We start from the raw sequence: 72,089 nt of genomic DNA, 5'->3' as shown, positions 1-72,089 counted from the left end.
CAAGGACTATTATCCACCCTTTTTAAATGCTACATTTGCCTCACCAATTTTCTTAGATTTTATTCTTTGGATTGCCAGCAGGTTAAGACTACCATGCTAGTCCTCTTGGGTTTACTTCTCACGCCATGCCTAGCTCACTGGCTCTCTAATTAGGCATGTTATTTCTCTGATAATTTGTGCCCTCCTTACCAGACTCCCGAACAGCTGTCTTTGAGTAAAGGCTGGTGCTGGATGGGTAGCCGTTGGCTCAGGTTAAATCACTTTAAAACTAAAGTAATGAAATTTGCCACCCTGTGTGGCTCTGGGGAATTTTGGTAAAAATAGGAGAGCATCTGCCTTAAGATTTTAAATTCAGTTAAGCACCTGAGCTTTAAAACAGACACCATTCTGAAATTGACCTCTCACATATCTACCATTCAGTGGCCCTGTTTATTTAATGTAAAGCTGTTAGCTTCTGTTGGGCCTCACTTTTCATAGTATGCATTCTACAGTCACCGTAATCAGCTTGAGGTTGGATTACAGTAATGGGATAGACCATGGCCTTGCTAAAGGTCTCTGTTGGAACTCTGAAGCTCAGGTTGTCATTGGTATTCTCAGATGTGTTTCTGGGGCTTGGGCTCCTGGTTAGATTGTGCCTAATGTTCTTGAAAATTAGACTTGGTAGATCTTCCATCAGACAACGCATTCATTTAGCTAACCGGGGTAATCGCTTTTAAAAGGCAGCGTGGAGAGCTTTTTCACTCTTGCAACATTTCTGTAAAACAATCTTCTCAGCCATGTCCCAATCATTTCACCTTATGAGACTTGAACATTTGACAATTTCTTTCTTAATACAAATAGCAGGACATGCTTTCTCTACATAGCGAGTGCTGAGAAACCCCTGGTATGAGAGTATGCAATAAAGGCATACCACAAAATGAAATGATTAGGAACTAACATTTTATTTTAAAACAATAAGCTCATGGCATGCATCTAAAGAAATGAACTGCTAAATTGTTGACCTTTGTTTGCAGAATATAATTCCTATGGTTGTATGCCCCTTCTGGCTCTGAAGAGGGTATACAGAAGTCTTGGAACATTTACGCAAAATGTACATTTTTCCTAATAAATCTGATATTTGAATGTTGAAACTTGCCACTAGCATAGCAGATGACGCTGCCATAGGGTATAACTAAAAGCAAGACACTACGAATATCAAGGAACACTGTATTTAGTACCAAATGATGGTTTTCTGCACAGGGCTGAAGAAAAAAGCACATTACTGTTTTTTTTTTTTTTTTTCCTGCCCTTGCTGGGGATCCCAGGCCAGCACAATGTTGATAACCAAGAGGAGCTCCCCTTAATGGATCCTAGTTAGTTGTGCCAAAGGATGCATGTATACTCACTTTTGTCTAAAGCATCTTGTCCATTAGCAAGCCAGATGTAACATATATTCTTCAGTGACTGACAACTTTTAGTATTGGCAAGGATGATTATCGTTCCAGTTTGAAAGCTGCAAAAAGAACTGTAAAAGCCTACTAAAGGCTTGAATTTAAATTATTTTCTGAGGCCACATCCAGGAAAACAAAAACAGACATATTTTGAAAGAGAAAATGTATAAGCAAAATAGCAGCTGTGGCAAAAACACACGGAACACAGGTTGAGCTATCGAAACCAAACTTTTGAATTCTAGAACATACAAGTAATAACAGATGAAAGTTAATAACCCATTCAAATTATTTGGCAGATGTTACTAATCGAGTCTCCAGTTGGTTTTCACCCTGTCCAAGTAGGGACCCTCACTCTAGTCAGGATAAGGGAGATACACGCTCAGATAGCCCCTGCTCACCCCCTTGGTAGCTTGGGACGAGCAGTCAGGCTGATCTGAGAAGTAATGTGTAAAGCGTTTGCACATAACACACAGTATCACAGTGAAAACACTACAAAAGGACACCACACCAGCTTTAAAAAAAAAAAAAGCCAATATTTATATAAAACAAGACGAAATGATAAAAATTCAACATACAATAATAAACATATGAATTCTGCAAGATTAACTTAAAACAGTTCCTTGAAGCTGATGGCTCCACCTGGGGCTATCACAGGGTTGTGATCAACAGTTCGGGCCAGTGCTGGTGTTGGGAAGACCCGCAAACAGTACCTTGGAAATGTAGGGCGTAGTGATCCTCGCGATGAGATCTGGAGAGTGGTGTCAGTTCCTGAGGTTAGTAAGGGGGTCGTCTGACCATTGAAATCGCGCGTTGCGGCTAGTACTCTGGGCTGATGAAGTAATTGGTGCTGGCGTGGATGGAGTCGGGGCTGCAGTGCCCACAAGTCACGGTGCAGGCAGCGGCTTGGTTACTGCGTCCAGAGGCGTTGGTGAGATCAGGGCTGCAGTGTGAAGCTGGGCGGTGCGACATGCGTTGTCCCCAGATCACTGTGCAGGCAGCGGCATCGTTGCTGAAGCGCTATCATTGGTAGGACTAAGTTGGCAGGGCAGGCTCCTCTGCAGCGGTCGCGGGGCAGGCAAGGACGCCTGGTGACGACACTGGAGTTGATGGGGCTGGTGTTGGTGGATTGGGGCTGTGGTGCGAGACAGGAAGGTGCTTTGTGTACCTAACGAGCGGTGTCTGCAGGCAGCGGTGCTGGTGTTGTTAGGAGTGTAGTTGGGGATGTCTGGCTACGATGTGAGCAAGGCGATGCTGGAGAGCAGGGCCCACAGGTCACCGTGCACCCAGCAGCTCAGTGATGGCGTCAGATGGTGGTGTCGGTGAGACCAGGGTTGTAAAGCGGCGTCTCCAGGTCACAGTGCAGGCCAGCTGCGTCGCTAGCACAAACCCCAGTTCCCAATGCTGGACACACAGCAAAGTTCACCCTTTGCACTTTTTTCAGGCAGAAGCAGCATCTACAGACAAACACAGCAAAGGGTCAGTACTCCAGCTCTTATCATGGACAGAGGTTCCTCCTGATCCAGATTTTTTTTTAAATCCTAGGTGTTTGGGTCCACTACTTGCACTCCTTTCTGCCTTTGAAGTTACCCAACTTCAAAGGAAAGCCTCTGTTGACAAGATCCTGCCTTGGCCAGGCCACAGACACACACCAGGGGGTTGGAGACTGCATTGTGTGAGCAGACACAGACCTTTCAGGTTTGAATACCAACTCCCTCCCCTGGCACATCAGGATATGCAGGCTACACCCTCACCACCTTTTGTGTTAGTGTCTAGAGAGGTGCAAAACAGCCTGTCAAACTGACCCAGACAGACAATGCACAAACACGCAGAGTCACAGAATGGGTTAAGCAAGAAAATGCCTACTTACTAAAAGTGACATTTTCAAACAGACAATTTAAAACCAACTTCACTAAAAGATGTATTTTTAAATTGGGATTTCAGAGGTTCTAAACTCCACATTTTTATCTGCTCTCAAAGGGAATCTGCGCTTTAAGGATATTTAAAGGCAGCCCCCAGGTTAACCTATGAGAGAGAGAGGCCTTGCACAGTGAAAACAGTATTTGGCAGTATTTCACTTTTAGGACATATAAAGGTACTAGTATATGTCCTACCTTTAAACATACACTGCACCCTGCCCCGGGCTACCTAGGGCCTACCTTAGGGGTGCCTGACATGTAGTAAAAGAGAAGGTTTAGGCCTGGCAAGTGGGTACTGTTGTCAAGTCGAATTGGTAGTTTATAACTGCACACAGACACTCTAGTGGCAGGTCTGAGCCATGGTTACAGGGCTATTAATGTGGGTGGCACAGTCAGTGTTGCAGGCCCACTAGTAGCATTTGATTTACAGGCCCTGGGCGCCCCGGTGCACTTTACTAGGACTTACTAGTAAACCAAATATGCCAATCATGGATAACCTAATCACCAATACAATTTACATAGGGAGCACTTGCACTTTTAACACTGATTAGCAGTGGTAAAGTGTGCAGAGACAATAAACCAGCAAAAGCAGAGTCCAGTTTACCATAAAAACGGAAGGTCAGAAAGGCAAAACGACTGGGGTGACACGCCAAAAAGCTGCCAGGTCCAATAGCAGAGGTTAATATTCAAAGTGTCAAATTAGGAATCGCCAAGCAGAAGTCACATGTAGTCATTTTAATGATACAAGCCCTGCTAACATGTTCCATTCTATTCCAGAAGATCATCAGGGCTGTAAAATATATTCCACCCACAGCCAAATCTCAACTTCCTTATTCATAGAGTGACAGAGCATCTGTTTGAGCTAATGGGCCTCTGTGTTTTGGGTTCCTACTCTGAAGAGTGTGTGTGGGTGCCCACCAATCCTCCCTATCCCGGTCAGCATAACGTGTCAAGAGTCCCCTTCTTTTGAATTCCTCAGAACCCTAATTCCCCCATAGGGGAACAGGTGCAGAAAGACTCTGCAGACCCACAGGAGTCAGGGCGGGAGAGTCTTGTATTTTTTTGTGAGGCCTTTATCATGGCCACCTCCACTGCTTTTGATATTACCAAATCTACCATCATGTCAAAGTCTTCATCCATACCTTACTTTTTAATCAGTCTTGCTTCTTTTACCAATGATCTTCTGCCATGATTGCACAGTTGTAAATGACAAGGAGAATAAGGTAGTCAGCATTCTTACACAAAATAGAAACAGCCCTATGTTCTAGTAAGGCACCAGAATACAGACTTACTACTCCCACAAGTTTCGCTGGGATTGGACAACGATATCAGTCACATAAACAATACTTTCTTATGGATAGCCATTGGTTATTTTGATTGTATGTTTGTTGTTACTGCTACACTGGAATGTTGAATATGTCATTTTTACTTGACTGCTGATAATGCCATTACGAAAGTTAAGCTCAATATGAGCTTCAAGACCTGTAATAAAATGTCAAATATCCTACCTTTTACATTTGAAAGTGTTAGTTCTATTAAGTTTGCCCAACTGGGGCTCCTATGCAGAGTAGCCATCAAGAGGCGCTCTCCCTCAGGGGCCCACAATTCTGGCATTGTCTTGGTATCCCATGGAGTGGTTGTGGCCAGAAGTGAGACTAATGAAATAAGTCTATACGGATGAGTGCTTGGAGGATGACTTGTTGAGATTGGGAGAGTATGATAGAGGAACTGAAGAGGGAGGGGTGGCGCCTGCATGTGCCATGCCGGAGACTGTGATACAGCCTACTGGCAGTCCCAAATAACAACTCATAAAGAGAGATGCAGGGGTGTTGCTATGGAAGGACATGGACCCTGGTGATTGGGGGAGGGGGGCCTGCATGGATGTGGGAGACAAACTGATCCTGTAGGGACCCACCCATACAAACTGGATCCTCCTGTCAGTACCTCTGCACAGACTCGCCCGTCGCTATGCTTGAACACTCAAATGAGTTGACACATCTGCAAGTTCATTGTTGTTACACAGCCGTATGACATGAATGTTACACTGGAATGTATCGTTATGTTTCTAATTTTTCTGGCTAATGGAAATACCTAATAAAGCATTTAAAAAAAACATGGAGGTGAGGATTATGCCTTCTCTCATTTGTATACTGGGATGTCGTTCAACAAAGTTCCAGAAAGAACAATAAAATAAAAATATTAATTGAATTATGTTGTAAAACATTGCAACATTATAGTCAGTCACAACATGGCGATGCACCATTTGTTAACCCGGCTGCCTCTTTAGTGTGTGAACAACTGAACTATGAAGTGAAGAGTCATCTTATTTTTGCTTGTAATCCAGTACTATAACAAAAAATACACTTTGTAGGAAGCTAGCTCTGTATATACTCTCTCGAAACAAGATACAGTGTGAACATAGCTCAGGGGTTCCCCAGAGGCTAAAGTAGGTTATACTAATGCTCTCTTTTGTGGTGTGTGGTCAAGCTGTTAGGCTTGGAGGGTAGTGCAAATTATTTGTTGTACACACACAAACAATAAAACAAGCACACACTCTGACTTAACTCCAGACTAATAGTTGTTATATAGCAAATATATCTTTTGTTAATTTATTTCTAGAACCACAAGATTCAAGTTGCAGGTAAGTACATAAATATTTCACACATGTATCAATACCACTTTGGAGTTAAGTTGTACAGTTTTTTTTAATAAAGGGCAATCTGTTTAAAAAGTTTGACAGTGTAATTTTCAGAACCATCCAGTGGGGGTGGGGGGAAGGGGGTTAGTACATTTTACAGGTAAGTACAAGACTTGCAGTTCCAGTCCTCAGGGGTTAGGAAGTCCACAGGTTGGGGTTCAAGATAACCCCAAAAGCCCACCCGCAACATGGGGCTGGCTGGGTGCAGAGGTCAAAGCTGAAGCAAAATTTAACATGGGGTCCTATGGAGACTGGGGGCACTTGGATTTAGGCTTGCTTGCAGGTACGTACCAAAGTCTTTGGAGGGCAGACATAGGGGGGTTTAAAGGAGCACTGGGGGGCATAGGTCTGCACCAAACACACACCTTCAGCAGTGCAGGGGCAGCTGAGTGGAGGGGACAAACACTGCATCGGCTTCACAATGCTTTCCTATGAGAGGACCCCCGGGGCCACTTAGATGCTGCAGGCTGGGTCCAGGAGGTCGGTTCTGGAAAACCACAGGCTGGACAAGTTGGAGGGTTGCCTGCTGAATTTTGATGCACTGGAGAACGGGTTCCCCAAGGGCAGGGGGCTGCGGGTGTAGTGTACCTTTTGGCATCTGTCGTGGTCATGGGGATCCTCTGGATCATGGGTACTCGCAAACATTTTCCCATGGGCCAAAAAGTTTGGTCTGTGATGTGCCCGGGGGCCGCGTTGATGCAAGTGCAGTGGCGGTTGGCTGGGGTGCCTGGGGGCATTGGTGGCAAGGTAGGTGTAGGACAAGCAAAAGATATATATATATATATATATTTATATGTTCGATGGAATGTGTAGCTGCAGATACACATGCTTTGCACCTTCCGCCATCTAGTGTTGGGCTCGGAGTGTTAAAAGTTGTTTTTCTTCGAAGAAGTCTTTTCGAGTCACGAGATCGAGGGACTCCTCCCATTTCGGCTCCATTGTGCATGGGCGTCGACTCCATCTTAGATTGTTTTCTTTCCGCCATCGGGTTTGGACGTGTTCCTTTTCGCTCTGCGCTTCGGAAAGTTAATGAAAAACTCGGAAGATTCGACGGTATTGTTTGCGTTCGGTATCGGGTTAGCTACAACAGATCGACACCGAATTCGGAAGAGCTCCGGCGACCCTTCGGGGTTTTCGATTCCCCGCCGTGGCCTGGTCGGCCCGACCGCGTGCGTCTTCAAGGCTAATGGAACGGACCCCATTCCGCTTCTGCCCCGAATGCCACAACAAGTATCCTCACACAGATCAGCATCTGCTCTGTAATTTGTGTTTGTCTCCAGAACACAAAGAGGATACCTGTGAGGCCTGTCGAGCATTTCGGTCCAGAAAGACTTTAAGGGACCGAAGAGCAAGAAGATTACAGATGGCGTCGGTGCCGACAGGACTAAAACACATGGAGGAAGAAGAGGAAGCCTTCTCCATCGAGGATTCGGACTCAGAAGAGGTCGATCCTGAACAGACGCAGAAAACCGTGAGTAAGACGTTGATACACAAGACTCACGTAAAAACCAGTAAAGCCCAGGGGACGCCAACGCCAACAGGCCATGGCTTAACCCGAAAAATAGGTGACCGGGCATCAGCACCGAAAAAGGGCATGCATGTGTCGAAGTCATCCGACTCCGGTCGAGATACCGGCACAGATCACACTCGACACCGGGTCAGAGCGGACTCGACCCGAGACGCCAGGTCAGAGCAATCTCGGCACCGAGAAATCTGTACGCCGAAGAGAAAAAAAGTGTAATCGGAACCGAAAAAAGCAGCCGAAAAGGTTTCGATACCGAAACATCCGGCATCGGAACCGAAATCAAGTTCCTACACAGAGGAACAAGGCCTGTCCTCACAAATGAAAACACATAGATTTGGACAGGAACTGGAGACAATGGAGCCAGACTACACCCAAAGAAGGCTCCACATCTAAAAGGAAACGGGGAAGATCAGCACTCTCCCTCCGATTCGAATGAAACGCAAACTTGCATTCCAGGAGAAAGACAAGCAGCCACAAGCAAAGGTGGCTAAACAAGCCACCTTTCCACCACTGTCTTCACAACGCTCTCCGCAACCATCACCGGTAGCCACTCCACCAATGATGCAATCCCCAACTCATACAGGAATGAGTCAGGATGATCCAGACGCCTGGGATCTTTATGATGCGCCAGTGTCAGATGACAGTCCTGACTGTTATCCAGCTAGACCGTCACCACCAGAAGATAGTACAGCCTACGCACAGGTGGTGTCAAGGGCAGCGGCGTTTCATAATGTCAGCCTGCATGCAGAGCCAATTGAAGACGACTTTCTATTTTAATACACTGTCGTCCACACACAGCCAGTACCAGAGTCTCCCCATGATTCCTGGAATGCTAAAACACTCCAAACAAGTGTTTGAGGAGCCTGTAAAAGGAAGGGCCATTACTCCAAGAGTGGAGAAAAAATATAAACTGCCACCAACAGACCCCGTGTACATCACACAACAGTTAACACCGGACTCAGTGATAGTAGGGGCAGCTCGCAAGAGGGTGAACTCACACACTTCAGGAGATGCACCACCTCCAGATAAAGAGAGTCGGAAGTTTGACGCAGCAGGGAAAAGGGTGGCGGCACAGGCAGCAAACCAGTGGCGTATTGCTAACTCACAGGCTTTGTTGGCCAGATACGATAGGGCTCATTGGGACGAAATGCAACACTTTATAGAACATTTGCCCAAGGAGTTCCAAAAGAGAGCACAGCAAGTGGTGGAAGAAGGACCACGTATCTCAAACAATCAGATACGGTCAGCAATGGACGCAGCAGACACAGCTGCTAGAACTGTGAACACAGCAGTGACAATAAGGAGACCTGCATTGCTGCGTACATCAGGATTCAAGCCGGAAATACAACAAGCCGTGCTGAATATGCCATTTAACGGACAGCAGTTGTTTGGGCCGGAGGTGGACACTGCCATCGAAAAGCTTAAAAAGGACACTGATACGGCCAAAGCCATGGACGCCCCCTACTCCCCACAGAACAGAGGCACATTTAGTAAAAAACAGTTTCGAGGGGGGTTTCAAGGACAAAGCACGGAACCCACAACCTCACAAACAAGGCCCACTTAGAGCCAATATCAGCGGGGAAGTTTTCGGGGACAATATAGAAGGGGACAGTTCCAAAAAAGTAGAGGGAAGTTCCAAAGTCCCAAAACTCCACAAAACAAACAGTGACTTACACGTCACATATCCCCAACACATAACACCTGTGGGGGGGAGGCTAACCAAGTTCTACAAACAATGGGAGGAAATAACAGATACTTGGGTCCTAGCAATTATCCAGCATGGTTATTGCATAGAATTTCTCAATTTCCCTCCAAATGTCCCACCGAAAACACACAATATGTCAAAACAAAACATGGATCTTCTACAACTGGAGGTCCAAGCGTTGTTATAAAAAGAAGCAATAGAATTAGTACCAATTCATCAGAAAGGAACAGGAGTTTACTCTCTGTACTTTCTCATACCCAAAAAGGACAAAACTCTAAGACCTATATTAGATCTCAGAACGTTAAATACCTACATCAAATCAGATCACTTTCATATGGTGACATTACAGGACGTAATCCCTTTGCTCAAACAACAAGACTACATGACAACACTAGACCTAAAGGATGCATACTTCCATATACCAATACATCCTTCACACAGAAAGTACCTAAGGTTTGTATTCCAAGGGGTACATTACCAATTCAGAGTATTGCCATTTGGGATAACAACTGCGCCAAGAGTTTTTACAAAATGCCTGGCAGTAGTAGCTGCGCATATCAGAAGACAGCAAATACACGTGTTCCCGTACCTAGATGATTGGTTAATCAAAACCAACACGCAAGAACGTTGTTCACAACACACAAAGTATGTCATCGAAACCCTCCACAAACTAGGTTTCTCACTCAACTACACAAAGTCACGCCTTCAGCCGTGTCAAACACAGCAATACTTAGGGGCAACAATCAACACAACAAAAGGGGTTGCCACTCCAAGTCCACAAAGGGTACAAGCATTTCACAATGTAATACAGGCCATGTATCCAAAGCAAAGAATACAGGTCAAAATGGTGATGAAACTACTAGGCATGATGTCCTCATGCATAACCATTGTCCCAAACGCCAGATTGCACATGCGGCCCTTACAACAGTGCCTAGCATCACAATGGTCACAGGCACAGGGTCAACTTCTAGATCTAGTGTTGATAGACCGCCAAACATACACCTCGCTTCTATGGTGGAACAATATAAATTTAAACCAAGGGCGGCCTTTCCAAGACCCAGTGACTCAGTACGTAATAACTATAGATGCCTCCATGATAGGGTGGGGAGCACACCTCAATCAACACAGCATGCAGGGACAATGGGACACTCAGCAAAGACAGTTTCACATAAGTCACTTAGAACTACTGGCAGTATTTCTAGCGTTGAAAGCATTTCAACCCATAATAAGCCACAAACACATCCTTGTCAAAACAGACAACATGACAACGATGTATTATCTGAATAAGCAGGGAGGAACACACTCAACACAGTTGTGTCTCCTGGCACAGAGAATATGGCATTGGGCGGCTCACAACCACTTTCGCCTAATAGCACAGTTTATTCCAGGGATTCAGAATCAGTTAGCAGACAATCTTTCTCGGGATCACCAACAGATCCACGAATAGGAGATTCACCCCCAAATACTAAACACTTACTTCCAAAGATGGGGAACACCACAAATAGACCTATTTGCAACAAAAGAAAACGCAAAATTCCAAAACTTCGCATCCAGATACCCACAGGATCAGTCTCAAGGCAATGCGTTATGGATGAGTTGGTCTGGGATATTTGCATACGCTTTTCTCCCTCTCCCACTCCTTCCATATCTGGTAAACAAATTGAGTCAAAACAAACTCAAACTCATACTAATAGCACCAACTTGGGCAAGACAACCTTGGTACACAACACTACTAGACCTCTCAGTAGTGCCTCATGTCAAACTACCAAACAAACCAGATCTATTAACTCAACACAAACAACAGATCAGACACCCAAATCCAGCATCGCTGAATCTAGCAATTTGGCTCCAGAAATCTTAGAATTCGGACACTTAGACCTTACACAGGAATGTATAGAGGTCATAAAACAAGCTAGGAAACCAACCACTAGACATTGCTATGCAAATAAGTGGAAAAGATTTGTTTATTATTGCCATAATAATCAAATCCAGCCATTACACGCATCTTCTAAAGACATTGTAAGCTACTTACTACATTTGCAAAAGTCAAAGCTAGCTTTTTCATCCATTAAAATACATCTTACTGCAATTTCAGCTTATCTGCAATTTACGCACTCAACTTCATTATTTAGGTTACCAGTCATAAAAGCGTTTATGGAAGGCCTGAAGAGAATTATACCACCAAGAACACCACCAGTTCCTTTGTGGAACCTCAACATTGTCTTAACTCGACTCATGGGTCCACCTTTCGAACCTATGCACTCATGTGAAATGCAATACTTAACATGGAAAGTTGCATTTTTAATTGCTATCACATCTGTAAGAAGAGTAAGTGAGATACAAGCATTTACCATACAAGAACCATTTATTCAAGTACACAAGCATTAAGTAGTCTTACAAACAAATCCTAAATTCTTACCAAAAGTCATATCACCGTTCCACTTGAATCAAACAGTAGAACTACCAGTGTTCTTCCCACAGCCAGATTCGGTAGCTGAAAGAGCACTACACACATTAGACATCAAAAGAGCGTTAATGTACTACACTGACAGAACAAAACTAATTCGGAAAACAAAACAATTATTTATTGCTTTCCAAAAACCTCATACAGGAAATCCAATTTCAAAACAAGGCATTGCTAGATGGATAGTTAAGTGCATTCAAACTTGTTATCTCAAAGCAAAAAGAGAACTGCCTATTACACCAAAGGCACACTCGACTAGAAAGAAAGGTGCTACCATGGCCTTTCTAGGAAATATTCCAATGACTGAAATATGTAAGGCAGCCACATGGTCTACGCCTCATACGTTTACCAAACACTACTGCGTGGATGTGTTAATGGCACAACAAGCCACAGTAGGCCAAGCAGTACTACGAACTTTGTTTCAAACAACTTCAACTCCTACAGGCTGAACCACTGCTTTTGGGGAGATAACTGCTTACTAGTCTATGCAAAGCATGTGTATCTGCAGCTACACATGCCATCGAACGGAAAATGTCTCTTACCCAGTGTACATCTGTTCGTGGCATTAGTCGCTGCATATTCACATGTGCCCACCCGCCTCCCCGGGAGCCTGTAGCGGTTTCGAAGTTGATCTTGAACATTTGTAAATTTGTAAATATATCACTTTAAACTAAATTATGTACATACATATTCACTCCATTGCATGGGCACTATTACTATAATACACAACTCCTACCTCACCCTCTGCAGGGAAAACAATCTAAGATGGAGTCGACGCCAATGCGCAATGGAGCCAAAATGGGAGGAGTCCCTCGATCTCGTGACTCGAAAAGACTTCTTCGAAGAAAAACAACTTGTAACACTCCGAGCCCAACTCTAGATGGTGGGATGTGCAAAGCATGTGAATCTGCAGCGACTAATGACACGAACAGATTCTGGGTAAGTGACATTTTCCATATATACGCATATATCTTGTGGCTGAAATGAACAATGGGAAACCAGAAAACCTGGAATTTATCTCGGCTTCCCCACTTTTCCAAATTGTGTCATTCTAGGCAATTGTTTAACTTCACTTTACCTCCTTTTTCTGCATTATCGCATATAAGACTGCGAAATATAGAATTTTATGGTGTGCTGCACAAAGCCTGCTTCTATGTTTGATTTAATAAACTATAATGTTGTTCATGTATGATAGGAACCCAGGCCACCCATAAAGTGCACATCTTTAAATTTACTATTGGTGGTGTTCTCAAGGTAAGGGAAAGAATAAATGTTTGTAAACTATCACTTTTACATGAATACATCTCAATGTACTGATATAACAAATTGTACTAGGGTGAAAAGGTTCTGTATGTTAACTAAATACACTTTTTTAATTTGAAGTGACTGACATAGTTTTACACTTATTCTGCAAAATGAAGGCGTTTCTAAAGTTAAGTGCAGGAGTCCCCAGTCACTTCCTTTCTTTAACACCAATTAAGTTTAACTAAATGAGTGTGTGTCTATTTAATATGTTTATTGTAAGTGAGGAGTCGAACAAACAGTTTGCAGTGCTCCTCTTGCCCAGGGGGCCTCATGTTAAGGTCAGAGGGGCCGCATGAGGCCCGCAGGCCGTACATTGAGTATCCATGCTCTGGATTCACACTGCAGGCTGTCTTTGTGGAGGACAGGAGAGGTCAATCCAGGGTGGGCACTTGCTCGGAATCAGCTGGGGGTACTCTTTAGTTGGTTGGGCCACCTGGACACGGGCTGTGGGCATCGGGGGCTGAGTGGTCAGGATTCACAGGTCCAGTGAGGCTCAGGAGTCCTTGCGTGGTGTTTGTTCTTCTACAGGGCCACTGTCCATGGGAGTTCTTGGTCCTCTGTGGTGCAGGCAGTCCTCTGAAAGCTTGGTAGAGGTCGCCTTCTTTTTCAGGGCTTTTGAAGCTGGAGACAGGCCAGTAGGGCTGGGGCCAAGTCACTTTTTGTCTTCCTTCTTCTCTACTGGGGTTTCAGCTTAGCTGTCTTCTTTCTTGTGAGTTTGCCAGGAATCTGATTTGGGTTCAGATCAGCACTTAAATCCTGGATTTAGGGGCGTTACAGGGGTCACCAGCCAGTAGCCAATGGCTGCTGTCCCTGAGGGTGGCTACACTCTTCCTGTGTCCACTCCCTTTGGGCAGGGGAGACACAGACCTAACCATATTGGTCCCTGTCTTCCAAACTAAGATGGAGGATTTTGTAGGGGGTGGGGGTCACTTCATCTCTGGACACCTTATGGGTGGTCCCAGCTGAGGTGGTCACTCATCTCTGCTTTCCCTAGTTTTTGAGCTGGACTTGCCACCAAAAGTGGGGCTTTGTCCGGGGTGTGGGCATCTCCAATAGCTGGAGTGCCCTGGGGCACTGTAACAAGGGGATGGATCCTTTTGAGGCTCTGTGTGCACCCTGCACCAGCCGCCCCTTTGCTGCTGTGGGTATGTATTTCGTGCTAACCTGTTGTAGGAAGTTGGCTCTGTATGTGCTATTTCAAAGTAAGGAATAGCATGCACAGAGTCCAAGGGTTCCCCTTAGAGGTAAGATAGTGGCAAAAAGAGATAATACTAATGCTCTATTTTGTGGTAGTGTGGTCGAGCAGTAGGCTTATCAAAGGAGTAGTGTTAAGCATTTGTTGTACATGCACACAGGCAATAAATGAGGAACACACACTCAGAGACAAATCCAGCCAATAGGTTTTGTTATAGAAAAATACCTTTTCTTAGTTTATTTTAAGAACCACAGGTTCAAATTCTACATGTAATATCTCATTTGAAAGGTATTGCAGGTAAGTACTTTAGGAACTTTGAATCATTACATTAGCATGTATACTTTTTACATAAAACACAATAAGCTGTTTTAAAAGTGGACACAGTGCAATTTTCACAGTTCCGGGGGGAGGTAAAGTAATGTTAGTTTTAACAGGTAAGTAAGTCACTTACAGGTCTCAGTTTTTGGTTCAAGGTAGCCCACCGTTGGGGGTTCAGAGCAACCCCAAAGTTATCATACCAGCAGCTCAGGGCCGGTCAGGTGCAAAGGTCAAAGAGGTGCCCAAAACACATAGGCTTCAATGGAGAGAAGGGGGTGCCCCGGTTCCAGTCTGCCAGCAGGTAAGTACCTGCGTCTTCGGAGGGCAGACCAGGGGGGTTTTGTAGGGCACCGGGGGGGACACAAGTCAGCACAAAAAGTACACCCTCAGCAGCGCAGGGGCGGCCGGGTGCAGTGTGCAAACACGCGTCGGGTTTACAATGGTTTTCAATGAGAGATCAAGGGATCTCTTTAGCGTTGCAGGCAGGCAAGGGGGGGGCTCCTCGGGGTAGCCACCACCTGGGCAAGGGAGAGGGCCTCCTGGGGGTCACTCCTGCACAGGAGTTCCGTTCCTTTAGGTGCTGGGGGCTGCGGGTGCAGGGTCTTTTCCAGCCGTCGGGAAATGGAGTTCAGGCAGTCGCGGTCAGGGGGAGCCTCGGGATTCCCTCTGCAGGCGTCGCTGTGGGGGCTCAGGGGGGACAACTTTGGTTACTCACAGTCTTGGAGTCGCCGGAGGGTCCTCCCTGAGGTGTTGGTTCTCCACCAGTCGAGTCGGGGTCGCCGGGTGCAGTGTTGCAAGTCTCACGCTTCTTGCGGGGAGTTGCAGGGGTCTTTAAATCTGCTACTTGAAACAAAGTTGCAGTTCTTTTGGAGCAGGGCCGCTGTCCTCGGGAGTTTCTTGTCTTTCTCGAAGCAGGGCAGTCTTCAGAGGTCACTGGTCCCTTGGAAAGCGTCTCTGGAGCAGGTTTCTTTTGGAAGGCAGGAGACAGGCCGGTAAGTCTGGGGCCAAAGCAGTTGGTGTCTTCTGTTCTTCCTCTGCAGGGGTTTTTCAGCTCAGCAGTCCTCTTCTTCTTGTAGTTTCAGGAATCTAAATTCTTAGGTTCAGGGGAGCCCTTAAATACTAAATTTAAGGGCGTGTTTAGGTCTGGGGGGTTAGTAGCCAATGGCTACTAGCCCTGAGGGTGAGTACACCCTCTTTGTGCCTCCTCCCAAGGGGAGGGGGTCACATCCCTAATCCTATTGGGGGAATCCTCCATCTGCAAGATGGAGGATTTCTAAAAGTTAGAGTCACTTCAGCTCAGGACACCTTAGGGGCTGTCCTGACTGGCCAGTGACTCCTCCTTGTTGTTTTCTTTGTTTCCTCCGGCCTTGCCGCCAAAAGTGGGGGCCGTGGCCGGAGGGGGCGGGCAACTCCACTAGCTGGAGTGTCCTGCGGTGCTGTGACAAAGGGGTGAGCCTTTGAGGCTCACCGCCAGGTGTTACAGCTCCTGCCTGGGGGAGGTGTTAGCATCTCCACCCAGTGCAGGCTTTGTTACTGGCCTCAGAGTGAGAAAGGCACTCTCCCCATGGGGCCAGCAACATGTCTCTAGTGTGGCAGGCTGCTGGAACCAGTCAGCCTACACAGATAGTTGGATACAGTTTCAGGGGGCACCTCTAAGGTGCCCTCTGGGGTGTGTTTCACAATAAAATGTACACTGGCATCAGTGTGCATTTATTGTGCTGAGAAGTTTGATACCAAACTTCCCAGTTTTCAATGTAGCCATTATGGTGCTGTGGAGTTCGTGTTTGACAGACTCCCAGACCATATACTCTTATGGCTACCCTGCACTTACAATGTCTAAGGTTTGGCTTAGACACTGTAGGGGCACAGTGCTCATGCACTGGTGCCCTCACCTATATGCGGGCTCTGCAGTGGGTCCTGAAATTCCAGTGAGGGCAGCATCAGGGGGATCTCTCCGACATGGTCCAGATCTCAGAGGAAACTGCAATGGATCTGCAGTGGTGGTTAGAGAACTCTGATTGGGCCTGAGTCTACTCTCCCTTCCACACCCAGAATTCTCGGTAGTGAAAAATGCTTCATTTCTGGGATGTGGCGGCTATCTTGGAGAAGTGGAGATCAGGGGACTCTGGTCTCCGGTGTATTCTGGACTGAACTGTCTAGCGTTGAAGGCATTTCTTCCCTTTATCAATGGGAAGATAGTGCAGGTGTTCATTAACAGCACCACCGCAATGTGGTACTGCAGCAAGCAGGGCGGTATGGTGTTGTGGACCCTTTGTCAAGAGGCCTTGCGTCTCTGGATATGGCTGCAACAGCAGGGCATAACCCTGGTGGTTCAACACCTTACAGGTTCTCTGAACGCCAATGATGACAAAATCAGCCATCGATGCCTAGTGGATCACAATTGACATCACCCAGAGGTGGCATAAGGACTCTTTCAGCAGTGGGGAGAGCCTTGGTTAGATCTGCTTGCTTTCAAAGAGAATGTGCAATGTCAGCAGTATAGTGCATTGGAGTTTCCAACACGACACCCACTCTGCAGCGATTTTCATCACAAGTGGGGGTTAGCCCTCCTGTACTCCTTTCTGCCCATACCACTTCTGCCCAGAGTTCTCCAGAAGATTAGGAACGACCAGGCCCAAGTGATCCATGTAGCTCTGTACCTGGAACGGATAGTCTGGTATCCCGAGCTTCTGAAAATGAGCATCGATCCTCTGATCAGGTTGCCCCTTCGGGAAGCAGCAGGGAAGGGTTTTCTAAGCAACCCTGTCAACTGTGCGCTATCATGTATGGAGACTGAGTGGCAGCAGTTGACAGCCTTTGACCTTCCTCCAGAAGTCTGTAAAGTTATTCTGGCAGCCGGACGTCCCTCCACCAAGACGATAAATGCCTGCCATTGGAAGCGATTTGTAGATTATTGTACCAAAAGATCCATTGATTCTCTTTCTGCCACTCTCTCTGATATCCTTCTTTTTTTTTCTATCCCTGGCTCAGCAGGGTTCTGCATTGGGCACACTCAAGGGATATCTATCTGCTTTTTCTGCTTTTCTACGGCTGCTTAGCCTTTTTTGTTGAAATCGCCTGTTGTAAGTTTTCTCAAAGGGTTTGTACATATGTTTCCTCCCTCACCCTTTGTCATGCCTCAGTGGGACTTAAATCTAGTTCTCGCATATCTTATATATTCTCCCTGCGAACCACTGCACAACTGTCCCCTCCGGATGCTCACCATCAAGACAGCCTTCTTAGTGGCAATAACATCTGCCTGGAGGGTGAGATGCAGACTTTGTCATCCAAGCCCCAGTTTCTCATATTTGTCCAGACAAGGTAGTGCTTTGCACTTGTGCCTCTTTCCTCCCTAAGGTGGTGACCCCATTTCACCTGGGTCGGGACTATCACCCTGCCCACCTACTTTGGTTCCCTGCATCCCTCTAAGAAAGAGGAGAGACTTCACTGACTGGACCCAAAAAGAGCATTATTGTTCTACCTTGACAGCACATAAAGAGGTCGGATGGATGGAAAGGTAGGACATTGCCAAACAAACCATCTTGCACTGGGTCATACTCTGGATAAAGATCTGCTACGCTCTGGCCAAGAAGCAGCCTCCTGAATGCTTGAGGGCCTATTCCACCTGTGGCAAGGCTGCTACAAGAGTGTTAGCACTATGTGTACCAGTTCTTGACATCTGCCAGGCAGTGTCATGGGCGTCTCTGCACGCGTTTGTCAAACACTACTTCCTGGACAATCAGGTCCGCAGAGATTCTAAGGTAAGGAATCTGCAGCTAGAAGTCTCAGATGAACAAGTTACCTACCTTTGATAACTCATTATCTGGTAGAGACTATCTAGCTGCAGATTAGTTACATCCACACATGCCTTCCCGCTCTGCGGACTCATTTACTAGGGTTGAGGGTTTTCTCTCTCAGGGCCCTAGTTTTGGCACAGACAAAACTTGTTAATTTCTTCCAAGGCTCTGCGCTTCTGGCATTGACATTGTGGGAAAGTAACAGACGACCGTGCTTGGGTGATGCCTTTATAGGTGACTGTGACATCATTGACGACTCCAATGACGCCAAATGAAGCCGAACGGAGCCACCAGGGGAGGACAGGGGTACTGCTCAGCAAAAAGGTCCAGATACCAAGCTGTTGCCTGGAAATTTTAAGGTAAGGAATCTGCAGCTAGATAGTTTCTGCCAGATAATGCTTTACCAAAGGTAAGTAATATGTGCTTTAGCTACAGTGAAACTGTCACTTCTAATTCGATATGCCTTGACCTAGCATAAGAAAAGGCTGGCCACTCCCTCTGGCAAACAAGCATTTCAGCTAAATCAACCTGAATGTAAGTAAAATGGTCACCTGACTTTCCTTTGTGACTCATGGGCACGACTGTCCTGCTGACATCTAACTGCTGGCATTTAATGCATTGCTGACACACGCTTTTAGTTATGGACCTGAATTGAGTGATAAACTAATATCTCTGAGAGCTAAGGGTCCCACCATCTCTTCCGACATGAGTAGGGCCTTGAAAGTGTCACACCATAGTGGACAAAAGTGAATCTGGCAACACTGGCCTCCCATTACTTGAAACCCAGATGTCGCTGTCGGCCCTGCGCTAACCGTCCTTTCCCTCTCACTGTCAGGTGCCTCATGTTGAATGTCTCTGAGTTCATGCAGGATATGTATGGACAGAGGTCAATACCATATTTGTCATATTGTCACTGGCAGTTTTACATGATTCACCTGGATTGAATAAGCTGGACTCAAGCACAGTATTTGACCCCTGGTCAGCATAATGATTTCCGGATAGGTCATCATTGTGTGCAGCACATTTCACAAAAAGCAACTTCTTTATGTAACTGCAGTTCTTCAAATAGAAAAAAATTTGAATCCCTTTTGTAACAGTGGAACCAGAGGATGTCCTAAAACCAGTTTGCAACAGCTGTCAAAAATCATGGACCATGCTGCTGCAGCACCAAGAAATCCTAGCTATTACCTCAAACTAAATAGTGGATTTGGCGCTTTGGGCCAATGGATCGACACAACATTGATTAGAGAGTATGTCAAGGGTGCATGTCATAATAAACAAGAAATCAATAATCTAATCCGTATGCAATAACCACACTAGTTTATTAAGAAGGTTTATACATTTATTTCCCTATATTAATAACGCTAAAGTCACAAAAAATAATTCTCAAACATAAATGATAAGCATATAGAATCATCAATGGCTGATTAGAACGCCTTATATATCTGAGTTTAATCAAAGCAAGTAAACAAATTAACTCAAGTATTATAACACAACTTAATAACACCAATATTTGCAACAGTGAAATAAAATACATTTGATCAATAGATCAAAGAACGCCAATATAAATCATGAGCATGTAAAGACAAATTCCCTCACTAACCACTAATTAGCATAAACATGTTTGGCTTCATGTAAAATAATTTAGAAACACAAATTTAGAAAAATATACTAACTCTGATTATAACAAAAATAATATCATTATGTAGCAGTTAATGTACGAGTTACAGCTGGTACCTGTAAAACAAAAGGCACATAACAATACACAATTGTATACATTACCCATAGAACAAGAAGAAGATCACTTTAGCAAGGGGACACCATCTGTAGGATGATCTATAAATCCCTCAAACCTACATGACTGACATATCACTGAAAAATCTCGTAAGGTCTGGTCTGCATCAATAGCTAACCCACTCTCCCCCAAGAAGAAGAACAACGCCCAAGAATAGGTGACAGAACATTATATTAACTTTCACAAAACTTATGATTAGTCAAGGCATGGGATGTTATACATTCAGCCAATAAAACTAAAGTTAGATAACTAAAAGTTACACATTCATAGTACACTGAATTCTTATTCGACAACATTTTATTGACGGAATCATTAGCTAGACTCAATTTATACCAATATCATCTTCTCTTCCATCTCGTCTGTGGATCAGGAAGAAACATCTAACATAGTTGCATCTACTTCCACCCTCAAGAAAGAAACCACACGTTAGTGACAGTTCTCTAAACAATAGGACAGTCAAACTCGAGCAATGACCTAATAAATCTGAACTTGTGAGGTATAACACAAAATCCCACTAGGGGTAGCTGTCTACACGTCTACAATTCTATTGTAAGCTATTAATCACACTCTTTTAAGTAAGCATTGAGCAATGAAAAACAACTGCAAATTTAGCTAAAGTTAGCCTAAGCAGAAAACAAAATTAATTATGATGGCCATTTACAAAAGTCACCCGTTTTTACATATTAGTTCATCAACGATCAGTACATCATTAATTAATAAAATCATCCGTAAAATTTCCACTCCTGCAATGCCAAAGCCATGTTGTCAGTTTAATGGGTAAATCTTAATTTATTGGCTACAGAACAGGCTCTTGTTTGTGCAATTAGTTTATCTAGTTGTGTGGAAGTTAAGTTGCTCAAGTAGAACGATGGCACAATACCAAACATGATGCAGACTGCATATAACTCCCTCAGGGTTCCATAACAGTCTCACAAATACGAGCCATTCACAGTAAAGTAATTTGGGTTGATTCAAGTGGTGCATCCAGTATGTCTGGTCTTTGCATCGTACACAATTCTTTAACATCTGTGCAGTCATGGTCGAAATCGTCCTCCTCTTCACCTGAATCTGAAATTGGCAAGAGTGCTTCAAGGATCAAAATGTTGCATCTGCAGATTATAATGATTTCAGTGGCTAGAAATATTTGCTCGGCGTAATCTGCTGTTTGTCATATACTGAGTTTGAGTACCAGCTACATTTCAAATGATTGAAGGACCATCCCAATAAGAACAAAACCCATTTATAACCCCCTCACTGTGCTAGACTCTGAGAAGCAACAGATTTTAAACACCGGGGAAGCATTACTGCCACAGGATCCGGAATCGCTGGAAAGAAGCCAGTGGCTCTTTCACTTCACTGTGGGTCTGTGTCAACACAGACAATGCATACCCATTACGTTTGTGACAAAAACGTAAAAGTGTTCCTTCTGGTTACACATTCGTAGGGCTTGTGCACACAGGGATTGTTTCTGAGCTCCAGGAAGGCACTCATACATTCATCATCCCACGGTACCTGATCACTCACATTGTTGTCTGCTTCTTTTAAAATATCTTGGTCTATCATCTGCTCAGTTACAGGAGTTATTCCTGTGAAAACCTCTGAAGTGTGTTTATGCTGAGAAGTTTGAGGATAGACTGTGTCTGATTTTATCCTTATTTTTACAGGCTCTACTCATTTTGTCAGTCCAATTTGCCCTCAAACTTCGTCCATTACTGTATATTTTATATCAGAAGGTAAGTCTCCTGTTGTCAAAACAGGGACAAACAGACGTCTAACTCTTGTGATTTTATTTTGAAATCAGCACCTGAATCATGGGTTTGAATTGGCACCATCTAGTGCAAAGAAACTTGTGCAATTCATTTTGCACAATGTGTCCCTTTCCATGAAGTTCACAGAACTGGTGTCACATAGTATGAATGCATAGGTGTCTTCAATAGGACCAATATTTACAGGGATGTTTGCTCAAACCTAATTTGTAATCTGCTTGCTGGAGATGCCTACAACTTTGATTTCTCTTCTCGAGAGGAGTAGATTTAGAACCTTCAATGGACGAGCCTGGAGAAAGTAGCAATGGTATTAATAAGAAATTACAATGTGTGACCATTCACCTCTCCTTCTACATATGGGCCACTCAGCTCTATCTTTAAGATTGCACTAAGTATGCAATCTTCCTCCCCTCTCAGCCACCATCATTGAGATTGGTTAGGGACAAATTTGATAGAGTTTTCCAAAGCAGTGAAGAACTGGGAAAGATTGTCATTGATTATCAAAGAGTTCTGCTGAGATTTTTCTCGAATTGAATCCCTTTATTTTGCTGCACCGTTTGGGCTTGTGTCAATTTTGCATGTTTCAGTCTCTGATTTAGCATGTTCTCCACAGGGGTCAGCTGGGCTGTGGCTGCTGACTGCATTGCCCCATTATGAGATATAATTTTCATGTTCTGAAAATTCAGCTGAGCATCATTCTGAACTCTGTTAGGATTCAGTCTACACTCTTGCTTCCAATGCCTTGCAGATATGGCATGTGGTGCATTTTTAAAGGGTACAAATAATGACATTTGTATTCATGCTGTCAATTAAACCTCTTCTTCCTTTAGAAATAATATTCCCTTTAGATGTGTAATGAACACCAATCCCTGCTTGCCCATGTGCATATTCAAAACAGACTCTAAACCTAAGTCCAGCAAGGAGGAACTCCTCTGAGACAAATTTGTCTGTTTCACCATCAAACACCCCTTAATATTTCTCTGATTTGTCTCTTGCATATTAATGCAATACATTGTAACTTCAGGAACTAACCTACAGACTTTGTCTGGCAACACATCACTTTCTGCTGTATCTGAGAACTAAGTTCCAGGCACAATCAAGCACAACCGTCAAATCAAAATCACTAAAGCCTTCATGGGCGTGGTCTTCAATCCACTGCTCTATCTATAAATCTGCCTTTGCCTCATAATAATTGTGCACTAATACCTTCAGCTCCTGGTTTGCCCTCATAATTTTGGACAAATTCACCTCTTTTTGTGAAACATTTAGTTTCAAATGTGCAATCACCTCTTTATATTTGGGCATAACCACAGGATTTGGATCATTTTGGGCTGTTCAAGTGGGCTTTTGTGTGAGCCAATTCACGACTCCTTTGCACTCCATGCACAAATCCCTAAAGACAACCTCAAGCAATGCATTCAAAGTAACCAAAGAAGCTTTGAGAGAGTCCCAATCCTTTCCATCTCTTCATACCATTTCCCGGGTTCTCCTTTAGCTTGGTAAAATTGTTGATAAATTAAAGAAGATCTCAACTCCAAGAGACACGTACATACAGTCCTCCATACTCTTCTGTCACAGGGTGCTCATCAGTCATCCCAGCCTCCGATTCATTCAGACTGACTAGCACCTCCTTCAGTTCCACAAACTATATTTTTCTTTATCCTCTTGGCCCCTCCTGTTTATGATCACTTGTCCTTGAACATCGTCATTAATGCCTAAATGGGCTACTTCAAGGTTTCTTTTATCACCACATCTCTCATAACCAGTCTGAAATTTTTCCACCAATGTTTCTTCTTATTTATACTAATCCCACATTCCTCGGCAAACTCCTCTAATTGCTTACTCGCCTCGTGGGCATATCTAGTAGCTTTCTTGCTCAAATATCTCAACTTGGCCTCATCATAGGTATCCTGTCTGCCTGGATCGATTGTGCCATTCAAAACCCCTTCAAGTTCTATCTGTAATTTTCAGTGTATCTGTCAGGGTAAGGGAGTGTCAGATCTGCCTTGGTAAAACACCAAGGTATAGCACCGAACTTTACTGCTCCTGTTCTCATCCTCCTGTTCGCAGGGTCAGCAACTGAAGGGGGGCGAGGAGGCAGGGAGCTCCCTCAATGGGGGCGTGGCTACCATTACATACGCTCGAAGCTGGGAGGAAGTTGAGAGCCAATCTTGGTGACGCGGTCACTTTAAATCTGGGACCAAAGCAGCACAGAGGATTGTGCTGGTGGAAGCAGAAGACGTAGCAGGGCCCAAGATGTGAGGAGAGTAGCAGAAAACAAACATCCCAATGAGCGAAGAGCTGCAAGATCCTGAAGCTAGCACAAGAGATGGAGGAATCGAACGAAGTCTCTGAATAACTAAGAAAGATGCACCTTTTGTGTTGTTACTTTTCTATTCTTAATAAAACAAGTAGTTGAACAACACCAGTGTGATATACTGGAGGTACAGGCTATTTAAAAAAAGCTCCCCAACACACAAAGATGTGCACTTGTGGTTGTCAGGCTCACCTGGTGAAGGAGACTTGCTTACTGAAAAGTGAAACAACGGTGTGGTTTGTCTTCCCTTGCCAAGCACAACCCCTACACTCATGGCTATTACTGAAAGCAAACACTTACCGTCCCGCATTCTGGTTTTTACGAGAGGTGAGTGCCAGTCTGATGATCCCGATATCTCGGCACCTAGAAACAACAAGCATTTGCAATGCAACGGGTCTTGCGTTTGCTCATGTTAGAGCTGATATCGTTGTAAACTCCTAACCCGACTTTTCACCTATTGGCAAAAGTGCATTTATGTACATAACTCGAAAAAGTGCAAATAACTGTGTAAAGCGCTCGACTTCTGCCAAGCGAAATCGCGCTAAGAAAATAGAGAAAAAGTAGTCCACGAGCTGGACAGAAAACAGCGAGCCTCGCATGTTTTCTGTACTTGCGCTCCAGGAGGGCTAGCCACCGGAAAAGGCATGACGTATGCATACCTTTGACTAATGAAAGCAAGCAGATTTTAATAGGCAAGCCCACGAACCAATGAAAAACACTGACATTAGGGGTGTGTTTAAGTCTGGGGGTTAGTAGCCAATGGCTACTAGCCCTGAGGGTGGCTACACCCTCTTTGTGCCTCCTCCCTGAGGCTGTCCTGACTGGCCAGTGACTCCTTGTTTTTCTCATTATCTTCTCCGACTTGCCACCAAAAGTGGGGACGTGGCCAGAGGGGGCGGGCATCTCCACTAGCTGGAGTGTCCTGGGGCGCTGTAACAAAGGGGGTGAGCTTTTGAGGCTCACCGCCAGGTGTTACAGTTCCTGCAGGGGGAGGTGAGAAGCACCTCCACCCAGTACAGGCTTTGTTACTAGCCACAGAGTGACAAAGGCACTCTCCCCATGTGGCCAGCAACATGTCTGGTGTGTGGCAGGCTGGCAAAACTAGCCAGCCCACACTGGAAGTCGGGTATGTTTTCAGGGGGCATCTCTAAGATGCCCTCTGGGGTGTATTTCACAATAAAATGTACACTGGCATCAGTGTGCATTTATTGTGCTGAGAAGTTTGATACCAAACTTCACAGTTTGCAGTGTAGCCGTTATGGTGCTGTGGAGTTTGTGTATGACAGACTCCAAGACCATATACTCTTATGGATACCCTGCACTTACAATGTCTAAGGTTTTGTTTAGACACTGTAGGGGTATAGTGCTCATACACCTATGCCCTCACCTATGGTATAGTGCACCCTGCCTTAGGACTGTAAGGCCTGCTAGAGGGGTGACTTATCTATGCCATAGGCAGTGTGAGGTTGGCATGGCACCCTGAGGGGAGTGTGTCGACTTAGTCATTTTCTCCCCACCAGCACACACAAGCTGGCAAGCAGTGTGTCTGTGCTGAGTGAGGGGTCCCCAGGGTGGCATAAGACATGCTGCAGCCCTTAGAGACCTTCCCTGGCATCAGAGCCCTTGGTACCAGGGGTACCAGTTACAAGGGACTTACCTGGATGCCAGGGTGTGCCAATTGTGGAAACAAAGGTACAGGTTAGGGAAAGAACACTGGTGCTGGGGCCTGGTTAGCAGGCCTCAGCACACTGTCAAATCATAACTTGGCATCAGCAAAGGCAAAAAGTCAGGGGGTAACCATGCCAAGGAAGCATTTCCTTACACTGCGCCATTGGGCCCGCCTCTGAGGAAGCAAGGTCGTTGAGCTTAGGGTCTATACACATTAGGATAGATCGCCTCCTTTCTGTTGAAATCACAACATTGGCGTTGCCCAACTGGAAGATGGCATCCTATGAGGACATCCGGGTCCACTATCATCCCGGATTCCCTATCCTGGAATCCCATCTCCAGAATCTTAGTCATGGGGCCCGAAATGTCCAGCAATCTATCCTGACAGGAACGCCAGGCTCTGTCTAGCCCTTTTTTGGGATCCCTGGCCCATTTCTTCATAAAAGTCACCAGGGTGGGATCCATCTCTGGTGTATCTGAAACTTTGCCGTCCAGGTCTGGTCTAGGACACACCGACCTGAGCCTCATCCTGGCATCCTTGTCGAAACCCTGTCGGCAGTGTGACTGGACATAGCTAGCCACCTCCGGAAGGGGCGTCCAGTTGGTGGAACGTGGATTAACTATTTCTGTGGGATCGAAAGTTAGCACTTTGAGAGGCTCCTGTTGGTCTGATCCACGGTCCGGGCACTTCCTCTTGCTGGGACCAGGTTTTTCCTCCTGGTCACTATCTGATGCCTCTTGAGAGGAATCAGAACCTGCCCATTCGGAATAGTGAGAGGAGTTATCCGAGGGGGGCGCTTGAGCACAAGGGTTACTGCAGCCATGCTCCTCCAGAGCGGTAGCTGACAACTGCTCGAAGGCCTCCAAGTGCGTCCACCTCTTAGCCTTTGTAAGACTTAGGTGGCTGTGGAGGTGTTTTTGCAGCGGCTGAGATCCAGGGCAACCAGCCCTGCTGGCACGCAAAACACTTAAGATGTGACGTCAGCGGACAGAGGGCTTTGGCAAAAGCCTTGTTCACAGAGAGCTTGGCATTAAAATCCAACGTCTCCACCAGACTACCTTCAAATGAAGGGGGTATCTCCTGCATCTCCCCAAACTCCTCCTCATAGATGTTGTAATTAAGCATAGCGTAGTCTAGGGAGGGTAACCCCTCAGCAAGGGCAAACAGTCTGAACTGTATGACAGGGGAGTGCAACCCCAGCAGGCGCAAGCAATATAAAACGTGGAGGGAGGTGCCTGCAAGCACTCAAGGCAGTCTATGCACAATTTATACGACCCTGGGCACTCTCTGATGCCTCAGGGCGTAGAGAGCCAGGTAGCACAATTTAAATAGACTTTTTTCCCATAGTTCTTTTTCACAAAATGGTAAAGCGCACCGCAAGCGGCCTTTTCAGTCCCAAATTAGCGTTCAAATGATGCATGCGCACAAGTGCCACCGTCCCATAGGACTAGACTGGGGATTAGCGGCCGATCCAATATTGCTGCCGCTCCCTCTCCCGCTCCACAAAACAATGAGGTGCGCGGCAATGTGTCGCCGCCTCAGAGTCTGAAGCGCACCCCTGAAAAGGAAAACCCAATCAGTGTTTAGGATTGCCACTGAAGACGTGCTTGCGCTGACACTAAGCTCTGCTGCCAGTCCGCAACTCGGCACTGTCAGCCACACAGTTGTCATAACAAAAACAAGCTTTACAATACGTGCTCACAGTCGTTAGCTTAATAACAATATCAACATATCACAATGAAGAAGAAAGTGACTTAGCTGGCTGCCGAGCAGCAACGAAAGAGGAGGTTAAAATGGTGTTAGTGACTACTGAAGGGCTAGACGGTTGGGATTGGCCCATGTGATTCACAAACGGGGGTTCATAGGATTTGTAGTTTTATTGCAGTTTTTGTATCTGATTGGCTGCTGTGATATGTGTAGTAGAGAAAGGGAAGCATAATAGGAGCCTCCGGGGCTGACATAGAATGAAAAATTTGTTAGCATTCGCGCCACAAATTTTCAATTCTATTAAGGACACGGAGGCGAGGATTATGCTAATTTCTCTCTTTACTACTCTTCAACAGCAGCCAATAAACACATTAAAAGAACGTACATTAACATAAAAACAATAGAGCATGTATCCCAACATGCCTTGCATGCAGCCACCAATCCCCTGAGGACTATCCCTTTAAGGTCCGGTACACATGCATAACTTCCTCTTTCTTTGCAGAAAGTTCCTAACTGTCCAAACTAACCAAGATATTATGAAAACAAAAGCAATTCTCCAACAGTTCTACTAGGTGGAAACCAGACTGAGGCCATAACTGCTGCCACCAATAACCAAAGGAGAACTTCCTCTTCCGATGTTCGAACTGAAACTCCACTCTGCAGATCAATCTTCAATCCGTCTTCTGTTCTGAAACTAAACAATGCATCACATTAAAATCTAAAGATTTTATTATCTGCATTCAGGGGCGGGAAAAACAGCATTAAACTGAAGCAATCGTCTTAATGAACAACAAGTTGCGCAAAACATATAAATTAAAATAGCAACAAAACATCTGTAAAAACCCATCACTAGGGTGGGATAATCCTCGCCTCCGTGTCCTTAATAGAATTCAAAATTCTTGGTGCGAATGCTAGCAGATTTTTCATTCTGTCAGGACCGGAGGCTCAGATTCTGCTAGTTTAACACTGAGAAACTGCTACTGAAGCAACATCCACCACAGGTTTATAATAAAACCGTTTAAAAACTGAATCTGATGACCGGTCATCTGCTTTCATAATGTCTTGCAGAGAAGTACCCAGACATACCAATTTTGAAGCAATAGCACCCTGTGACGGGCTGAATGCTTCTGGCCCGCACTGGAACGGGACTTGTGCTGTCTCTGCCCCTGCTATCCCCGACCCTCCTGACCTCGTTTCCCGTGATTGGCTGAATACCGTCCCTTCGAGGGCCAATGAGAGGACAAATACGACAGCGCCAGCAATTGGGGGCGCGAACGTGGGAAGTGGAGGAGGAGACCTGGAGGACGCCGACTCACAGCAAGGAAGAGAAGAAGATGAGCTGAGGAGGTCTGAATACACTCAAGGGCGAGAAGAAGACGTGCAGGCTGACCTGGAGAGGGTGAGAGGCCGGTGGCCGGACTCAGGGAAGTGCACATCCAGACGGAGCCCCGTCAACGAACCCAGACGCCACAACAACAAACCCCGGGGAGACGAAGCGCTCATTCCCACCACGCTTCTGGAGAAGCGTGGCTCTACCAGGTGCGTGGGACCAGTGGAGTAAAAGAAGCTGGAGGGGAAAAAGGGGAAAGGGGGGGGAGAGAAGGTACCAGGCATCTTTTTGCACCTTTTATATTTTGTTTTTGCACTGCTGCACCTTTACGCTGTGGCACCTTTACACAAAACGGTATAAATGCGATAATACACAGGCGCCCAAGACAGTGAGCACTTATATTGGTAAGGAGCTGCTACATAGGAGAAGACAGGAGAACTGGGGGTACGGAACCAGAGACAAAGGAGACGATTAGGAAGAAGAGGCTTCCTAGGCAGTAAAGAACGACAGGAACTGGAGACAGATAAACCAGAGGCAATCAAATAACAGGTAAAGGAAGAAAAGAGAAGGGAATCAGGTCAGAAGAAGAGAAGGTGGAAAACAGAGGGCAGAAAACAGAAAAGACAGGACAAAAAGGGAAGACAGGGAAAGGGCTAGACAAAAGAGACGCACCACACAGTACTTACCATGGTATCTTTCTGTCTCTCTGCATGCGTTTTCCCGGGGAACCTGTGAGACGACACAAGTCAAGGAGAAGACTGAGAAGGATAAACCCTTCAACAACCCCATAAAGACCAGAAGGAAGAAAACTGGAACAGAACCAAAGCTCAGGAAAAGAGAACAGAGAAAGAGATAGACTGTAACCCCCAAGCCTATTTGAGAATAAAACCCCCATAACTCCACGATAACTGACTCCAGAGTATTCACTATACACCGAAAGCGCCACAAGTAGTGTCAGAAGTGGGATCCTGAAGAACTATCATGGAGGAAAAGACCAGCTTGGCCGATGTGATAGCCCAGCTGGCCAAAGGGCAGCGACACCTTCAACTGGTATGGGAGCAGCAGATGAAAGAAGCAAGAGAAGAACGTGAGGCGTTACAGACGGCTCTGAAGAGCCAGGCGACAATCATGGCCAACAATCAGTTAGTACACGAGACAGCCCTTGGCAAACTCACCGATACAATCGCCCATACAAAAGTACACCCCAATGTGCCAAGTAATGTACTACAGCGTTACCAGGAATCGGAGGACCCTGGCTGGTTCACCTGTTCGGTATAAGTCAATAAGGACGCTCAATGAAGGACCACACGCAAATTATGAATACATTTGGCTTTATTACAATTTCAGATAAATGCAGGCATTTAGCACATTAACAATAGTGAAATAAGCATGACAATGAAAAGCACTTATTCATATATATGTACACTACAGATAGAATCTATGTATACGAATGAGCAAAGAGTTCATTGACAGAGTAAGAATAGTAAAAAAAAAATATCTATATAAATGTTTATATATCAGTGCACTACAAAGAGCATCTATGCATGCGTCTGAGTAAAGAGTTCATTGACAGATATAAACTTGGAATAACTGTATACCAACATGTGATACACTACAATGTTCAGGGAGCAGAATATTAACGAGTTGAACACTTCAGATAAGCTTTGATTTACTGCACACTAAAATGCACATTTCAATTACTGTGGCAGATTTAAACTACGGTGTTCAGTAAAGCAGGAAAAAAACTATAAATGAACTGAATTTCTCAGATTATAAACACAGTGCAAATATAATAATCAATCATAATAATAGAGCAGAGAAACGAAAAGCCTTTCATCCCTGGGTGGAACTTAACTTAGTCACTTAGTCCACGAGTGCTGGGAAGTCCTCTACCGCCCGCTTGGACCTCTCTCCCCCTCGAGCGTCACGGTCTTGGAACAGCAAAACAGGGAGGCAGCGCTGGGTCTGAAGATGACAGTTTCATAACTCCATCTGCGAGCTTCAAAATTCCCTCACCCGCCTTTCAGTGTTTAAATAACCTGAAGCTTGGATTCTACCCCCTTCCAGTATTTTCTAGCTATGTATGTTATCAGTACATGTCTCTTGGCTGCCTTGCCATTCCCTGGCCATTGTTTTCATTCCATCTTTTACTGTGGTCTCGTTCTCAAGGCTGAGACTGACTCTCCTTTACAGCCTGTTTCTCACACATGCAGCTGCAAATAAGTTTATCTACGGAATGTCAAAAGAAAACAAGCTTGAAAGCAAATTTCTTTCACGTTGTTCTGGCTTCGGCAGGCATCACGCTCATCTACACTGTTCAAGCTAATTAACCCTTCGCGTTACAATGTCTTCCGCATCTTTCCCTACTGCTACACTGATCACCTTCTTCACAAACTTTGAGTGAGTGGCTAGCACGGCCAATTGGCCTGAAGAGAAATTGGGCCAATACACCGCCCCCCTTCTTACAGGCCATCTGCAGACTACATACCAGGCTATCAATCCAGGCGGTGTCTTGCCATATAAAGAACTCAAAAAAACTTCCTGGAAAGGGTTGGACTGGATGTTGAAAACTATCGCAATCGGTTCCGCCAAGTGAAGTGGCAACATCAGGAAAATCCCCGGACCCTGTATTACCGAGTCCAACACGCCGCAGGACGATGGTTACATCCCACAGAGAAATCATGGGAGGAAATGTTTGATACCATAGTCCTGGAACAGTACCTAGATGCCCTGCCCCCCACAACACGCAACTGGGTCCGGCAGCATCCAGGGCTAACTAATGAAACAGCTGTAGATCTTGCTTGCGCCTATCATAGAGGCCCGGACTTCCGGGCTACAACCAGTAGACCGCCACTCCTTCCTCCGGTAAGGACCAATACCACCAAGAATATTCCCCATAGACCTGCTACATGGCCCAGAACGGTTCCCGTCGGCCACAGTTCCGACGCCCAGTCATCTCAATATAGGTCCCCCCAGTGTTATCACTGTTCTGAATGGGTCACATTGCCAGGAATTGCCCACATAGGAAGGAAACCGAGGAACCCATGGAAATTGGCTTGACGAGAGGGAGAGTTCTTTGGTTGGGAGGAGAAAAACCCAAGTATACCCTCTCCGTGGTTGTCAATGGGGTGGAAAGAACCGCATTAATAGTCTTAGGATGCAGCCAAAGTGTTATACGGCAACCTCTGGTATTACCCGGGCAGGAAGACCCAAACACCCAGGTCTTTATCGCTTGTGTGCACGCTGACCAAAGATATTATCCAGTGGCCGATATACAGTTAAACTGGAGGAATAAAATAGAGACCATAAGAGTGGGGGGTACTCTTCAGGCTAGGCGAAGACATAATCCTTGGAACAGATTATGGAGATTTTCCCGCTCTCCTAGAGGCAGCAGGACGTGAACATGCCTTGAGGTCCTGGTGGGAAGAGGTTCCTATAGGATCGGATATAGACGATCCGAGACCCCCTCGAGCAATCCTAAGCCGAAAGCAGAAACGGGAACAGCGACAGTGGTATGCCCAGAGAACAGACAAGGGAAATAGGCCAGGAAAAGACAATAGTATGTATACTATAGCCGGCGAGTTCCGACAGAAACAACACGAGGACCCCTCATTGAAACACGCGTGGGAAAAAGCATTATCTCCCGACCAACAGGGGGTAGGTCCTACATTTGTGATCCGTAATAATTTATTATATAGAAAACCCTCCGCAACGGGAGAAAAACCCAAACAGCTTGTGGTCCCTAACAGTCATAGACAACAAGTGTTACACCTAGCCCATGGAGGCAATGGGGAAGGATACCTAGGTAGGGAAAAGACTGAGGAAGCGGTTCTCAGACGTCTCTATTGGCCCTGGGTATTTGGGGAGATCCGTAAACACTGTGCGGACTGTCCCAAATGTCAGCTGTATAATCCCTCACCGCATAAACCCGTTCCCCTCCAACCACTGCAGATAATTGATACCCCGTTTTCTAGGGTGGGGATGGATATCATAGGACCCCTCACACCCTCAGTAAGGGGCCTGCAATAAGTGTTAGTATTGGTAGATTATGCTACCCGGTATCCGGAAGCGATACCCATACCTAGCATGCACACAAAAAACATTGCCCAGGCAATCATTGAGTTCTTCTCCAGGGTAGGATTCCCAGACGAGATTCTCACGGACCAGGGGACCCCTTTTATGTCAAAGCTCATGTCTGAGGTGAGTCGCTTACTCGGGGTGAAACAAATCAGAACCTCTGTTTATCACTCCCAAACGGACGGCCTAGTAGAGAGGTACAACAGGACCATTAAGTCTCTCCTTCGGAAAAGCATTTCGGAAGCTGGTAAGGATTGGGAAAATAAATTACCTCTTGTCTTATACGCAATGCAGACACACGTCCAATCCTCCCTGGGACATAGCCCTTTCGAAATGCTATATCGGAAGACAACCCCGAACCCTGTTAGACATGTTAGTTAAACAGTGGGAAACCACAGAGGAAGAAACAAAAGATCTCTTACCCTATACTCGAGAGTTACGAGACAATCTTCATACAGTATGGGAGGAAGCTCACGCAGCATTGCGAGAAGCGCAGGAGAAACAGAAGCAGACATATGACACTAGAAGCGCTGTCCGCACCCTGACTCTAGGCGACAAAGCCCTTGTTCTCCTTCCCAGTAGCGACAATAAGTTGTTAGCTCGTTGGCAGGGACCTTATGACGTAGTCGCCCAAATTAATCCTACCACTTATAGGTTAGCCATTTCCCAAGGAAATAGACGAGAGCAGACATACCATATCAATCTTTTTTTTAAATGGCACGAGCCCTCTGAGGTACAATCTGTCAGGTATATTACTCATGATCACGCCGAGGAAATCCCATATCCAGATCTCTGTAACCTCACCCGTCATGATACTCCCCAACCATGGTTGAATCCCACATTGCCAGAGACCCACCGCCTTCAACTTACCCGTCTAATATCTAAACACCACGCAGTCTTTTCTAAGATCCCTGGCAGAACTGATTTGGTGCAACACCCCATCCGGCTCAAGGGAGAGAAGGTCTCCAGGCAAGGACCCTATTGTATTCCAGAAGCAAAGAAATCTATCATAGAACAAGAAGTCCAGTCCATGCTGTCAGCCGGTATCGTTGAATCCCCCACCAGTCCTTGGTGCTCCCCGGTGTTTTTGGTTCCCAAACCGGATGGTAGTACCCGATTTTGTGTGGACTAAAGACAGGTTAACGAACTCTCTCATTTTGATGCCTTCCCCATGCCCCGTATTGACGAGCTCATTAAGCGGTTGGGTCAGGCCAAATATCTATCTACTCTGGATCTCACAAAGGGGTACTGGCAGATACCTATGAGACCAGAGGACAAAGAGAAAACCGCTTTTCTACCCCTTCGGGGCTCTATCAATTTACGGTGCTTCCTTTTGGCCTTCATGAGGCACGGCCACTTTTCAGAGACTCATGTATGATACTATGCTCTCATCATCGATATGCTGCTGCAAATATATAGATGATATTGTCATATATAGTGGATCATGGAAGGACCATATGACACATTTAGATAACATACCGCAGGCATTACACACAGCACATTTGACGGCGAATCCGGAGAAATGTCACCTAGGACAAACCAGTATCAAATACCTGGGTTATGTAGTGGGAGGAGGTCACGCCAGCCCCCAAATTGAGAAAGTAGAAGCCATACAACACATACCCTTCCCAAAGACCAAGAAGGATGTTAGGGCATTCTTAGGATTGATTGGTTATTATCGCCGGTTTAGTTCCCAATTCTCTACTCTAGCCGAACCGCTTACTAATCTGTTACAAAAGACCTATCCTAATTCCCTCTCCAAACCCACGGCCCTTGAGCTTCAAAGCTTTGACGATCTGAAAGCCATACTCACCTCAGGACCGGTATTATGCTGTCCGAACTTTCTGAAACCATTTAGTCTACGGACCGACGCCTCCGATGTGGGTCTGGGGCCAGTTCTTTCACAGGAACAGAACAACGGGACACAACACCCCATTTTATACATCAGTAGAAAACTTCTTCCCAGTGAACGACACTACCCCCACCATTGAGAAAGAGTGCCTGGCAATAAAGTGGGCTATTGAGTCCCTTAAGTACTATCTGTCGGGCAGGGTTTTTACCTTGGTTACAGACCATGCCCCGCTCGCCTGGTTTGCGCGGCTTAAGAACACGAATTCCTGTGTTTTGAGATGGTTCCTTTCCTTACAGCCTTTTTCCTTTCAGGTACGGCATCTTCCCGGTAGCAGCATAACCAATGCCAACTTCCTCTCTCGTTATCCGTCATCGGAGCGCCCCGACCGGCCGCTCCCTAGGGGGAGTGTATGTGACGGGCTGAATGCGTCTCGCCCGCACAGGAACGGGACTTGTACTGTCTCTGCCCCTGCTATCCCCAACCCTCCTGACCTCGTTTCCCGTGATTGGCTGAATACCGTCCCTTCGCGGGCCAATGAGAGGATAAATACGGCAGCGCCAGCAATTGGGGGCGTGAATGTGGGAAGTGGAGGAGGAGACCTGGAGGACGCCAACTCACAACAAGGAAGAGAAGAACACGAGCTGAGGAGGTCCAAATACACTCAGGGACGAGAAGAAGATGAGCAGGCTGACCTGGAGAGGGTGAGAGGCCAGTGGCCGGACTCGGGGAAGTGCACATCCAGACGGAGCCCCGTCAACGAACCCGGACACCACAACAACGATCCCCGGGGAGACGAAGTGCTCATTCCCTCCACGCTTCTGGAGAAGCGTGGCTCTACCAGGTGCGTGGGACCGGTGGAGTAAAAGAAGCAGGAGGGGAAAAAAGGGGAAAGGGGGGGGAGCGAAGGTACCGGGCACCTTTTATATTTTGTTTTTGCACCGCTGCACCTTTACGCCGTGGCACCTTTACACAAAACGGTATAAATGCGATAATACACAGGAGCCCAAGACAATGAGCACTTATATTGGTAAGGAGCTGCTACATAGGACAAGACAGGAGAATTGGGGGTACGGAAACAGAGACAAAGGAGAAGAATGGGAAGAAGAGACTACCTAGGCAGTAAAGAACAACAGGAACTGGAGACAGAGAGAGATAAACCACAGGAAATCGAATAACAGGTAAAGGAAGAAAAGAGAAGGGGAATCAGGTCAGAAGAAGAGAAGGCGGAAAACAGAGGGCAGAAAACGGAATAGACAGGACGAAAAGGGAAGACAGGGAAAGGGCTAGACGAAAGAGATGCACCACACAGTACTTACCATGGTATCTTTCTGTCTCTCCGCATGCGTTTTCCCGGGGAACCTGTGAGACGACAGAAGTCAAGGAGAAGACTGAGAAGGATGAACCCTTCAACAACCCCGTAAAGACCAGAAGGAAGAAGACTGGAACAGAACCAAAGCTCAGGAAAAGAGAACAGAGAAACAGATAGACTGTAACCCCAAGCCTATTTGAGAATAAAACCCACATAACTCCACGATAACTGACTCCTGAGTATTCACTATACACCGAAAGCGCCACACACCCCGAATGGAGTGGGCTCCGAAAATACTAACATCAATACCAGCCTGCTTCATGACATCTCTGACCCATCTCGTTATAGTAGCAGAGGACACCGGTTTGAAAGGTCTTTGCAATGCAATCAATAACTGCCTATTCGGATCACTTCTAATCACTTGAGTACTAAATTCACAAGCCTTTAAACATTTCACCAAACAAAGCTGTTCATTAAAAGGAAAAGCTGAATAATCAATACTTTTGGTCAATGTTTTCGTTCTTTTGATAACAGAGAAAGAGACTCCTTCCGGAGTAAATACTCTACCTGCAAGATCAAATGCTCTCACATCCGCTGTTCTCCTGCAGAAAACCAGACATAGTAACATAGCCAATTTGGCAGAAAGCTGTTTCCTGGTCAACAAACTATTCTGAGGCCATTTCTCAAAAAGGTCTAAGACCTTATTCACATCCCACAAAAAGTAATATCTAGGTTTCGGAGGGTTCAACATCCTGATTCCTTTCATTAATTTGCACACTACAGAATGCATCCCCGCCGACAAATTACCTACCTGCACATGTCCTCCAGCAATGGCTGACCTAAAGGTATTTACTGATCTGTAAGACATGCTTTCAATCCCTCAGAAGTCTGGAGTTCCAGTGCACTATGTTGTTGGACTGCCCCGGAATGTACTCTGCTATCACCATGATCTTGCGATCCAGACCCAAATGCCATAAGTCCTTGGCCATCTCCACCGGAGGTCTGGACCTGGTTCCCCCCAACTTGTTGATATATCTAACTGCAGATATAGGCCCTCATTACAACCCTGCTGACCGCCGCCAACATACCGTGTCCGCGGAGGAAATCCGCTACGGGTATTCTGACCCACACTTAGAAATCCTCCACTATACAGACACCCACACAAGTCTGCCACACCAAAGGTCAGTGATAAACTGGCAGTACCAAAACTCACACCGTTACGCCAACAGGAATACGCCCACACTATCACAACCCACGAAGGGTGAGGGAATGGGAACTGCCACACCCCAGGTACAGCATCACTGGGCACCAAGCCCCCTCCAGAACCAGTGGAGAAAAGCATCCACTAACCCAGTCCTTGGCAGGATGAAGCACTCTGGGCACATAGCCCCCTCCAGAACCAGTGGAGAAAAGAATCTACTAACACAGTCCTTGGCAGGATGAGGCACTCTGGCCACCTAGCCCCCTCCAGAACCAGTGGAACATGTCACCCACTTGAGAAACTGTGGCTTTGTACTCCCCAGGACCAAGCAGTGGGCAAACCACCTACTTGAGAGACTGTGGCCTTGCACTCCCCAGGACCAAGCAGTGGGCAAAACACCCACTTGAGAGGCTGTGGCTTTGCACTCCCCAGGACCAAGCAGTGGGCAAACCACCCACTTGAGAGACTGTGGCTTTGCGCTCCACAGGACCAAGCAGTGGGCAAACCACCCACTTGAGAGACTGTGGCTTTGTACTCCCCAGGAGCAAGCAGTGGGCATGGAGCCCCCTCGAGGAGCAGTGGCATCGTCCCATCATCCGGCTGAGGTGCCACCTCTCCCATTCCCCCTGAGGTGCCTGTTTTTTTTCCGACCTGATGCCCCTGGAGTGTTCTCTCCGTTTTGAGGCAGGTGTCATGTGTGGGTTTCGCCCATGCTTTTTGGGACCACTGGTCCAAGGACATTTAATGGGACAGTGTACGGACTTGTGTACTTGCTGTAAATATTTGTAAATACTGCTTATTTACTGTTCTCTTGGGCTATCTGATTGTTCGAATATTACACTAGTTAAACTCATTTCGTTTTGTTCTTGCATTCTTCAAGGGGGTGACAGGGTGTATCTGTGATGTGATTGGATATGTGTGTGTGTTGTTGTGGGTGGGGGTGTTGCATGTGTGTGTCACTCTCTTTTCCTCGCCGCCGCCATCCTTCGTACTCCTGGTAGATGAGAAGATACACCAACATTGGTATCACCTGTAGTTTGGGCTCCATGGCGTCCTGGTTCCTCGTTGGGTGTCGAGAGGTGAGTGGTTTCCCTTCCAAAGACGCTTCAGCTGTGCTTTTGATGGCGTTGGTACCGCCCAGGAAAAGCTGGTGGATTGGTGCCTTGTAATAGTGTGGGCGGTACATTGTCTTCCGCCTGTCTGTTGGCGGTTACCGCCACGGTGTTTGTTTCTACCACTGTGGCGGTAGGAGTGTTAAAGTGGCTGTCTGCGTTGGCGGTTTCCGCCATGGTCGTAATTCCATTTTCTTTTACCGCCGGCCTCTTGGCGGTATTACTACTGCTTTATCACCGACCGTCAGGATTGCAATGAGGGACATATTGTCCATCCCCAAAAGAATGCAACATGAAGCTTGCTTCGGGGATAAAGCCTGAATAGTGAAGGATCCTGCCAACAGTTCCAGGCAATTGATGTGCATCTCCAATTCATGAGGAGCCCATCTGTCTCCTGTGGAAACCCCTCCACAACACACGCCCCAGCCCAAATGTCTGGCGTTGGATTCTATGATGACGTCTGGCTGAGCCCCGAAAATTGCTCTGCCATTCCACGCCTCGACCTGCTCTAACCATCACCGCAGCTCTACTCTAAACTCTGCAGTAAGCGGAATCTGTTCTGAATAAGCTACACCCTTCCGAAGATGTTGAATCTTCAACCTCTGCAAAGCCCGATAATGCAGCGGCCCGGAAAAATCGCCTGAATGGAAGATGCTAATAGGCCCACCAGTCTGGACATACGCCGCAGCGACACAGTCGAACAAGAAAGGGCCAATCTCAGTTCCTTCTTGATGTCGCGGAGCTGTGCTTTGGGTAACAACAGTGTTGTTGAGACAGAATCCACTAGGAATCTTAGAAATTCTATGGACTAAACTGGACTTCTCTCTGTTGATCACAAAACCTAATCTTGGAGAAGATCGATTGTCACCGGAAGATGCTCGCTCAACCTCTTGCGCAACTGCGTCATGATCAATATATCATCCAAATACACGATCAGACGAATTCCCTTCTCTCTCAGACACACTATGACCGGCTTCAGGACCTTGGTGAAATACCACAGGGCTGAAGCCAGCCCAAACGGTAGAATCAGATACCCGTACCATTGAGCATTCCATTGAAACTGAAGGAATCACCTGTGAGGGGGGAAAATTGGAATGGTCAGGTGCGCGTCCTTCAAGTCCAGCCAGACCATCCAGTCGTTTTCCTGAAGAAGATCTCTCAGGAGGTGCATCCTTTGCATTTTGAGGCGCCTGTAAACAATCCAAAAATGTAATTCTCACAATTTCAAAACCAATCTGTGACCACCTTCTTTCATCTGCAACAAGAAGATATTGCTGCAGAAACCGTGGGGATGTGGTCCGCATATGGCTACTGCCCTTTTCCGTAGCAATGTAGCAATGCCTCTATTTCTGCATCTGTAAACTCTTCCTCTTTCTGGGAAAAATGGAGAGAGTTTGGATGCGCCTGCTAATAAGGGTTTTGATAAAACTCGATGTGAAAACCCTAAACTGTCTGAAGAACCCACGAATCGCTGGTAAGAACCTGGCAGTTGTGAATAAACAATCTGCCCCTGCCCCCCAAAAGGAACCTTTGACAAATCTAGCACTCTTACCTGAGTTACCAGAGGTATAGAGTCCTCTCGAACCTCTGCCTGCTCTTGACTTGTGATAATGGGCTCTGGAGGGGAAGAAAGTTCCCCCTCTGGTGGAGTCCTGATATCCTCCTCGCTGACGGCCATACTGTCCCCGTTGGAGGCCTTGCAAAGACTGACGGCTAGACGAGCGGCCTCGGCCTCACCCGGCCGAACTGCTTGATTCACCAGAGCAAGACTCAGGATCAGAACTGGAAGGCGAATGAGCCCGCTTTGAATCAGAAGCACAATAACCATGATCCTGCGCCGGTATGTGGTCCAAAGAAGAAATCTATGTAGGAAGTTGGCTCTGTATATACTATTTCAAAGTAAGAAATAGTGTGCACAGAGTCCAAGGGTTTCCCTTAGAGGTAGGATAGTGGCAAAAAGAGATAATTATAATGCTCTATTTTGTGGTAGTGTGGTTGAGCAGTAGGCTTATCAGAGGGTAGGGTTAAGCATTTGTTGTACACACACAGGCAATAAATGAGGAACACACACTCAAAGACTTACTCCAGGCCAATAGGTTTTTATATAGAAAAATATATGATGTTAGTTTATTTTAAGAACCACAGGTTCAAGATTTACAAGTAATACTTCAAATGACAGGTATTTCACTCAGGTATTCTAGGAACTTTGAATAATCACAATAGCAGGTACAGTTTTGAAAAAATGGCAATAAGCTATTTTAAAAGTGGACACTGCAAAAATCAACAGTTCCTGGGGAGGTAAGTATTTGTTAAGTTCACAGGTAAATAAAACACTTACAGGGTTCAAAGTTGGGTCCAAGGTAGCCCACCATTGGGGGTTCAAGGCAACCCCAAAGTTACCACACCAGCAGCTCAGGGCCGTTCAGGTGCAGAGGTCAAAGTGGTGCCCAAAACACATAGGCTTCAATGGAAATAGGGGTGCCCCGGATCCAGTCTGCCAGCAGGTAAGTACCCGCATCCTCGGAGGGCAGACCAGGGGGGTTTTGTAGGGCACCGGGGGGGATATAAGCAGGCACAGAAAGTACACCCTCAGCGGCATAGGGGCGGCCGGGTGCAGAGTGCAAACAGGCGTCGGGTTTCAGATAGGAATCAATGGGGAGACCCAGGGGTCTCTTCAACAATGCAGGCAGGCACAGAGGGGGCTCCTCGGGGTAGCCACCACCTGGGCTAGGCAGAGGGTCACCTGGGGGTCGCTCCTGCACTGGAGTTCGGTTCCTTCAGGTCCTGGGGGCTGCGGGTGCAGTACTGGTTCCAGGCGCCGGGTTCCTTGTTACAGGATGTCGCGGTCAGGGGGAGCCTCTGGATTTCCTCTGCAGGCGTCGCAGTGGGGGCTCAGGGGGGTCAACTCTGGCTACTCACGGGCTCGCAGTCGCCGGGGAGCCCTCCCTGTAGTGTTAGTTTTCTGCAGGTCGAGCCGGGGGCGTGGGGTGCAGAGTGGAAAGTCTCACGCTTCGGGCGGGAAACGTGAGGTCTTTAAGTTGTTTCTTTGTTGCAGAAAGTTGCAGTTTCTTGAACAGAGCCGCTGTTCTCAGAAGCTTCTTGGTCCTTTAGATGCAGGGTAGTCCTCTGAGGCTTCAGAGGTCGCTGGACCCTGTTGGATGCGTCGCCGTTGCAGTTTTCTTTGAAGTAGGGAGACAGGCCGGTGGGGCCAAATCAGTTGTTGTCTCCGTCTTCACTGCAGGGCTGCAGGTCAGCAGTCCTTCTTCTTCTTTAGGGTGCAGGAATCTCTCTTCCTCAGTTCTGGGAGCCCCTAAATACTGAATTTAGGGGTGTGTTTAGGTCTGGGAGGGCATTAGCCAATGGCTACTGTCCTTGAGGGTGGCTACACCCTCTTTGTGCCTCCTTCCTGTGGGGAGGGGGGCACATCCCTTATCCTATTGGGGGAATCCTCCTTCTACAAGATGGAGGATTTCTAAAAGTAAGCGTCACCTCAGCTCAGGACACCTTAGGGGCTGTCCTGACTGGGGGGTGACTCCTCCTTGTTTTTCTCATTATCTCCTCCAGCCTTGAGTGGGGGCAGTGGCCGGAGGGGCGGGCATCTCCACTGGCTGGGATGCCCTGTGGCGCTGTAACAAAAGGGGTGAGCCTTTGAGGCTCACCGCCAGGTGTTACAGTTCCTGCAGGGGGAGGTGAGAAGCACCTCCACCCAGTACAGGCTTTGTTCCTGGCCACAGAGTGACAAAGGCACTCTTCCCATGTGGCCAGCAACAAGTCTGGTGTGTGGCAGGCTGGCAGAAAATAGTCAGCCCACACTGTAAGTCAGTATGTTTTCAAGGGGCATCTCTAAGATGCCCTCCTGGGTGTATTTTACAATAAAGTGCACACTGGCATCAGTGTGCATTTATTGAGCTTAGAAGTTTGATACCAAACTTCCCAGTTTTCAGTGTAGCCATTACGGTGCTGTGGAGTTCGAGTTTGACAGACTCCCAGACCATATACTCTTATGGCTACCCTGCACTTACAATGTCTAAGGTTTTCCTTAGACACTGTAGGGGTATAGTGCTAATGCGCACATGCCCTCACCTGTGGTATAGTGCACCCTGCCTTAGGGCTGTAAGGCCTGCTAGAGGGGTGACTTACCTATGCCACAGGCAGTGTGAGGTTGGCATGGCACTCTGAGGGGAGTGACATGTCGACTTAGTAATTTTCTCCCCACCAGCACACACAAGCTGTGAAGCAGTGTGTATGTGCTGAGTGAGGGGTCCCTAGTGTGGCATAAGACATGCTGCAGCCCTTAGAGACCTTCCCTGGCATCACGGCCCTTTGTACCAGGGGTACCAGTTACAAGGGACTTACCTGAGTTCCAGGGTTGTGCCAATTGTGGAGACAAAAGTACAGTTTAGGGAAAGAACACTGGTGCTGAATCCTGGTTAGCAGGATCCCAGCACACTTTCAAATCATAACTTAGCATCAGCAAAGGCAAAATGTCAGTGGGTAACCATGCCAAGAAGGCATTTCCTTACAGTCCACCTCATCATTAAATTATCCAGCCTTCTTGTAATCCTCCTCAAAATATATCAGATAAACGCTTGTCTGCCATAATCTGGCCAGAATTCACAGTCCAAGAAACACTTGGCGTCCGGGGGGGAGCTCCCCAAAGTGCAGTAATTCAAATAAACCAAGAATTTGCCACAGCAAGACTCACTGTGCTCCTCAGGCAAGCCTGTGAACCGGGTTATTACAGCCCACACCTACTCTGAGTATGTGGCATCAATATTGAGCCAAAAGTTTAGCCGAGCATGCACTCCGCTCAAAAAATAAATAAATGCCACAGGAAACTGACTAAATTCCTTCAGCCGTAGCCTCTGCGTCTCCCTTGCACTTTGGCAGTTGAAGCGCGCGTGTTGCCAAACAACCAGACCCGTCAAACTGAAATCAGGCTCAGTAGAGCCCAATCTGCTAGAAGTAGCCCAACGAGCTACACGGAACTGCCGAAGGCTCGTCCTCGGGCCAACTAGGGGAGGCACCGGGCATCCATGCCGTGAGGGAAATGACACCTCCAGGGTAAGGCAAAACCTAAAGAAAGAAAGCAACAACAACAGATTTCCGCGCGGAGCGCGCAATGGCAGAACGGCACTGACTGTGGCTGACTCCGCCTCTTTTCCCCAGCTGAGGAGGCAGCCGGCCGGTGATAAAGAGGATTAGAGAATGAGTTATGCTAGTTCAAAGCTCATAGAAAACCTCTTGTCGCAATATCACCCACCGGTTTATAATAAAACTGTTTGAAAGTAGAAACGGAGGACCAATCAGCTGATTTCATAATATCCTGAATAGTTATTCCCAATTCGAGAGATCTGAAGGCTATAGCTCCTCTAACTGAATGAGCACCAAACTGAGTAACGTAAATCCCTGCCTCGACAAACACTTCTCTTAACCATCTGGCAATGGTCACAGCAGAAACCAGTTTGAAAGGTTTTCTCAATGAAATCAGTAATTGACCCTCGCCATCTGATGTAAAAACTCTTGTACATTCTTCATACTGTTTCAAACAACTAACAACACTCAGTTTTGGATTGAAAGGAAACGCAACTAACTCAATACTTGCTGACATCGTTTTTGTCCTTCTAGTAATAGAAAAAGAAACACCTGGTGTAAACACTCTACCTGCAAGGTCCAGAGCTTTCACATTTGATGATCGACGACATGCTGCAAGGCACAACAACATGGCCAGTTTCACCGGTAATTGTTTCCTAGATAAAAACTCATTATCAGGCCATCTTTCAAACAACCTAAGCACGAGGTTAACGTCCCACCGAAATGTATGTTTAGGCTCCGGAGGATTAGAAACTCTAATACCCTTAAGAAGCATAGAAATAATCAGATGCATAGCCACCGGATTATTGTGGACTTTGACATGACCCGCTGAAATGGCAGAGCCAAAATTGTTGATTGTTCTATAGGACATGCCTTCCATCGCTTTCTGCCACAAGAAATTTACTATTTCCACTATTCCCGCTTCCATGGGATCCACATGCCTTCCCATGCACCAACTCTACCAAGCTCTCCATGCTGAGGAATATAATTTCCAGGTAGATGGTGCCCACGCTCTACTGATAAAACTTGTAGCTGTGTCCGAAAAACCTGGCAAGCACCATTGTTGCCTGAAAGCCTCCATGCCATGAGACGCAACTGCCTCTCGATCACAAGAGGATGCAACTCCCCTTGGGGGCCCAGCAGCATGTCCTGAGACCAAAGAAAGAGAAGGGGAGAATCGCAGGCTAACTCCAGCAGAAGTGGAAACCACGGTTGTGTTTCCCAGGCCGGAGTGATCAGAACCACCCCCGGCACCTACTTCTTGATGTGAGTTGTCATCCTCGGAATCATCGCGAAGGGAGGAAAAGCATTAGTGAGGCCCCCGACCAGTCTTGGGAGAAAGCATCTGTAGCCCTTGCGAGAGTATCCTGCCTCCAACTGAAGAAATCCTTCAGCTGCCAATTCAGACGGGAGGCAAAGAGATCTATCTTGCAATGACCCCATATGTCCTGAGTCAGGTGGAATAGTTGGGGAAGCAGCTTCCAGTCACTGTTATCTTTGAGGCACCTGCAGTTCCAATCGGCATTCACATTGGATTGCTCCGGAATATACTCTGCCACCACAATCAGTCTGTGAGACAGGCAATAATGTCAGAAGTCTTTGGCTATCTCCGCTAACAGAGGGGATCTCGTACCTCCCAACTTGTTGATATAACGGACTGCTGTCCATCCGCAAGAAGATGGTGCATGAGACTTTCTTTGGGGACAAAGTCTTGATCGCAAAGGATCCTGCTAGTAGCTCCAAACAATTGATGTGCAGCTGGAGTTCTTGTTGGGACCAACGGCCTCCTGTGGTGATATCCTGCATCTGACTCCCCATCCCCAACGACTGGCATCTGATTCTATGATAGCCTCCGGACGAGAACTGAAAATGTCTCTGCCATTCCAAGCGTCCACTTGCGTCAGCCACCACCTGAATTCTGTCTTGACCTTCTCTGTCAGAGGAACTCGCTTTGAGTACGCCAAACCCTTTTGCAAGTGTTGAATCTTGAGCCTCTGTAAGTCTCGATAATGTAAGGGTCCCGGGAATATCGCTTGAATCGAGGAAGCCAAAAGGCCCACCATGCAAGCTATCTTTCTCAAGGACAGAAACGTTTGTGTCAGGGCCACCCTCAACTCCTTCTTGATGTCCCCAAGTTTGGCTCGGAGAAGGGTCAATTGAGAAGTCTCTGAGTTGATCACAAAACCCAGGAACTCCACTGATCTGGTGGGCACCAAAATCGACTTGGTTTTGTTTATAACAAACCCGAGATCTTGTAAAAGAGAAAGTGTCATGACACTGTGTTGTTTCATCAACTCTAGGGACTGAGCCATGATCAATATGTCATCTAGGTATATTATCAGCCGAATCACTTTCTCCCGCAAGTGAGCTACCACTGGTCTGAGTAGTTTGGTGAAGCATCAGGGTGCTGAAGAAAGCCCAAAAGGCAGGACCAAATATGCCAGCCATTTGTCCTTCCTTCTGAATGGGAGGAACCATCGGTGAGGATGCCAAATGGGAATCGTTAGATAGGCGTCCTTCAGGTCCAGACGCATCATCCAGTCTCCCGTCTGGAGTAAATCGGGAAGAAGATGAAGGCCTTCCATCTTGAAGTGCTGCTAAACATCTGAAACATCTGAAATTCGTTTACAAGAAATGAGACACAGGAGCATCGCCAACTTAGCGGAAAACTGTTTCCCGGACAAAAACTGATTCTCCGACCAGGAAAAAAGAAAGTTAAGAACCTTATTGACATCCCATAAACCAGAATATCTAGGTTTAGGAGGACAAGATAAACGTACTCCTTTTAACAGTTTACTTACCCAGAGGTGTTTCCCAACCGGTAGATTATGGATCGTATTGTGTCCTGCCAAAATAGCAGAACGAAAAGAGTTGATGGTACAATACACCTAACCCGAGGTAAAAAGCTCAGCCAGAAAATTGACTACAAACTCAACTGGCGCCCCCACGGGACCCACTTCCCTCTCCAGACACCAACGAGCCCATCTGTTCCAGGCCGATCTATATCGTTTGATGGTACCTGGAGCCCACGACTGTCTGATAAGGGCCTTAGCGTCCCGTGAAAGGCAGACGTTCTCCCAACGTCCCCTGAAATCCTCCAAGCCATGAGTCTGAGGTGTCCCTGGAGCACCAATGGATGGGGGCGACCCAACGGATCCCGAAGGATTCCCGAGGAACACGGTAGACGGAGAGGAGCCATCTTCGACAATTCCAGAAGAGTGGGGAACTACGCTTGTGTCCTCCATATCGGAGATAGAATCAAGGACGCCCATTGATGTTGGACCTGCGCCACCACTCTGGGAATCAGTAGAAACGGAGGTAAAGCTTAACTTTGGTTGTTCGACCAATCCTGCAAGAACGCATCCACCGCGATCACTCCCGGATCGGGCCTCCAACTGAAGTAAGTTGGGAGTTGAGCATTCCATCGGGAGGCAAACAGGTCCACAGAACATGGACCCCAATGATCCATCAGGGACCAAAAGATCTCCGGATCCAGTCGCCAGTCGCTGGTATCCCTGAGATAGAGGGAATTCCAGTCTGCCACTTGGTTCTGAACTCCCGGAAGATATTCCGCTGTTACAGAAATCTGTCTCTGGAGGCAATAATGGCGTAAAACCGTCGCCAGGTCCGCCAGGACCCTGGACCCAGTGCCCCCCCAGTCTGTTGATGTACTGGACGGCCGAAATGTTGTCCATGTACTTTGTTGTGAGTCAGGGACCGAATCGGGAAAGAGCCCGCTAGGAGCTCGAGGCAATTGATATGAAGGTTTAACTCCTCCGAAGTCCACTGACCCCCCCCCCCCCATAGAAATCTGACCACACCTGGCCCCTCAACCCAGTCTGCTGGCATCCGACTCTATCACTAGGTCGGGGAGAGAGCCAAAGATGGCCTTCCGATTCCATGCATCCATATGGCTAAACCGCCACTGCATCTCCGAACGAGCTTCCGCAGAGAGCTTCACCAGTGCTGAATACGTATGTCCCTTCCGGAGATGTGACGCCTTCAAATGTTGCAGGGCGCTGTAATGCAAGGGACCCAGAAAGATTGCATGGATAGAGGAAGACAGAAGACCCATCATCCTGGCAATCTGCCAGTGGGAGGTCCTGTCCCTGCGGAGCACCTTGGAAATCTCCTTCTTGATCTAGGAGACCTTGTGCTCAGGAGGCTTCAAAGTCGCTGACGTAGTGTCCACTACGAACCCCAGGAAAGTCGTGGACTGCGACGGGTGAAGAGAGGACTTCTCAGCGTTGATCACGAAACCCAGATCCTACACAACAGGTCAATAGTCATGTTCGCGTAACACAACAGTTGCGACCGGGACTGATCCATCAAAAGCATGTCGTCCAGATAAATAACCAGTCTGACACCCTGAGTTCTCAGAAACTCGACCACCGGCTTCAGCAACTTTGTGGAACACTAAGGTGCTGAAGAAAGGCGGGAGTGAAGACACCTGAACCCGTAAATGTGGTTCTGCCACTGAAACTGCAGAAAACGCCGGTGAGGAGAATAAATCGGGACCGTAAGGTAAGCGTCCTTGAGGTCCAAGGTGACCATCCAGTCCCCTTGACACAGAAGATCCCTGAGAAGATGGATACCCTCCATCTTGAAATGGTGATAAACTACCAATTCGTTAAATGCCTTGAGGTTTATCACTGGACGGAAACCCTTGTCCTTCTTTTCGACCAAGAAAATGTTGCTCAAGCACCCCCTCGGATGAAGAGGTGCTGGAACAACAGCCCCTTTGCCAAGAAGAAGCTGAACCTCTGCGTCCATTAATTGCGAATCTTGAACATTGAACCAAATGGGAGGGGGTCAAACCGGTTGAACTGGGGTCCCATAGAACTCTATGTGAAAACCCGACACGGTCTCCAAGACCCAAGGGTCGGAAGTGAGCCGTGCCCAATTCTCTAAGAAGAGAGCAATTCTGCCTCCTAGCTCTTAAGGGGAAAAAAGGGGAATGCTCACCAGTGCTTCCTCCCTGAGTATTGGAACGTCCTCTGTTGAAACGTGAGGAACGTCCTCTACCAGAACCCCTTGTCGACCGTCACTCCAGCCGTTGTTGCGTCGTCCTTGAGCTCTGAAGGGGCCTGCCTTCAGGGAACGTCCGGAGGAGCGACCCCTTCCTCGTCCGGCCTCAGAGAAAACCTTCCCTGGAAAAATCTTGCGCATCGAGGACCTCGCCTTGTCCAAAGCAGAGAAGGTGAAAACAAATCTCCCTAGCTCCTTCACAGAGAGGTTGCCCTGGGCTACCGCGCCTGCCTCAGACATCACCAATTCCCCTAATTTGGGGTCAATCTTGATCAGGAGAGAGCAACGCCTCTCCGTAGATATAGCACAATTGGCGTTGCCCAACAGACAAACCGCCCTTTGTGCCCATCTAGCGACCAGATCCGTCTGCATCGGTTCTCCTGGGACCTTGGCCGAATCAGCCAACTCAATAATCTTGGTCAGGGCCCCAGGACATCTAAGAGTTTATCCTGACAGGCTCGCCAGGAATGATCGATCCCTTCTTGGTGTCACTCATGTACTTGGAGAAGAAAGTACATAATTTAGGGTCCAAAGACCTCACAAACTACCGACCCATCCCTCTTCTCCCCTTCCCCACCAAGGGTAGGTGATAAGATAGTGAACGCCTTCATATAGAGGAAGTGGTTAATGCTATTGTCGCACATCTGCAGCCAATCAAATTCAAAGTCGCGTAGCATGTATTTATGCACGGTGCCAGCCTGGTCGGAGAAACCCAACCACCAAGGGTTTCGAAGATGCACAAATTTCACAAATGGAACCCCGAAAAGGACCACCTATGTACTGTGCTGTGAAATACAAATTGAAAAAGAAACAGGGACCAGGGCACTCAAAAGTCTCTGTAATAAGTATACTGTCCAAAATAAGTAGAGTTGCAAAAGGTGTTTAATCCAAGATCAGAAAACAGCCAACACGTGTTTCGTCCTAGCGGACTTTTTCAAGGCTCATAAATTTAAGCTTGGATGAAGACTAGTCCCACTAGGGCTGTTGTAGCCCCTAGAGTATAGCATTGGCTCCACTATTTAAGAACGGTCTTGCCATGAATTCTGGCAAGTATTCCTGTCTTTAACACAATGCGGCTTGCCGTGTTCGTGGATATGATTCATGTGGTGTATCCGTAGTTTCATGTAAAAATGGGGTCCCGATAGGCCCAAACTTGCTTCTAAGAGTCACTGTACGATTAGTGAAGTGTACACCGATGCATGGAGTGTACTGAGGTACTGGGTTTTTCAGAACCGGTACTGATCCGGTAACCCAGCGGTGCCAGGGTACACCCAAAGACCTCGGGTACTTTCCTGATTCAGACTACAGAAACTCAGAGTCTTCTAGGTGAAGTCAAAGATCGAATTTATTGGCTGCAACCAATTGACAAGTGTCCTAGAAGTACAACAGCACGATTTGTATGTTCTCAGGAGACTGTGTGTCAATGCAAAATCAGGTTTCCTTATATACAGTTTTTTAAGCTTCAGGCAAACATTCTTGACATTTTGGTTGGTCATTCACATGTTTTCACTACAAAGGAAAAACCAGTGTCATGATGAAACCTCATATTTCATGTCATCCAGCCCATAATAAATTACCCGGCAAGGCCTAGAATTTCACATCAGATAAGTGTGGACCCCCAATAAAAACGGGCACCTCCCCCTCGTAAAGTAAGAAGAAGAAAAGAGCAGGTGCAGGTGTGAGCAAGTTAGGCAGGGTGTGTGAGCGATAATAAGGGTTTTATGGCCTGGTGTGCCTTGATGCTATCTGACTCGGCCACTGGGAGAGGGACTGACCAAACAGGTTTGGCCTGAGGCAATGGATCCAGCTTGCCCAGGTCAGAGAAAAGTCAATCAAGGTGTACGTGTCCTTGGAATCAAATCTGACTGTATTATAAGCCTATGTGAGGGCAACTTTTAAAAATGGCTGCCGTGTATAAAATGGGAGCCACGAGTGCAGGACGAAAATGGCGATTTCGAGGTGAAAACGCTGCTGGAATTGAGCGAAAATGCTCATGCTTAGTGTACTAGTCATTATCGGTCTTTTGATACTAAAATCGTACTGCTGTGGCAAAGTAAATTACATGGGTCCAGAATTTTTAGAACCACAGTACGGGCAGCGCGTGATAACGCTGTCTTATGGCCCGTGTATTCTTAGATAGTGAACGCCCGACTGTCTCACTTCCTAGAGGAAAACAACTCACTCGACACCTCCCAGTCTGGATTCCGCAAGAACCACAGCACTGAGACCGCCATCATCGCCTGCACAGACGACATCAGAACCAGAGTGGCTAAGGGCGAGACCGTTGCCCTCATCCTCCTGGACCTCTCCGCAGCTTTCGACACTGTATGCCACCAAATCCTCTGCGCACGCCTTTTTGACGCAGGAATCCGACACAAGGCCCTAGGATGGCTCACCTCCTTCCTCGCCGAAAGAACCCAGAGAGTCCGCCTCCCTCCCTTCCAGTCCTCAGCAACCAAGATCATCTGCGGGGTCCCCCAAGGATCCTCCCTCAACCCTACTCTCTTCAACATTTACATGGCCCCGCTCGCCAACATCCTCCACTCCCACGGAATCACCATCATCTCGTACGCAGGCGACACCCAGCTCATCATCACCCTCACCAAGCGCAGGCCTGGGACATTCCGCCCGAAGGCAGGCCCGAACTTTCTTTTCCAAAGGATGGCTGATGGCCTTAGCGACATAAGCCGCCACTTTGGGAGTGGGGCCCCATTTGGAGGACCGAGGATGGTATTGCCGCGCCCCCAGCCTCTCTTGCTGCTTACGAGGCCCCAAATTGGGCATGGCGCTTCGTTTCTCTACCGCGCGGCACACATTCGGGCATGTTTAACCCTTTCCCCACTCACCTGCTATTATGTCCTTTTTTTTCTGTCGCCCTTATTGTGCCTCCCTTTATGTTTTTTCTTCTTTCCTATTATTCACTTCCCAGCATGCCTTGGTCCCTACTTTCTATAGCTACTTGTCCATTACTTTCTATGTGGTTTTTCCCTATCTAATATGGTGTCCTTGCACTTCCTGTTTGGGTATTTAAGGGTTGTGATTCTGTCTCTCCTTGCGCTGCAACACTTTCTGTTTGGATGGTGTCTTCACTCCTTCTTCCTTGTGTCTGCCATTGGTTTACGTCAGTTCCAGTGCTTTTTTCCTGTTCTTTTTGGAGCTTGTATTTACTTTTGACTTTTGCTCCTGTTCCAGGAAATTTTCCTTTTTGGAGGTTTTTCCCCTTTTTAGGGGTTTTTCCCTCTGGCACTAATTCTGTAGGACACCGCCTGTCCTTGGTGTTCCTATCGCCTGCAGCACCGTGGCTAACAGAAGGAGTCGCTCCTACCTGGGCCAAGGCCGAACATTCAGGAACAAGTACCTCGCCACTCATTCAGCGGATCCCAAGTTAAAACAGCGCGTAAGTCGCGACAGATATATGTCCTCCGGATCAAACATATCAGAGTACCAACCTTCTTCCTCTACACTGGAGGTATTCGTGGATGGGCGCCAAGGTCTATTCATAACGTGACCCTCGTCCGTTGAGCCCTCCTCATCGGAGTCACACCCCCCCCCCCCCCCGAACAAGGCAATCCCACTAAGGGATCCAGCGCAAGGGCAGCTGAGCTGCCATGCTCGCCGGGTATAACATCTTTCCGGCAGGGAACAGGATCAAGTGTCCGCGCACTCTTGGAAAAGGCTTCCCTCAATCTGGCGAAAACTTCCAGGTGCCCCGCGTCACGCTTCAGAGAAGAAGATGTCTTCGAGGTACCAGCCGGTGGGTCTAGATATCCCAATACACCAGACGCATTGGACACCTTGTCCATCAGCCTATCCACCCTATCCTGCAGGGGTGCTAAGGCTTTCACCACCGCCTGCGAAAGTAATCTGTCCATGCCTTCAGGAAGGTGGTGTTGAGGAGGCCAGACTTCCTCTGTCCCCAAAGAGGGAGCGTAGGCGTGGTCCACAAAAGAGTCCATGGAAGGAGTGGATGAGGACATCCAGAGGCTAGGGAATGTATATATAATAACACCTGGAAAATATCCCACAGAAACCAATTAAGGTGGAGTAGGACCCAGGGCCAGACCAGTTAAATATGCCACCTACCCCCTGGAGGGGTGTCAATAGAAGGGGTGAGAGCACAGAAAAAATGCCCAACCTAAAATAAACAGGGCAGCCCCCTCGCCGTGCTGTGAAATGTAGAAAAATATGCAGATAGAAACCAAACCGTAAAGGTTCCCCTTAGCGAGAATAGGAAGCAGGTAGTGCCTGCCCGTACCCTAGCGCGGTATTGGCGAGAGTTGGGGACCACAGAAATAAGGCATCCCCGAGTGTGGGATCCTGAAAGGCCCTGACGAGATCGAGAAACACAGCGCGCGAAGCGCTGAATCAAACGATCGCAGAGGGACGCATACGCGCATCCCTAGCGGTGATAAGGTGTCACTGCACCACGCGCTCGGGCTGAAGCCTACCGCACAACTCAAGAATGTCTGGTATGCAAAGAATGTCACTTGCATACCGACAGTAGTAAACACAATCCGCAAAAAAACCACAAAGGCAACAAGGCAAACGCTCGCAATACAGTTAATCCCCGAACCTTCGTGAAACAAACGAGAAGGAGCGAGGACTTAACTGACAGGCAGCAGTGAAGAAAGAGGAGGGACTGTGCCTGTCAGCTACTTATATACTCCTTGTTATGGACACTGGATTGGTCATGGGTTGCCATGGTTACTTATGGGCATCATGGGCTTTGAAGTTTTATTGTGTTCTCCATCATGTTTGAACTTTGAACTTGCTGTTTGTAATAAAGTGGAGAAAGGACTGCATAATCCTCGCCTCTGGTCCTGATATAGAATAAAAAAAATTAAAGCTTACGCGTTAAGAATTTTCAATTCTATTAAGGACACGGAGGCGAGGATTATGCTTCTCTTTCTATGCTTTATTTTCCACAGCAGCCAATGAGAGAAGACAATATCAAAACTACATATCCCATAAATCAAAGTATACAAAATGACCATAGAGAACATACTATAAAAACATCAAGAGGCCATAACACTTCCTCTTTCTTTGCGAGAATACAGTCAGTAAAAGTCACTAAATACAACTTGATCCAATAGAAAAACACAATCCAAATCCAACGTAGGATCCCCGGAACTGGGTAGATGTAACCATCTTGCTCTGAACCTCCTTAGAGCGAAGAATTTCAACTCTGATCCCCTCCTAAAAGAAGAACAAATAAAACTAATAATAGTATGTGTTATAGCAACATTGTATACACTATTACCAGCATTCATAAAATTACAGGGTGGGCAACAATGAGACATCAAATGAAAAAAAGAGTACTTAACTCGTAAGCAGAAGTCTTATTGTCCTGGGAGGGATAATCCTCGCCTCCGTGTCCTTAATAGAATTGAAAATTCTTAACGCGTAAGCTTGAAAATGTTTTATTCTATGTCAGGACCGGAGGCTCAGATTATGCTCGTTCAAAGCTGATCCACCACAATCGACGCAATGTCCAAAATGGGTTTATGATAGAAGGTCTTAAACGTGGATTCAGACGACCAGTCTGCCGCCCTCATAATATCCTCCAACCTCATGCCCAAGCTAAAGGATTTTGAAGCCATAGCTCCCCGAACTGAATGAGCTCCGAACATGGAGACATCAACTCCCGCTTCAGAAAGAAGCCACCTGATCCATCTGTCTAGAGTAGCGGACGACACTGGTTTAAAAGGTTTTTGAATAGCAATCAACAATTGACCTCCCTGGTCTATACGGAATTTGTCTGTAGCCGCTTCATAGGCTTTCAAACATTGCACCACGCACAATTTGGGGTTATGCGGGAAAGCCGGATACGAAGCTGACCTGGTACCCGTCTTTGTCCGTTTAGAGATAGAAAAAGTGACTCCAGAAGGAGAAAAAATCCTGCCGTGTAAATCAAGGGAACGAACATCCGAAACTCTCTTGCATGAGATGAGGCATAACAAGAGGGTCAGTTTGGCCGAGAGTTGCTTACGAGAAAGAAATTCGTTATCTGGCCAAGAGGAAATGAACGTAAGAACCACATTGACGTCCCACAAAGAAGTATATTTGGGACGCGGAGGATTTGACAGACGAATGCCCCTCATGAGTTTGCAGACAATATTGTGCTCACCGATCGGTTTGCCTTGAACAGGGGAATGACCGGCGGAAATGGCAGATCTATAATTATTGATCGATCTGAAAGCCAGGCCTGAAGCCGCCAGAGAAGCCAGGAAATTGACGACTAGACTGACATCCACACTAAAGGGATCGGAACTCCGTTCCGCACACCAATGACTCCATCGTTTCCAAGCCGAGGCATATCGCTTGAGGGTCCCAGGGGACCAGGCTTGGAGGATGAACTTAGCAGCTTGTTCTGAAATTCCTGGCAGGAACCAATGACACCTGAGATTTTCCAAGCTACCAGCCAAAGCTTTCCCTGCGCTATCAACGGATGCGGAGACCCCAGAGGGTCCCTGAGAAGGTCCTGAAGAGGAGGAATTAGGAGAGGGAAATCGCACAGAAGATCGAGCGCCAAAGGAAACCATGCCTGAGCCCTCCAAAGAGGAGCGATCAACACAATCTCTATTCCCAGCCAACGCACCTGGGCAAGAACCCGAGGAATCATGCTGAACGGAGGGAACGCATATGCTCGGTGGGGGGACCAGTCCTGAAGGAAGGCATCGGTGGCCATTGCTTCCGGATCCGGTCTCCAACTGAAAAATAGCGGCAGCTGACGATTCAATCTCGAGGCAAAGAGATCTATCGACAGGGGGCCCCATCTGAGGTTGAGAGAGGCAAACACCTTGGGGAGTAACATCCAGTCGCTGGAATCCCGGAGAAACCTGGAATTCCAATCGGCCACAGTGTTGTGAGTTCCCGGAAGATACTCCGCAATCACCGATATCCGATGCTGAAGGCAATACTGCCAGAAATCCTTGTCAATGCGGGCTAAGGTCGGAGATCTGGTACCTCCCAGCTTGTTTACATATCTGACCGCGGATATGTTGTCCATCCTCAAGAGAATGCAACAATCCGCCTTCAGAGGGGAGACACTGCGTATCGCAAAAGAGCCAGCTAGCAACTCCAGACAGTTGATGTGGAGGTGGAGTTCCTCCTCCGACCAACGGCCCCCGGTAGTCACATCCCCGCACCGGGCTCCCCAGCCCCATCTGCTGGCATCCGATTCCAGAATGACATCTGGGGCAGAACCGAAGATGGCACGACCATTCCATGCCTCCATGTGCTCTAACCACCAGGTTATCTCAGAGCGAGCTTCCGGATTCAGAGGGACCAGATCTGTGTAAGACAAGCCCTTCTGAAGATGAGAGATCTTGAGCCGTTGAAGAGCTCTGTAGTGTAGGGGACCCGGAAAAATAGCCTGGATCGAGGAAGATAAAAGACCCACCATCCTGGCTAAGTTCCTCAAGGACACCCTCTGTCTGGATAGAAGTAGGCGCAACTCCTTCTTGATATTGCGCACTTTCAGAGGAGGAAGGAATAACTGAGCTGACACCGAGTCTATCCTGAACCCGAGAAACTCGATCTGCTGGGACGGAGTCAGACAAGATTTGGGTTGATTGATTATGAAAACCCAGATCCTGGAGTAACTGGATCGTCCAAGATAAGTGGACCTGAAGGCGAAGGGGATCTTGCGCCATAATTATCAGGTCGTCGAGGTATACTATCAGCCGAACACCTCTTGCTCGAAGGGATTCCACTACCGGCCTCATAATCTTGGTGAAGCACCAAGGAGCAGAAGAAAGCCCAAAGGGGAGAACCTGAAATTCAAAACACTGGTCTTGCCACAGAAACTGGAGGAAACGCCGATGAGGCGGGAAAATAGGGATACTTAGGTAAGCGTCCTTTAAGTCTAGACGCACTAACCAATCCGCCTCCTGAGAAGATGGATCCCCTCCATCTTGAAGTGTCTGTAAACCAACCATGCGTTGAATTCCTTGAGGTTTAGAACTAAGCGCAAACCTCCCCCTTTCTTGTCTACCAAGAAGATAGGACTCAGGAAACCCCCTGGGATGGGGAACAGCTCTGCAAATAGCACCTTTTTTGAGGAGGGCTTGAACCTCGGAGTCTATGATGTCGATATCTTGACGGGAAAAACGGGGAAGAGGAGGGGGACTTTCCTGAACAGGGGTCTGGTAGAATTCCAAACGGAACCCTTGCACGGTCTGCAACAGCCACGGGTCCCTGGACAACTTTTGCCATTCTGCCAAACAAGTTTGAACCCTGCCCCCAAGAACCACCTCCTGAACCTGGGAAAAACTGTACCCGTGGTCCTCTTGAATGGACGAAGCCAATTTTTTGAAAATATCGGTATGAGGCCAAGATTTTGCCTTCGGCTTACCAATAGAGGTAGAAGGCTGGTCTGAGAGAGCCTCCTCAGAAGACGCGATAGGGGGTAACCAGCCCTTCTGGCGCACAAAATTCTCAAAATGGACCGACAGGGGGCCCAAAGCCCTCTCCAGAGCATTATTTATGGAAACTTGGACCGTATTGCCCAATGCACCAGCCAGCGTCTCATCAAACAAAGGGAACTGATCCCCGAAATATTCTTCGTCTTCATAAGAATTAGCCATCTTGACACTGCCACGCAGTGAACCTGTAAACAGGCAAACTTCAATCACGCCAGAGACGTGCAATAGGGGTAGCCAAAGACTACAGTCAGGGGGAGTGCGCACCCCAGCAGGCTGAAAGCAGTAGAAAATTCTTTCAAAACTGCTGAAATTTAAATTTTTTGAGTGTGGAGGGAGCCAGCCTGCAGCACTCTAGGCAGCGCCTAATTTAATTATACAGTCCTGGTCAAGGGGGAACCACAGGGCGTCTGGGAGTACAAAAAAGGGCGCTCCGGTAGGACAAGGCGGCAGTAAAAGCTAAGCAAAAACCTTGAAACGCTTATAAAACGTAAGCGCAAGCACACTCTGACGATCGCGTCTTTCTGTTGCACTGACAGCGCGTCAAAGACGACGGTTGTCAGGGCAACGGGAAAAAACGCGGGCACCTGAAGGAGAAGACGCGCGCAACGCTGGGAGAGAGCGCTAAGCGTCTGCCGCCGGATCGCCTCACCGAAGCCCCATAAATCGGGCAAGCCGACACTCCCGCTCCACTAAAAAGGATAGAACGTGGCGCGCTGAGGAAAAAAACACACAAACAAGCCACAATAAAGAGCCAAGGAAGTGTACTTAGCTGACTGCGGAAGCAGCAAAGAAAGAGGAAGTGTTATGGCCTCTTGATGTTTTTATAGTATGTTCTCTATGGTCATTTTGTATACTTTGATTTATGGGATATGTAGTTTTGATATTGTCTTCTCTCATTGGCTGCTGTGGAAAATAAAGCATAGAAAGAGAAGCATAATGAAAAATTTTCTAGCTTACGCGTTAAGAATTTTCAATTCTATTAAGGACACGGAGGCGAGGATTATGCTTTCTCTTTCTTTACTGAAAATTCACAGCAGCCAATTAAAACACGTTTAAACAAAAAACAACATTTCCCAATGTGCTCCAGTGTATAAGTCACATGCACCAATCAACCATCGTGACCTTAGTCCATAAAGTCCATAACCTTGAACGTCATATCCTCTTTCTTTGCTTCAACCAAAACCAGTAATTTCTTTCACACGACCTCAAAGCCTTTAGATGATATCAAGTCTCATCTAGGAAGGAAAAAGCCCACGAAGGAGACCAGACTGAACATCAAGTCGGTTTTTCAAGAACGTAGACAACTGGATGGAGAAAATAACTTCAGGAATTCTTCTGATCCGTTCCTGAGAAATAATAATAAAAACCAACCGGTAATATCTTCAAACTAATGGTAACAACCATTTAAAATCATTCACATCTTATTATACAATATAAAACGTGGGAGGGTAACAATGAATTAAACAATTTTTTAAGATCAACAAAATTATCCATATTCATGATAGGGTGGGATAATCCTCGCCTCCGTGTCCTTAATAGAATTGAAAATTCTTAACGCGTAAGCTAGAAAATTTTTCATTCTATATCAGGACCGGAGGCTCGGATTATGCTAGTTCAAAGCTGACCCATAACAACAGAGGCCACATCCAAAACAGGTTTAAAATAAAACTTACGAAAAGTACTTTCAGACGACCAGTCTGCAGATTTCATAATGTCTGTTAAACTAGAACCTAACATAAAAGACTTAGATGCCATTGCTCCTCTAACTGAATGAGCTCCAAAATGGCTAGTATCAATACCTGCTTCATTCATAAGCCATCTTAACCACCTCGCAAGAGTGGCCGAAGCAACTGGTTTAAAAGGTTTCTGAAGTGCAATTAATACTTGCCCATTCATGTCCTGTCTATGTTCTTCTGTAGATATTTCATAATCTTTAAGACACTGTACCACACATAATTTTGAATTATCTGGAAACCAAGGGTACGTTACTGACCTGCAATTATTCTTGGTCCTTCTGGAGATAATAAAGGTTACTCCTTCCGGAGAATAAAGTCTCCCCGATAAATCTAGGGCTCTCACATCTGAGACTCTCTTGCAAGAGACTAAACATAGTAACATAGTTAATTTAGCTGACAATTGTTTCCGGGATAAGTACTTGTTACTGGGCCAAGAATCCAAGAATTTTAACACAATATTCACATCCCAAAGTACAGAGTACTTAGGCTGAGGAGGATTCGAAAATCTGATACCCCTCAACAGCTTACAAATTAGCGGATGTTCACCTACCTGTTTACCTTCTATAGGTGGATGACCTGAAGAAATTGCCGATCTAAAATTGTTGATTGTCCTATAGGCCAAACCTGCCGAGGCTAACTCAGCCAGAAAGTTAATAATCATATCAATACCTGACCCCATGGGATTAAGATCTCTTCCATTGCACCAACTAACCCATTTACGCCATGCCGAAGCATATCTCTTGTGGGTGCTCTTTGCCCATGCTCGCTTGATAAAGCCTTCAGCCTGTTGCGAAATTCCTGGGGCTTTCCATCTAGTCCTGAAATCCTCCAAGCCATCAGAGTTAAAGTCCCGATACAATTAAGGGATGTTGATGGCCCTCCGGACTGAGCAAGAGGTCCAGACGAGGAGGAATTAGAAGTGGAGGCGCACATGCTAACTGAAGGGCAATAGGGAACCACGGCTGAGACCTCCACAACGGGGTCACTAAAATCAGTTCTGCCTTCTGTCTCCTCACTTGAGCCAAGACTCTGGGTATCAATAGGAACGGCGGGAATGCATAGCACTGGAACGAGTTCCAATTCTGTAGAAAAGCATCCGTTGCCGAGGCTTGAGGATCCGGCCTCCAACTGAAGAATTTCGGAACTTGGTTGTTGAGGCGAGACGCAAAAAGATCCATCTCGCAGGAACCCCAAGCCTGGACAATATGTTGAAATATCTGTGGATCCAATTTCCAATCGCTGGGATCCGTCAGATATCTGGAGTTCCAGTCCGCTACTATGTTCTGATCTCCCGGAAGATACTCCGCCAACACCACTAGTCTGTGTCTCAGGCAATAATGCCAAAATTCCTTGGCAATCTCCGCCAGGATTCTGGATCGCGTTCCCCCCAGTTTGTTCACATAACGAACCGCTGATATATTGTCCATTCTCAGAAGAATGCAACAATCTGTCCTGATCGGGGATAAACTCTTTATTGCGAAAGAGCCCGCCAGGAGCTCCAAGCAATTTATGTGTAAATCTTTCTCTGTTGAAGACCAACGACCCCCTGTTGTCATTGAGCCACAACGTGCTCCCCAGCCCCACTGACTGGCGTCCGATTCTATGACAACTTCTGGGTGAGATCCGAAAATGGCTCTGCCATTCCATGCTTCCATGTGGTGAAGCCACCACTGAATCTCTTCCTTGACCTCTGAAGTCAGAGGAACCTGGTCTGAGTAACTCAGACCTTGCCTCAAATAATGAATCTTCAATCTCTGGAGGGCCCGATAGTGTAAGGGGGCAGGAAAAATTGCTTGAATGGATGAAGCTAACAGACCCACTAGTCGAGCAATGCTCCTTAGGGAAATACTCGGGCTGAGTAATGCTGCTCTCAATTCTCGTTTGATATTGCGAATTTTTGTCGCTGGAAGAATCAATAGGGAGAGAATGGAATCTATCCTGAAACCCAAAAACTCTATCGTTTGGGATGGTTTCAACAGTGACTTCTGCGCATTGATAAGGAAACCTAATTCCTGGAGCAACGTGACTGTCCAATTTAGATGGGTCAGTAACGTCGGGGCATCCTGCGCCATCAGTAAGATGTCGTCCAGATATATGATAAGACGAACTCCCTTGGTTCTCAAACATTCCACTACCGGTCTCAAGAGCTTTGTGAAGCACCAGGGAGCTGAGGATAGACCGAATGGGAGAGCCATGAATTCTAGGCAACGCCCCTTCCACTGGAACTGAAGATACTTCCTGTGGGGTGCAAAAATTGGGATTGAGAGGTACGCATCTTTTAGATCTAAACGAACCATCCAATCCCCTTCTAAAAGAATGTCTCGCAACATGTGAATCCCCTCCATCTTGAAGTGTCTGTAAACAATCCAAGAGTTGAAGTCTTTCAGATTTAATACCAACCGGTGACCGCCTCCTTTTTTGTCTACCACAAAAATAGGATTGCAGAAGCCGGTAGGGTGTGGAGTTGAAAAAGTTACCGCACCTTTGTCCAACAATGCTTGCACCTCTCGATCTATAAAATTCTGATTTGATTGGGAAAAACACATGTTTATCGGAGGAGCATGCTGAAACGGAGTGTTGAGGAACTCCAGGTGAAAACCTGACACTGTCTGAATAACCCAGGGGTCTCCTGAAATCTCTCTCCATTTGTGCACAAACAGCCTGACTCTTCCCCCAAGAATAACTTGTGAATGTAGAATAATTCTTACCGGTAAAGGAGGCGTCTTGTATAGCTCCTTGCTGGCCTCTACGGTACCCTCTGCGGAACCTGGGCCTTCCTCCACGAGGTCGTGAAGGGTAGAACGTGGTGTCGACTTGATCTCCAGACCAGTTACCTCTACCCCTCGGGTAGTAATTTTGGGGACTGACAAAGTTACCTCGGCCTGGCATTCGTCCGCCGTAACGCCCGGCCCTGACAAAAAGGCCCCTTCGAAAAACCTTTTTTAGGGACAGCTGAGCCTTGTCTAAAGTGGAAAAGGTAGAGCAAAATTTGGCCAGCTCCTTAATGAAGGAAGAGCCAAAAAGGAGACCCTCAGCTGCTGGTCCCGCTTCAGAGGAAGCCAAGTCTACAAGTTTAGGATCCATCCGCATCAATATGGATTTCCTGCGTTCGGTGGAGATAGCACAGTTTGTGTTACCTAATAGGCAAACTGCCCTCTGAGCCCAACCCAATAAAACATCAGTGCTCACTGGGGTGCCTGATTCCTTGGATGTGGTAGCCAGGTCTAAGATTTTTGTCAATGGGCCTGCCATGTCTAGTAATTTGTCTTGACAAAGGCGCCAGGATCTGTCTAGACCCTTTTTGGGATCCTTCCCGTACTTCTTCATGAAAGTAATCAAAGTGGGGTCAATTTCAGGAGTTTCCGCCACGTTATTATCTAGCTCCGGTCTGGGGCATTCCGCCTTGAGTCTGGAGCGCACCTCTTTATCAAAACCTTTCCTTAAGTTAGCGTGAACGTAGAGTGCTACCTCAGGAGTTGGAAGCCAACTCGAAGATCTAGGATGTATAATCTCTGAAGGGTTAAAATCTAAAATTTGAGGTGTAGAAGAGGTAGTTTTTGATTTCTTACTAAGGTTTAGAGTGGTAATGTCATCAGAATCCGGATCATCGGAGTCCCCTGATGAAGAGGAATTGCGTTGGGAGCTATAATTGTGTTCCGCGCTTCTTTTCTTGCGCAATTTTTCAAACATGTCGGCATGCAACTCTCCAACAGGATCCTCCTGAGAGATATTCTTAGATTTTGATTTTGATTTTGTAGGAACAGGGGTAGTATTGCCTTCGGAGGAGGGGGAGGGGTCCCCGGTCCTCCAGTCCTGTGCTTGGGCATATTCTAATAATTGGCCTGGAAAGGGGCCAAGAGCTCTAGCCAGAGCATCATTAATCGACTGTTGTACTCTTGAATCTAGAGCTTCAACCAAATCTATCTCTAGTTGGTTGCCGGTATCCTCAGGGTAGAACCCTGCATCCTGGTCGCTCCATTGAGCCATAATGAATAAACTATAAAACCAGGAGACAAGAATAATAACTGGGGGAGTGATAAAACCCCAGCAGGTGCAATAGTAGGGGAATATTATATATATACACTTAAAACCTATCTAATGGGAGATAAGCATATATATATGCAGCAATGGTAAATCACTGAGAAGGATGCCTGCAGAATATTAATAATATCACTCTAGGCCCAGCCTTTGTAAGATATTTTACAACCCAGTAAGTGCTCTTCTTAACTGGGCGTTGGGGAGGAAGTGAGCAGTTGCTCTAGACAAACTCCAATGCCTCACGCGCTATCAGAAGACGAACCGATCTCATGTAGAATCAAAGTGGAATGAGATCGGTTCGTCAATGACGCACGCGTTTGGCAACACCGGTTGCCATAGAAAACAGACTGCGTGTCTAACACGCAGTCCTCTCCCGGGTTCCCTACATAAGGGAAAATCTAATTAAATTAAACACTCGGCTGGAAGCCGAAAAGAAATGTGCAGCCTGCTCGGCAAAGTTAAACCAGAAAATCAATAAACAAGAGAATTCCCTCTGCAAGGGAAAATCAATAAAACACTTAACTCGGCAGGAAGCCGGTTGTCGAGTTAACAACAGTCGCTCTTGACAGAAAATCAATAAACATAATTAACTCGGTAAGAAGCCGAAACCAAAGGATTAATACAAACAGTAAGGCGCGCAGACTCGCAACGCCTGTGAAATTAAACACTTTTAAACTTCAATACCACAATCTAAAAGGTAATAAATTTAAGAAAAAGTGAAAAGTTACTTATCTGCTGCGAAGCAGCAAAGAAAGAGGATATGACGTTCAAGGTTATGGACTTTATGGACTAAGGTCACGATGGTTGATTGGTGCATGTGACTTATACACTGGAGCACATTGGGAAATGTTGTTTTTTGTTTAAACGTGTTTTAATTGGCTGCTGTGAATTTTCAGTAAAGAAAGAGAAAGCATAATCCGAGCCTCCGGTCTTGATATAGAATCTGAGCCTCCGGTCCTGACATAGAATTTATGAGCTGTGGAGGGACATGATTGGATGAATATTGTGATGTCATAGAAACACCATGTAGTATGTTTTTCATTGCTATGGTTTCAAAAAGATTTCATTGGCTGCGAGTTTGGGCAGGAAAGGGAAGGGAAGCATAAGCGAAGGACCTAGACACTGAGGACGGACTTCAGGACCCCATGCAGTGTCGGCAGACACCGAAGACGGACTGCGGAACCCGCGTAGGAGCCGCATCGAGAGCGAAGACGGACTCCGCTCCCAGGCAGCGAGCCGCGTAGTCCTTCGTCTGTGTCTCTTTCCGTTGCAGCTCGGTTCCGCCTGCGTCACGAGCCCGGGTGAGGCTGTCGGCCATGGACGTGGGACGAGGTCTGATTAAGCCGTACGGCCTGAGCTGGCAGTGCTTCGCGGGTCTCTCCCGGGGGAGAGGCGGCGCTCCCGGTCTGGGCTTGCCGCAGGGTGGACCGGGAGCCCCCAGGCCCCCCTCGCGGGGCCCCCAGCAGCTGTGGGGGCCTCACAACCAGCCTCTGGGGCTGGGCTCGCGCCAGGCCGACGCCCCGTACGGCGCAGGGCCGCGGCCGAGCCTGCAGGTGCCCGGAGGGCCCGGCGGCAGAGGCCCGGGAATGCAGCTCCCCGGGGGGGCCGGTCCCGGAGGGCCCGGCTTCCAGGCCCCCAGGGGGGTACGCACCGGAGGGCCCGGCTTGTGGCTGCAGCAGTCTTCGGGAGCCGGCAGCCGCCCCCCTGTGATGCAGCAACGCCCCGGCGGCTTCTACAACGGACACGCGGGGATGGGTTCGCAGCCGGGGGGGGTGGCCTGTAACGCCGCGGGGACCGCTCCGGTCCCACAGCATCCAGGAGGGATGGGCGTGCAGCAGCCAGGTGCCCCCTACAAGATGCAGCAGCCCAGCCCGGCGCAGGCCGCTGGATCCGGGGGATCCTACAATCACGGCCCGGGGACGGGCACGCCGCTGCCTGGGGTGCAGAACAACGTAGCCCCAGGTGTGGGTTTGCAGATGTCTATCCTACACCAGGGTAGGACTTCTAGCTCATCTCAAACCAAAACCCAGGGGGACATGTCCGGAGCACCGGGGCAGGGTTGGGCACGCCGTATTGTGACTGTGGGCCATAGCAGAAAGCGCTCTCCAGCGGGCAAGAGCCACAGGCGAGATCGCTCTCCCGCAGGGAAGAGTCGCAGGCGAGATCGCTCTCCCGCAGGGAAAAGTCACAGGCGAGAGCGCTCTCCCGCAGGGAAGAGTCGCAGGCGAGATCGCTCTCCCGCAGGGAAGAGTCGCAGGCGAGATCGCTCTCCCGCAGAAAAGAGGCACAGGCGAGACAACTCTCCCGCAGGGGTGAGCAAGGGCCGCTCTCCCACAGGGACGAGCCACAGGACTGACACAGGAGGTCCATCTGAATTGTTGATACCCTTCAAGGACTATAAGAAAGCACAGTTACTTGAAACAAAACATACAAAGCTGAGTCTGCAGCGCTTGCGTTCCCTAAAAGTTGAGCCATTCCCTCTGGACTGTTCAGTGAAAACCATTCAGGAAGCACTTCAGGACACATTTGGAAAGTTTGGAGAAATTACTTCAATTCAGGTCAACGGCAAGGATGAGACACGAAGTGCCATGGTGTTCTACAAGTTTGTAAAGGATCGTAACAGTGCTTTATTAGCAACCCAAGGGACAAGCCTCTTTAACTTGAACATTGATGTCACTGTGTGGCCATATAAAAAAAATCAGTCCTACGTAGCTGAAATAGAAAGTGGATTTTTTGCAGAGGAGGGATCAGGGACACTATATGTTACCAATTTGCAAAAGAATGTTTTTCATGCTGATCTCTTACGTTCCTTCGCTGGTTTTGGGGAGATAGTGTATACTGAGATTAAAAAATTATCCGGGCCTTACAACTATGGTGTAGTGCAGTTTACAGATGTAGCAAGTGTTAATAAGACCATTAGTGAAATGAATGGAATTTTTCTTTCGAGGAGTACGCTCAAAGAAAAGTTTGGAGATAGTTTTTCTTCAAACTGCATTTTTATCTATGGTCTCAGTAAGACTAGTTTCACAAATGAATCTTTAGCTCACCATTTTTGTCAGTTTGGTGATTTGGAAAAAGTGCTTCTTGATCCCCCAAGTGGCAGAGCCTTGGTTTTTTTCAAAGACAGTTCTAGTGCAGAAAAAGCCCTACTTGAAATCAGACAGGGGTCTGCTGGTCATTTGCTTATGGGGGATTATGCAAATCATGAATTTGCAGGAAGATTTAGCCGTCATATGAAAATGCGTGGGCAGTATAGAAAGGGATTATTTTTGAGGTTGGAAGAATCAAGTAAACATGGAGCTAAACTTTTAGCAAAAGAGAATGACTCCCAGTTATCTACAGATAATAATAACGAGGAGGAGTCCCAGTTATCTACAGATAATAATAACGAGGAGGAGTCCCAGTTATCTACAGATAATAATAACGAGGAGGAGCAGCAGACAGACATTTTGGCTGGGGCTGATGAGGAGGAGGAGGTGACAGTCATGTTAGCAGAAGCTAGCGAGGAGGAAAAGGCAGAGATGTTAGCAGAAGCTAGTGAGGAGGAAGAGACAGACATGTTAGCTGAAGATAGTGAGGACGTTTTTGATGAGGTTGGAGAGGTGGAGGTGGAGGAGGAGGTGGGGGAGGAGGAGGAGATGGGGGAGGAGGAGGAGATGGGGGAGGAGGAGGCGGCGGAGAAGGAGGCGGCGGAGATGGAGGAGTCTCCGTTGTTGGATTTGAGTGAGGCGTCCTCAGACTCTGGTGAGGAAGCAGCAGAGCCATTACTTGAAGTGGATGAGAACATTATGCCCTCATTTGCAGAAGTGGTTAAGAAGAAAACAGACAATGATCAAAATCGTTCATTCTTAATTCCAGTGCTAGTGCACAGAAAAGAATCTAAATCTGTAACCAAAATTAAAGAATGACCCTAGCATTGGTATTTGTTCTATTTGGGGAGTTCTCAGTTTTGTTTTTCGTTTCATCACCTTAATGTTAGTAACTAGAAGTCACTTGTGAGAAGTGAAAATCTGTTTTATTTGCATAAAATAAAGAAATGCAACATTAATAGTCTTTGAAGTAAGTACCTAAAGCATTTTTGTTTCAGATTATTTTCTTGTCTCAATTAACTTTTTTGTTGTTGCTGTAATATAGATCTACCAAATTCCTGTCAGACTACGGCTATTTAGCAATGCAACACCTCTCTCAGTAGATATTTGGATGCTAAAGTCTTGAAAGGGAACACCAACGGTTAATTTTTTAAATTTCTTTATTAAGCTCAAACCTCACTGAAGTGTGCAGAAGCAGGAATATTGGTGCCCTTTACTTAAACGTAGTTGAAACTGTTTAACATCTGTTTATTTTGTGAAGCATTTCACAAAGATGATAAAAGGGCAACATTAAGATAGACAAATGTCTGTCGTACACGGTTACCATAGATTATTGAACATAATCTCTGGTATCATAATAGTGAAATTGTTGTAGGTTGGATAAATGCAAAACAAGACAGGTTTGCAATTAATACAAAATGATAATCTTAGTTCAAGGCATCCGATGACTGTTGAAAAGGTAATGAAATTTGAGGCACATTACTGTTGCAGAAAAAAAGAAAATGTGCTTTTATTATTGTGCAGGCACATTCAGTGGCTTTTTTGGGAGGTGGTTATAGACAACTGTTATATTACGGTGTGCGCGAGTTAAGGGAGCTCGAGCGTTTACTCGAGTCCTGAACGTGCTCGTGCGTGGGAAAAGGAATGTGTTGTTTTGAAAGGGAGGAGCGGTTAACGAGGTTGACGGCACCGCTCGAGTGGGTCGATTAAACCGCGCTTGTTATGAACAAACCTGGCTTGTTTGTGGTTTGTAGAACAACAACCCATAAGAGTTAAATATTATTTCCAAAATAAAGATTTTATTGATTATTCTCTTGGTGCAGTTTGTGAATTTATAAACCAAAACTAAAGCCAACACATGTTTTCAGACAATTAGAATCACAACGTAGCCTCATCAGTGCAGAATAATAAACTGTGAAAAATGAGTAGTAATATAATTCATGATAAGCGTTTGTCGCTGGAATTCTTAGTGGTGCAGAGGAAAAAGTTTGTATAACAGGTGATATAGAAGAGCACTTGTTAAATGCGTTTTGTATTTGTGGTATATCTGTAATGAGTAGGGGAGATTGGCAATAAAGATAAATGCTATGTCATTATAGGTTATGGCTGTCAGTAGCTAAATGTAGGGCCTGGGAATCAGGATAGTCTTATTTCAATGTTCAAACAATGGGCGGCATGGTAATCCTAAGCAGTCCACAATATTACAGTCAAGTGGAAGCAGTGGGAATATGGTGAACCAGGGCATTGGGTGCTGAAATGGCGGACACCATTTTGAGGATTGCATGCTCATACGGCACGTAGTGTAGTGTTAGGCATCCATAACAGTTCTTCCTGTTTATTATAGTGTTTCAGATTGAGACCTTAAAGGTAGTGTGTCAATTTGGAACCTTGCTGTATGGTATGGTGTATAAAGATTATTACATTCATGTAATCTTCCAGTGGTATGTCAAAGTTGGATGTAAAACAAAAAAAAAAAAAAAATGCCCTTAATGTAAGATGGGAGGCATTTGACTAATGGTGTAGTGTAGATGTCACTGAGCTGGCGACGCTTCCCTGTGATTGAATCATTAGCCAACACTATTGGTCTCCCTAGTGGTTGATTAAGGTTTTTGTGAATTTTGGGCAGGAAATAAATGACTGACCCCATGGTATTTGTGTTTGAATAAGTAATGATATCTATCTTCTCTAAGAACCTTTTAGGCCTTTAAGTTTGGTAAGTGTTTCATTTAGTTTACATTCACAGAGTTTGAGTTCTGTAATTGACACATTCCTATTGTAAACAATTAAGGCCCCACTTTTATCTGCTGCTTTGGTGACTATCCTAAGCTCTTCTTTTAAAGTTGTTAATGCAATGCTTTGGTACTATGTCAAGTTAGGGGCGTTTCTGTCAAATGTTTGGTCATCTAAATCTTTAAAATGGAGCACTGAAAGGTGCCAATGTCATCTTCATTGGGTAGTTTTAGGAAGAAAGTGGATTTAGGTTTCAAGCAACTTTAAGAATAATGATCTGGTGCCATATTGAGACTGGATGCTATATCCTACAGAGTTATTTTGTCATTCATCTCAGGAAGTCACTGCCTGGTTATTAACAAGATCTTGAGTTATGAAATGGTATGTTTCATCAGGAGATAGGGTCTCATGTTTCCGTGGGGGTATTACCTTTAAATATTTTTATTTCAGTTTCAAATGCCTAACAAACTTAATAAATAAATATTAGCTTTAAAAAATCATGTGTTCAGAAGCTACAGTGTTTAAGCCCTTTATTGAGTAGTTCTTTTTTCTACATTTGTTAACTGCCTGTTTGGTAGATTGTCCACCATGTTTTTTTTTTTTTTTTTTTTTCCATTTTTTGTGATTCCTTCTCTATTATCTTTTTCTTCTTTCTTCCCTCTTGTGATTTTTGTCTCTGTTCTCTATTTTCCTTGATTGTGCTCTTCTGTGTGTCTTTTGTTTGATGCAAGTTTCTGTACAAAAACAAAGCCTATGAATGTCTACGTTACGTATATTGGGTAAAGTTTTTTGATGGGCTCTACAACAGAGGCATAGCAGTTGACCCTTACCTGGGAGTCCTTACATTGTTGATACCACTAAAAGCAAAATCAAGAATCGTGCAATTATCCACGTAACAGGGGCAGTCCGCAAGGCAGTAACAAAACCTCCCCATGGAAGGACAAATGTATATCATTTACCAATGGTAACAATTGGTTTTTGAAAGGTGAGCCCACAGACAAGGGAATGTGCTGGGCGTGAGGTGGTCGTGGTTAAAAGACCAAAATTCTTATAGCAGGTCAAAGCGCTTGACCTAAAAATAGAGTAAAATGTAATTAAACAACAAAACATCCAGTAGGGGGATCTGAAGAAATGAATTTTTACAATTTTAAGTAGAAATAGTTTCAAGAAGGACAAAGTGCCAATGATAGTCAATGGTTGTTGAAGAACAGGACCTAGGAGCAATTTGCTGACCACGATGTATCGCAGGTCAAATACACTAACCGGGTTCATCCTGGTCAGACAATGCCTTCTTACCTAAGCTCTTTATGTCCTAATCCACCCCTGGAGTACACCTGCAATATAGTTTGAGATGCTGCTCTGCAGAAAACAGCTTTTCCACCACCGTGGTCTGGAGGGCACAAGTATAATTCAGAGCAGTGACAGGGATCCTATTCTATGTGATCTGATAAAAGTGGCAACCTCCACCATCAAGGACTGCTAGCATACCTTCTCAGTCCACCTCCCAACAAAGGAGCACTAGGACATGTTCTACTCTCCTTTCCTGAGGCCCTGCCCGCAACAAGAGCAACCTGCATTGAGACTAGGATCTTGCAACCTTTGTTGCAATCCCGTCCTTGCAAGACACATTTCTACAGCCTCAAACCCTGGAACCTGGACTTTCAACCGGCTCCACTGCATGTCTCTCGCCTTGAATATGACAATGATTTGCTCACTGCCACTCAGTTACAGCTACTTTGGCCCATTACATGAAACTCAGGTCAGCGCGCTACCTGGGGGCCTCTCGTTTTTGGCTTCTCCTTTCTACAAGGACATCCTTCCAGTTTGAATTTAAATTAAGATTTAGCAGAAAAAATAAAAAAGGACCTATTGTGTGAGTTACATGAAGTAACAACGTAAAACACAGTTAAAAATATCGCTGTTGAAGAAACGAAAAATAAGTTCTTAAGATTTAGTTCAGGGGACATTGTTAAAAGGACTCACAAATGGAACTGGTTTTCATTCAGTAACTCTTGTTTGATATTTTCTGGGGCTCTGACTTTTTTTTTTTTTTTAAAGAGCAATAATTCTCCTAAGTCTCATTGTACATTACAGAGATCAGAAGAGTAACATGATGGTGGTCTCCACCAGTGGGTTTATGGGTTTAGGGATTGTGGGTGGAGGAAAGCTACAAATAACTAGGTCGAGGGGGGTGGGGTGTGTAAGAAAAACAGCGCTCAGGCGGATTGTAAAGCATTCAGGTATGGTTGCCTAAAGTGATTTGTGTTTTTTTGTTTTGTCAATAAATACCTCTTCTTCAGAAGGAGTGTTCTTTGCCACAATAACTTGAAGGGTCCTGGTGAAAAGGACCAATACACAACAATCATTTTTTCCTCTGGAACTCCAGGTGCACCAGAATAGACGCACACACATTCTCTCTTTCTTTCTTTCTCCCCCTTTTTCTGTCAGGATCCCCCAACCACTCTTCACTGAAGGGTCAATCATCAGTGTCACTCGTTTCTTCTGAATCTTGGGATTAACTTCAGGGGGAAGTGGTGAAAGATCTTTGCTTTCTCAGGAGTCGAGGTAATTCAGGTCAGTGGCCCTTGTGTTAAACATTGCTCTGGACTAGGCTGGTGACCTGGATCCTATGTGCGCACATTCTTTCACTGGTACACTGGGCCTTGTACAAGATCATTTTCTTCCTCCAACTCATTCTCTACTTTATAATCCTCTTGCTCCTGTGCTGCTTATTGCAACATGCAACTTTGTCCCAGGTGCTGAGGGCTGTCTGGTATTGCTCCTCCTTGTACTCCTTTGCCAGCTACAACTCTCCTTGAACAGCTTCCTCAGAGCTTCCAGGCTAAGGCTCTCAGGGCTGCTGAGACCCACTTTCATCCTTTAAAAAATAAGAGAGTTGGAGTGAAATGTTGTAAAATAAAAAACAGAGAATTTAAACATCAGAAAGTAGATTTCTTTAACGTTCGCATACACAAAACTGATTGTTTATTTTAAAAATAGTGGTACTGCAAAATACAAGTCCCGGATCTCACTGCTGAACACCAATTTTAGAAAGTGAGCTGTTAGAAGGGGGTTAGTACCCATCTCAAGTTATATTCACAAGGTAGATCAATTTATGAATATCATAAACAAAATGACATCAAAACAATGAGAATTCAGTAAGAGGAACCAAGAAGACATTTTATAAAGTGAAAATGGTGTCAAGAAGCACAATATGAAAGTGATGTTCATCGTAGAACAGGGCCTAGGTGCGATTTAATGATGACTGTAAAGGAGCATGGATCGTACACACTGGCCAGGCTCATCCTGGTAAAAAAATTTACCTTGAGACTTTATTCCTTTAGGTCCCAGTCCACCACAGGAGTGTACTTCTAAAGCCCACACTCCATGATCTCAAAGGAGGCACTTAGCCTCTGCCTTCTACCCCTGTGAGTTTCTAACAGGGGTCCAGTTCTAGTTG

The 72,089-nt window shown here is 46.5% G+C and overlaps 1 long non-coding RNA gene across 1 annotated transcript; it reads right to left on the bottom strand.

Moving 5' to 3' along the window:
• Nucleotides 1-19,685: 19,685 nt before the first annotated feature.
• LOC138266950 (uncharacterized) lies at nucleotides 19,686-39,635 on the bottom strand. Its single transcript, XR_011199756.1, has 3 exons — nucleotides 36,183-39,635; nucleotides 29,624-29,666; nucleotides 19,686-28,301 (listed from the first exon to the last, which is right to left on the bottom strand). It is a non-coding gene; the product is annotated as an uncharacterized lncRNA (long non-coding RNA).
• Between the last annotated feature and the right edge of the window lie 32,454 nt (nucleotides 39,636-72,089).

The sequence above is a fragment of the Pleurodeles waltl genome, chromosome 12 (assembly GCF_031143425.1).
Source record: "Pleurodeles waltl isolate 20211129_DDA chromosome 12, aPleWal1.hap1.20221129, whole genome shotgun sequence".
Taxonomy (NCBI): domain Eukaryota; kingdom Metazoa; phylum Chordata; class Amphibia; order Caudata; family Salamandridae; genus Pleurodeles; species Pleurodeles waltl.
This window is presented reverse-complemented; position numbering and strand designations above follow the sequence as displayed.